Source organism: Zingiber officinale, chromosome 9B (genome assembly GCF_018446385.1).
Source record: "Zingiber officinale cultivar Zhangliang chromosome 9B, Zo_v1.1, whole genome shotgun sequence".
Lineage (NCBI taxonomy): Eukaryota > Viridiplantae > Streptophyta > Magnoliopsida > Zingiberales > Zingiberaceae > Zingiber > Zingiber officinale.
Genome location: NC_056003.1, coordinates 34,169,237 through 34,241,325, shown reverse-complemented (window position 1 = coordinate 34,241,325; position 72,089 = coordinate 34,169,237). Strand labels below are relative to the sequence as shown.

Sequence of the window (72,089 nt, the reverse complement as noted above, 5' to 3'; positions counted from 1 at the left end):
GGGGCACCTTATTTAAAAGGTAATTAGCTGCCCCACATGGACTCTGGCAATCTAGAGCTTAATAGAAGAGCATTCATCATCTCCTTAAGAGTTCGATTCTTTCGCTCAGCAACTCCGTTTTGCTGAGGAGTATATGAAGCTGTTGTTTCATGTCTGATCTCATGTTCAGCACACAACTCAGCGAATGGTGACACATATTCACCGCCTCGGTCACTTCGAACCACCTTAATTTTCCTATTAAGTTGGTTTTCAACCTCATTCTTATAGAGAGTAAATTTCTCTATAGCTTCATCCTTACTTTTGAGAAGATACACATAACAATATTTTGTGTTATCATCTACAAAAGTGATGAAGTATTTATTACCACCACGTGTTAGTGTACCTTTTAGGTCGTACACATCAGTGTGGATTAGGTCAAATGGTTCATTATTTCTTTCAATATGTTGAAAGAATGACCTTGTCATTTTTCCTTCAACACAAATCTCACACTTGTGTTTTGGGTCAAGGTGGAATGTAGGTATGCTTTATATGTTTATTAATCTACGTAACACATCGTAGTTAACATGTCCTAGTTTACCATGCCACAAATACGAAGACTCAAGCATATAAGTGGAAGAACTTTCATTTTTATTTATCTTGGGCCTAATGGCCATTACATTGAGCTTAAACAACCCATCAGATACATAGCCTCTTCCTACAAATATTCAATTTTTAGACAATACAACTCTGTTCGACTCAAAAACAATGTGAAAGTCATGCTTGCTTAACAGTGATCCGGACATTAGATTCTTCCAAATCTCCGGAACATACAGCACATTGTTCAGAGTGAGGTCCTTGCCCGAGATCATCTTCAGCACCACCTTTCCTTGGCCCATGATGTCTGTTGGTGCGGTTAGCACTAACGGTCCAACTCAGGTTTTGATGAATGACAAATCATGTTAAGTTAGGTTTGTCGTGATCTAACACTCTGACCGAGTGTGCAAGATAAGTCCAGACAGGTCGACGGGCTGACCGGATGTCTGGCACGAAGTCCAAGCGGGTCGACGGGCTGACCAGATAGCTAGCGAGAAGTCTAGCTAGGTCGACGGGTTGACCGGATAGCTGGCGAGAAGTCCAGACGGGTCGAAGGGCTGACCGGACGTCTGACAGGTGAGTAAAGGTAAGTCACTGGAAGGGAGTGACTGTGAGGACGCGTTCCTGGGAAGGGAACATTAGGCGTCGATCCGACTTAGATCCATTTCGGATATCTAAGTCGAGATCGTGACTAGATTCCGGTCTCGGAAAGACGGAATCTAAGTCATACTATTTTTGTCAAACTATAAACTAAACTAACACTCTGTTTTGTAGGTTATAAATTATATATTTACCTCGGACTAACCTTGTCTTGCAGGAGAATAAGTCTTCTGGAGAAAGGAGGTCCGGGCGCCCGGAGGGGATCCGGGAGCCCGGAGGTCCGGGCGCCCAGAAGGGATCCGGGCGCCCGGGAGGCAATTTTTATCCAAACACGTCGTCGCCACGTGGAGCTCACTAGTTGGATCTGCCACGTCCCACCAAGGCGCCCGGAAGGGATCCGGGGCGCCCCGAGCTTCATATAAAAGAAGGGGCAGGGGTGGAGCTTCAACAACAACTCAGAACTCTCTGCTCTACTGTACTCCTGCGACACCTTGAGGCTACTCCGACGAAGCGCTGTCTTCAGTTTACTTCTTTTTAGTTTGTCGGTATTATTTTTTTATTAGCATTCCTGTAATTCTTAATTGTAAAACTCTTCGAATTACTAGTGAATTACCCAACGAAAGCACCATTGTGTGCGGGCCTTAGAGTAGGAGTCGCCAAAAGCTCTGAACCAAGTAAAATTGGTTCTTGTGTTAGCATTGCATTGTCTTAATTTTTTCGCTGCATTTAACTCTCTTATCGACGAACGTTTTTTGATATTCACCCCCCTTCTATCGAACGTCTACGATCCAACAAGTGGTATCAGAGCAGGTACCGCTCTGATTTGGTGCAACCACCCATCAGATAAGGAGGTGATTTGCTTTTTAATTTTTTTTCGGATTTCAGTTTTTCGTAAAGATCCAAACTGGTATTATTACCTTTTTGGAAGTTTCTTTCCACCATAATTAAATCTAAATTAGTGCAACACCAATTTAGTTATTTTTATTTAATTCTTCCCGCACTACTGATCCAAGACCAAGTCTTGGAACCTCTCTATATTTTTTTTTGTGTGCAGATTAAAAATGTCGCAGATTGAGGGCTTCAGCACAGTGCGACCTCCCCTCTTCAACGAGGATGATTTCTCATACTGGAAGAAGAGGATGGAAGTATATCTAAAGACAGACTTCGACCAGTGGCTGAATATCACAAGACCCTACAAAATACCAGTAGACAGTTCCGGGAATCTACTGGATCCAGAAGATTGGACAACAAACTTAAAGAAGAAGGCATCAACAGAGAACAAGGCAATCAACATATTACAGTGTGGATTAACTAGAGAAAAAATGAACCGGGTCGGACCACATAAAAATGCTAAAGAGCTGTGGGACAAACTGATCGAGTTGCACGAAGGAACGAGCGACGCTAAGGTAACAAAACGAGACTTGCTCTTAAATAGAATTTTTAACATAAAAATGCAGGAAGGAGAAACGACCAGCCAACTCCACGCAAGAATCAAAGACATTCTCAATGGACTCCACGCAATAGGGCACCAAATGGAGAACCGGGACTTAATTGTTAGGACCTTCAGACGCGGCTAGAGAGGGGGGTGTGAATAGCCGACCCCAAATTCACGTTTCTTCCTTCTCGTCGACTGGTGATGAAGCAACCACTTCACGGATGCCAACAACAGCAGCAACTGATCAGTTGGAGTCCAGCCGAGGGAAGCTCACACGAAGCTTCAGCAGTAGAGAGGTCAGCAAAGCTCAGATCGCAGGAGCAAGAAGAAGTCAGCCCCTCTGTAGAGGCCCTCCACCTCTTGATTTATATGAACCTGCGAAGAAGAAGACACAGACACAGAAATCTAGCCGTTGTGACTCAACGGCTAAACCTGGACCGATCAGGCTCCACCCTGATCGATCCAGGACGAATCTGATCGATGGCTAGACCTGGACCGATCAGGCTCCACCCTGATCGATCCAGGACGGATTCGATCGGTCAGGGGACCGATCAGGCCCTAGGCTGATCGGTCCCCAGACCGATCCCAACTCTCACAGAGAGTTGGTTGCAGAGCCCTGATCGGTCTGTGGACCGATCAGGCCATAGGTGGATCGGTCCACAGACCGATCCCTCCTATTCCTTCTCCCAATCTGTTTGGTTACTGATCGGTCACCAGACCGATCAGATGACCCACAGTGAGAATCAGTGTATCACTGGATCGGTCAGCAGACCGATCCAGATACCCATAGTATCACTGGATCGGTCAGCAGACCGATCCAATTTCCCAGCCTTAAACCTAAAGCCTTCCTGATCTAGAGAACGAGCTACCGAGCCCTCTCTGACCTAGTCCGGAGAACGAGCTACCGAGCCCTCTCTGACCTAGTCCGGAGAACGAGCTACCGAGCCCTCTCCGACTCCATCCAGTCCAGAGAACGAGCTACCGAGCCCTCTCCGACCTCCCATGCCAAGCTTCCATACTTGGACTTTTCCCCGTGCCAAGCTCCCTGCTTGGACTTTTCCCGTGCCAAGCTCCCTGCTTGGACTTTTCTGTGCCAAGTCTCCATACTTGGACTTTTCCCGAATCAGGTCAACTCAAGTCGGGTCAACCAGGTCAACCTTGACCAAAGGTTGCACCCACAATCCCCCAAGTTCCTAAACATCAAAATACAACTTCTCTATTCTTGTCAAACATCAAAATATACCTCGAGTCAGGTCAACTCGAGTCGGGTCACCCAGGTCAACCTTGACCTAAGGTTGCACCAACAATCTCCCCTTTTTTGATGTTTGACAAAAACCATAATCAAGTTAGGTTAACCCGATAACCTAACTTAGGTTTTCCAATAGTTCTCCAATGTTCTTCCTTGAACATTCTCCCCAAATTCCAATGTTCTTCCTTGAACATTCTCTGGACATTCTTCCCCTTTTTAACACACATCAAAAAGAGTGAATCAAGGTCAAGAGTTTCTTCCTAATGAAAGTCCCATACCTTTCATTGAAACCCTTAATTTCCCCCTTGATACTAAAATCAACAATCAACTTAGTGATAATCACTTATCAAAAAAAACTTGACGAGCAAAAATTCCCCCTAAAAGTCAACTCCCCCTTGACCATAAGGTAAAACTCCCCCTAAAGGTCAACTCCTCCTTGACCATTGCACCAACAATGTCTTGGAGAGTTTCAACCCTTTAGAAATCTAAAGCATCAACTTCCATAGCTGAAATTTCAGACAACAGTCGAAAATCAGCATTTTTGCACGCTCTGATCGGTCACCAGACCGATCAGGACTCCACTAGATCGGTCACCAGACCGATCCACACTGCCCTGGATCGGTCCAGTGACCGATCCAGACTTCCCTGGACCGATCAGGATCTTCTCTGATCGGTCCACAATTCTCTGATAAGAATTTCTTATTTTTCTCCCGAAATTAAGAAACCTCTAAAAACATTACAGAAAATTCCAAAAATTGTAAAATTTTGAGGATACATTCCTCATAGCATATATTATCATGAAAAAATAGTTTTTTATGAAAATAACTCCCATTTTTAAATCTTGATACAAAGTTCGAAAGACTTTGAAATAACTCAAGGTTAATCCATCTTTGTATCAACTTGCTCAATGATGAATGCTATCACTAGAAAAGCTTCGTCAAGGTTTTTCAAATCAATTTTGAAATGATTTTAAACCATTCAATTTAGGACCACAATCTTAGGGCTACATGACTTGTACGCAAGTTTTCCCTATGATCCTCAATTTCGAATTAGGCTCATCTAGGTACAAGAACTATGCACCTTGATCCTAACTCATCATCCTAATATCTCACACACATCTAAGGTGTATCAAACACATCCAAGTCAATTTTAATGTGAGATATGGGTTTAGGTCATCTTAAGCTAAGTTCTCATGCATTTTCTAAACAACAATTAGATCTCCATATCAAATTGTGTTTTTATCCTTAAATCAATTTAATTGATCATAAATGCAAGAGATGATGACATGACATAAAATAATATCATAAGTGGAAATATGTGCCAATGTCATGATGTCATGACATAAAGTATGAAACTTAAATAAGGCATGACATATAACTAACCTAAGTATTATCATGACATTTCAAATGATAATAAGTTAAATATGATGTCATGACATGACATATGACAAACAATGTATGGCAAATAACATATAAAGGTATAGAAAATACCTAATTCTAGCCTCAGTTGCCATTTTTGATAATTTTGATCATTTTACCATATATTCTATATTCCTAAGTGTAATAGACCTAAAATCATATACTAAAGATTTTTAGATCACTATGTGTCAATTAGATTGACCCTAGAAAACTCCTCAAATGTGGTTGGCACATCCTAATCACCTTAGGAATAATTTTTAATTTCATTTTCAAGGCTTGATTACACCTTGAAAATTCCTAAAATGCCACCTTTTGCCATGAGTAGGTTAACTACCTATCCAATTAAGGTTGACACACCCTAAACCATCTAGCGTGAAGGAATCACGCTCCTAGGAACCCAATACCTATTTGAGCTCATTGGGTTCACTAAATATTCACTAGGGATGACTTCCCTAGCAACCCTCCTAATGACCCTCCTAGGCTTTAAAGCCATGGTCATTTGGGATTCATCAAGATCAACTCTAGGGGTGACTCCTCTTGTGACCTTGGTGATGATCTTCTTAGCCCTAGGTCTTGTTCCATAATCGAATGGAACATTATGATAAGCGGGCTTGACCACTTGAGACTTAGGTTTGTGACCCAAACCTCTCATGTCCTTGGGCTTTGATTTTTGACCCTTAGACCCTAGAGTTTGTTGGGATCCTTCGTACGCGGCTAGAGAGGGGGGTGTGAATAGCCGACCCCAAATTACTCGTTTCTTCCTACGATTAGGTTAGTGCAGCGGAAATACAAATAGAAACGAAAACAGGAGAAGAAATCAAACCTTAACACGAGGATGTAACGAGGTTCGGAGATTAGGGCTCCTACTCCTCGGCGTGTCCGTAAGGTGGACGAGTCCAGTCAATCCGTCGGTGGATGAGTCCCCGGAGAACCGGCTAATACAATATACTCCTTGTGGGTGGAGAAACCTCGCCACAAACGTTTGCAACAACAAACAAAGAGTACAAGAACAGCAAGAAAAGCAATACAATATGAATACAATAGCACTCGCTTGCCTTCTTGTCGGCTGGATGAAGCAGCAACTTCAAGCGACGCCTACAACAGCAGGAACCCAGCCGGAAGCTCACGCGAAGCTTGCGAAGAAGAGCTCAACAAAACTCAAGCACCAGAACAGCAGCTCTGTAGCAGAAGAGAAGAGGAAGAAGTTGTCGCGCAGCAGCAGCCCTCGACCCCTTTATACCTGCGAAGAAGACAGCGAAGAAACTAGCCGTTGCGTCGCAACGGCTAGAACCCTGATCGGTCTGTGGACCGATCAGGCAACATCCTGATCGGTCTGCAGACCAATCAGGGAAGAAGCCTATGCTTCTGTTCCGTCCCTGATCGGTCCATGGACCGATCAGGAAACCTCCTGATCGGTCCACAGACCGATCAGGGAACCTCCTGATCGGTCTACGGACCGATCAGGCTTCTTTCTCCGCTGCCACTGATCTCCTTCTGATCGGTCTCCAGACCGATCAGATAACCATCAGTAGCATACTGATCGGTCACTGATCGGTCACCAGACCGATCAGATGAGCCATGTATCATTGGATCGGTCTGCAGCCCGATCCAAACTTTTCAACCCTAAACCTAAGGCTTCCACACCAACATCCGGTCAACCTTGACCTGTTGGTACATCATGCCTAGCATCCGGTCACTCCCTTGACCTGCTAGCACTCCCCGCTAAGTGTCCGGTCAATCCCTTTGACCCACTTAGACTTTTCAACACCAGAAGTCCGATCATCCCTGATCCATCTGGATTTTCCCTTGCCTGGTTTCACTCACCAGGACTTTCCAACTGCCTAACATCCCAGTTAGGACTTTCCCACTGCCTAACATCCTAGTTAGGACTTTCCCACTGCCTGGTTTCACTCACCAGGACTTTCCACACTGCCTAACATCCCAGTTAGGACTTTCTCACTGCCTGGCTTCACTCACCAGGACTTTCCAATACCAAGTCTCCATACTTGGACTTTTCGCGTGCCAAGCTCCCTGCTTGGACTTTTCCAGTGCCAAGTCTCCATACTTGGACTTTTCCAGTGCCAAGCTCCCTGCTTGGACTTTTTCCCGAATCAGGTCAACCAGGTCAACCTTGACCTACGGTTGCACCAACAATCCCCCAAACATCTATTCTTGTCCCACATCAAGAATAGAACTCTCTCACGAGTGTCAAACATCAACATGCAACACAACTAGGTCAACCTTGACCTAAGGTTGCACCGACAATCTTCCCAAGTCAAACATCAAAATACAACTCGAGTCACGTCAACTCGAGTCGGGTCAACCAGGTCAACCTTGACCTAAGGTTGCACCAACAGAGTTGACTTCTCCAAATTCTTAAGAGCCTTTTCTAAAGTGTCAAGTCTTGACCTCAAGACTTGATTTTCCTTCTTTAATACCTCAAGCTTTAATTTCCCATTTTTCTTTGAGGTATTCCTAGGCATATGTCTAGTTATTTTGGGATTCCTATCTAGGTTTTCCTTAACCTTAGATGAGTTAACTCTAGGGTTGGCATTTCTAGCATTGTCCTTATCTAGGCTAACATGTTTGGCACCTAAGCACATGTATCGGTTTCTATGGTTATCATGCTTATCATTATTGACAATTGCAATAAAACTACTAGCATGTGTCTTATTAGAATTGCAAGAATGTGCCTTAAAGGATACCTTAGGGTTTGCCTTAGCCCCCCCCCCCCCCATAGATGTGTTTGGTCTCTTGTCCTTGTGAGGTTGCCTCCCCTTTGGACATTGACTCCTATAATGTCCCCTTTGCTTGCATTGGAAGCACACCACGTGCTCCTTGCCCTTGCGTATCGGGACTCCGACTTCCTTGACTTTTGGTGCCGGTGGAGTCTTCCTAATCCTCTTTGGACATTTACTTTTGTAATGCCCATATTTCCTACACTCAAAGCACATTATATGTAATTTACTTGAAATTAAGTTGCTTGAGTTACCTAGGGTTGAGGATGGATATAAGCTCTCTCCTTCATCCCTTCCGGAGGTATAGGCTTCTTCTTCTTGCTCCAGTCTTGAAGAAGAACTCTCCTCCTCCTCTTCCTTAGATGTTGAGTAGCCCTCAACTTCTAATTCCATACCTCCATGATGTGAGCTACTTGGCTCACTTGACTCCTCTTCATGACTTGAATTAGAGCTCTCCTCATGGAACTTAGCCAAGTTGTTCCACAACTCCTTGGCATTGTTGTATCCACCTATCTTACACAAGATATCATTAGGTAATGAAAATTCAAAGATTTTCGTTACCTCGTCGTTGATTATAGATTGGTGGATTTGTTCCTTCGTCCACTTCTTCTTCTCGAGAGGTTCTCCTTCTTTATCCACCGGAGGAATAAAACCTACTTGTACACAATTCTAATTTACTAGGTTAGTCATAAGAAAATACTTCATTCTTACCTTCCAATACGCGAAGTCGTCGCGATTGTAGAAGGGTGGAATCGTGACGTCTTCTCCAAGTTGATCCATTCTCTAGCTCGTGCTCCCCCGGGTGTTAATCCGACGAAGAGCGACCTCGCTCTGATACCACTTGTTAGGACCTACGGACGCGACTAGAGAGGGGGGTGTGAATAGCCGACCCCAAATTCACGTTTCTTCCTTCTCGTCGACTGGTGATGAAGCAACCACTTCACGGATGCCAACAACAGCAGCAACTGATCAGTTGGAGTCCAGCCGAGGGAAGCTCACACGAAGCTTCAGCAGTGGAGAGCTCAGCAAAGCTCAAATCGCAGGAGCAAGAAGAAGTCAACCCCTCTGTAAAGGCCCTCCACCTCTTGATTTATATGAACCTGCGAAGAAGAAGACACAGACACAGAAATCTAGCCGTTGTGACTCAACGGCTAGACCTGGATCGATCAGGCTCCACCCTGATCGATCCAGGACGGATCTGATCGGTCAGGGGACCGATCAGGCTATCACTGATCGGTCCTCAGATCGATCCAGAGTTGGTTGCAGAGCCCTGATCGGTCTGTGGACCGATCAGGCCCTAGGTTGATCGGTCCCCAGACCGATCCCAACTCTCACAGAGAGTTGGTTGCAGAGCCCTGATCGGTTTGTGGACTGATCATGCCATAGGTGGATCGGTCCACAGACTGATCCCTCCTATTCCTTCTCCCAATCTGTTTGGTTACTGATCGGTCACCAGACCGATCAGATGACCCACAGTGAGAATCAGTGTATCATTGGATCGGTCAGACCGATCCGATACCATAGATCACCGATCGGTCAGACCGATCCAATTTCAACCTTAAACCTAAAGTCTTCACGATCTAGAGAACGAGCTCACCGAGCCCTCTCGACCTAGTCGAGAGCGAGCTACCGAGCCCTCTCCGACTTCCACGTCCGGTCCGAGAACGTGCTACCGAGCCCTCTTTGACCTAGTCCAGAGAACGAGCTACCGAGCTCTCTCCGACTTCCACGTCCGGTCCAGAGAACGAGCTACCGAGCCCTCTCGGACCTAGTCCGGAGAACGAGCTACCGAGCCCTCTCCGACTTCGTCCGGTCCAGAGAACGAGCTACCGAGCCCTCTCTGACATAGTCTGGAGAACGAGCTACCGAGCCCTCTCCGACTCTATCCAGTCCAGAGAACGAGCTACCGAACCCTCTCTGACCTAGTCCGGAGAACGAGCTACCGAGCCCTCTCCGACTCCATCCAGTCCAGAGAACGAGCTACCGAGCCCTCTCCGACCTCCCATGCCAAGCTTCCATACTTGGACTTTTCCCCGTGCCAAGCTCCCTGCTTGGACTTTTCCCGTGCCAAGCTCCCTGCTTGGACTTTTCCGTGCCAAGTCTCCATACTTGGACTTTTCCCGAATCAGGTCAACTCAAGTCGGGTCAACCAAGTCAACCTTGACCAAAGGTTGCACCCACAATCCCCCAAGTTCCTAAACATCAAAATACAATTTCTCTATTCTTGTCAAACATCAAAATATACCTCAAGTCAGGTTAACTCGAATCGGGTCACCCAGGTCAACCTTGACCTAAGGTTGCACCAACATTAATAAGGTGTGTCCTAAATGCTTTTCCACCCAACAACTTGTGGGCATCTATCGTAGATGCCTACAATATCTCTAAAAATTTATCTAAATTAAAATTATATGAGCTTTTCTGTGAATTAGAACTGCATGAGCAAACTAACGCCGAGGTCGAGAAAGGTGTAGCTTTATTTGCAGGTTCCTCAAAAGAAAAGAAGAACAAGTCTGAACCGGAAGAAGATTCTGACCAGAACTCTGAAGATGAAGAACACCTGGTGAACCTGGTAAGGAAGATGTTCACCAGGAGGAAAAGAAGCTTCAGCAAGAAGGACCTTCAAAAGATCAATTCTCCAACCGAATCGAGGAGAGTGACGTGCTTCAGATGCAACAAAAAGGGCCACTACAAGAACGAGTGCCCGAGATTGAAGATCGACAAACCGAAGCCAACCAAAAAGAAGGCCCTCAAAGCGACGTGGGACGACTCCTCCTCCTCAGACGATTCAGAAGCAAAAGATCAGAAGCACCAGAGCCACCTCGTGCTGATGGCCCGCGAAGCAGAATCGAAAGATGAATCGGAAGACGGGTCCGAACCCGAATCAAGCCACGAGTCCATACTCGTTTCCGAAGGTTCCGAAGAGGTATTCCTAACCTTAAACCGGAAATTTTTTAAAATTATTTCGTGCTTAAATAATAAATTAGTTAAATTAGAAAATGAAAACAAATTACTCCTCGAGGAAAATCAAATTCTCAAGGAACAAGTTGTAAATAATAAATCAACTCAAGATCTAACACTTGAGGAGGAGAATTCATCATTAAAATTAGAAATTAATAATTTAAAAAATATGTTAGAAAAATTTACTACTAGATCAAAAAATTTAGACTTAATTATAAATAATCAAAAAGCATGTTATAACAAAACCGGACTCGGATATAAGTCGAACTCAAATAAAACGTTTAAATCATTAATAACCCAATACAAATCAACGAACAAAGCCTGGGTTCCGAAAGCGTGTTTGACCATGCAAATAGGAGCTAACCGATATTATATCCCTAAAGATAAAATATATTACATAAAGTCAAATAAACCAAATAAAAAACCAGAATACAAACCTGAACAAAAATATTTAAAATCTAAACATATTAAAACTCAACAAAATGTAAACTATCACCAAGTAAAATATAATTATAAAAGAAATAGACATAAACCGAGAACAAAATTAAATTAAATGGCCATTAATTCAGGGGGAGGCTCCAGAATAGCTGGCACCTCCAAAACTAACCTACCCGGCAGGGTAACCCTAACCAACTTACCCGACAGGGTAATTAGGATTAGTTAAAAAGGGTTCAAGTTTAACTTGAAAAATGGTACTGGTGAAATTTTGGATGATAGTACGTTAGGGAAGCTTAGTCTATGCATGTCTAAGAAGATATGACTTCGACCTGGTGCATTTGGCTAAGTGGAGACCGAAGCTACCCTTTATGGATCCTAACCAGTTAGGCCAAGGTTTTTGTACTAAGTCCAGTGGATAGGACTATTTGGAAAACCTCGAAGGTATGGTTACTTTAATGAAGTCCAAGTGACTCACCATAGCCCAGAAGTTTATCCAGAGAATGCATATTTGTTGAACCCAAAGCTAAACCTGAATCTAACACAAGTTAAAAACAAACCCTAAAATTGAATCTAATTCATCTCACAAAATTATAGGATTCCCTGATTGAAAACGTAGATCAGGTGAGATGACTAAGGATATTGATTCGGCGGTAAGAACAGGAGACCCTCGTTCTGGGGAGTCAACGCCACGTGGAAGTCAAAAGGGTGGATCGATAGGCCGACCGGAGAAAGGTGGACCGACCGTCCGGCCGGTCGGCCGGTGTCTGACTGATGACAAAAGGTGCCCCGGCAGGAATCGGGGTTCCGACGCTCATTGAACAGGATCGCAGGGCCGAACGGATGTCACGCTCGGCCAAAGACGTAAGGTAGCATACTGCTAACAGTCTCCACAGAACACGTTATCAAGAATCTCCCAAGTAGACCACTATATATGACCGGCCGGACGTAAGGCGAATGCTGGCCGGTCGGACGCCCGACAGGGAGTAAGGAGAAAAGGACAAGGGACATCTTCTTACAGCGGACATGCTCTATAATTCGGTCATACTCCAAATCTTACGACCAGGGGTTCCGCTCTCCCATCGAAGACGTGCTTGGACTGTAGCAGTATGGGGTCAGGTAAGCTCACTGACAGGCCTTTACTTGGGTATGGGCTGAGGACACGTGTACACCTCGGTATGTGTGCACCCGCTTCTCCACAGCCCTATATAAAGGCTCTCATCCTTCGACGGAGGTACGCATTCTACGATTCTTGGAGCCACTTACTTGTTGAGCTTTGCCTGACTTGAGCGTCGGAGGGTCGCCGCCGGGAACCCCTTCCCGGCCCGACTTCTGTGCAGGTTCGCCGGAGGACCGTATGACCGGTCGGAGATCCACGTCAGTGACTCGGGGAGCGCCACGTGCCCAGCGTCCGTTGATTCAGCCTTCGGACAGGATCAGATATTAAAATTAAAATTAAATTAAATTAAACTTAATTTTTAACTTAAAAATTATTTTAAAAATTAAATTTAAAATTTTTTTACTTAAACTTAATTTTTTTTAACTCAAAAAAAATTATTTTAAAAATTAAACTTAAAATTTTCCTTTAAAAAATTATTTTAAAAATTAAATTAAAATTTTTTTTTAACTTAAACTTAATTTTTTTTAACTTAAAAAAAATTATTTTAAAAATTAAACTTAAAATTTCTTTTAAAAAATTATTTTAAAAATTAAATTTAAATTTAAATTTTTTTAACTTAAAAAACAATTGTTTTTAACTCAAAAAAAAATTATTTTAAAAATTAAACTTAAAATTTTCTTTTAAAGAAAATTATTTTAAAAATTAATTTTAAAATTTTTTTAACTAAAACTTAATTTTTTTTAGCTCTAAAAAAATTTATTTTAAAAACTAAACTTAAAATTTTCTATTAACAAATTATTTTAAAAATTAAATTTAAATTTTTTTAACTTAAACTTAATTTATTTTAACTCAAAAAAATTTATTTTAAAAATTAAACTTAAAATTTTCCTTTAAAAAATTATTTTAAAAATTAAATTTAAATTTTTTTTTAACTTAAACTTAATTTTTTTAACTAAAAAAAAAGTATTTTAAAAATTAAACTTAAAATTTTCTTTTAAAAAATTATTTTAAAAATTAAATTTAAAATTTTTTAATTTAAACTTAATTTTTTTAACTGAAAAAAATTTATTTTAAAAATTAAACTTAAAATTTTCTTTTAAAAAATTAAATTTAAAATTTTTTTAACTTAAACTTAATTTGTTTTAACTCAAAAAATTATTTTAAAAATTAAACTTAAATTTTCCTTTAAAAACATATTTTAAAAATTAAATTTATATTTTTTTTAACTTAAACTTAATTTTTTTAACTCAAAAAATTATTTTAAAAATTAAACTTAAATTTTCCTTTAAAAAATTATTTTAAAAATTAAATTTAAAAATTTTTTAACTTAAACTTATTTTTTTTAACTAAAAAAAAAATATTTTAAAAATTAAACTTAAAATTTTCTTTTAAAAAAATTATTTTAAAAATTAAACTTAAAATTTTCTTTTAAAAAAAAATTATAATTTTTTTAACTCAAAAAAAAAAATTTAAAAATTAAACTTAAAATTTTCTTTTAAAAATTATTTTAAAAATTAAATTTAAATTTTTTTTAACTTAAACATAATTTTTTTTAACTAAAAAAAAAAAATTATTTTAAAAATTAAACTTAAAATTTTCTTTTAAAAAATTATTTTAAAAATTAAATTTATTTTTTTTAACTTATACTTAATTTTTTTTTAACTCAAAAAAAATATTTTAAAAATTAAACTTAAAATTTTCTTTTAAAAATTTATTTTAAAATTAAATTTAATTTTTTTTTAACTTAAACTTAATTTTTTTTAACTCAAAAAATTTATTTTAAAAATTAAACTTAAATTTTCCTTTAAAAAATATTTTAAAAATTAAATTAATTTTTTTTAACTTAAACTTAATTTTTTTTAACTTAAACTTAATTTTTTTTTAACTACAAAAAATACTAGAAATAAGGCTAGGCTAGTAGCTAAGGGGTTTAGTCAAGTAGAAGGACTTGACTATGATGAAACATATGCCCCAGTGGCTAGACTAGAGTCCATTAGAATGTTACTAAGTTATGCAGCACACAAAGAGTTTAGACTATACCAAATGGATGTTAAGTCAGCATTCCTAAATGAACTAATAAAAGAAGAAGTCTACGTAGGACAACCACCTGGGTTTGAGAGTCTAGATGTAACGTCCCGCCTCCTACTGTCTAGACTGTAAGGTCGGGGGTTACAATCCTTAGGCTAGACTGAACCATAAGGTGCGGAAATGTTGAACTAATTAAAACCCTCTGCTAATTGCTATGAAATCTGGATTTTATATTCAGAATATACTTATGAAGTTGTACATGTGCTAAGAATGGTACCTAACCTTTCTATTTGATCAAAAACTGAAATCAGACACTTCTAGTTGAAATCAGACTTTCCAATCGATCGGCTGATCGATTGGAGTGGGTTAATCGATTCACTGGTCGATCCAACATGCTACTGTACACGGAAGTCCCGCCTGGATCGATTGGCTGATCGATCCAGTCTAGCCAATCGATCCAGAGATCGATTTAGAAGCTCTCTGTTCGCGGAATCAAAATTCTCGATCGATCGGCTGATCGACTCATCAACTCTCTATACGCGGCAGATCGCGGTTTGATCGATCTGCTGATCGATCGAGGGCTCCTCAATCGATCAGCTGATCGACTTAATGGCGTTCTGTACGCGGGGACTTCTTCCAATCGATCAGCTGATCGATTGAGGACTCCTCAATCGATCGGCTGATCGATTGGGTTTTTGATTTCTGCAGAAATCAGACCTAACCTCGTACAGGGCCTTCAGAAGTCAACAAAAGACACCACACTACTACTAGGCATGTCAGTACTCATGGTTAGCTATCTAATATCCAGATAATGAGTAATCTAAACATGACTTTCATAATTCAAGACACTTAAACATCTAAAGGTGCAGACAAGTAACTAAAAACATAAATACTAAATCTTTTGGTGGGCTATTTCCCAAGAGTCTTTATTCCAAGTTCCTCTTCACACACATCCAGTCGCATTGCCCTCCAGCCTCCGCTAATCCATCTTTCTTTTACCTTTATCTGCAGTATAAGGAAAATGAAACTATAAGCTTGGAAGCTTAGTAAAAAACCATCTACCTCACAAAACATGCATTCGAAGAAATTATGCTTTCGAGGATGCTATTCGATACATACTAATGATCATGCTGAAAATGCTAAAACATGGTATATAGACAATTAAGTCATGCTAACAAATACTGAACAAAGGAAAACTAATCTTTGTATCAACAAGCTAACTATATCGATACATAAGCTATGCTATTTGTTATAACATTAAGAAAACTAAACTGGAACTAAGCTGTATTCACATATATGGTTTGTGAAGTTGAAAACTATTTTCATAAGTAGATAAAAATACTAAACATGCTGCTGATGGGCCCGACAACTGTACTTGCTGTGCGCGCATCCCTAACTAGGCCTGAGGTAGCAAGTCCCGAATCTAGTAGGGTACTAGGTTATCTAAACCTAGGGACGACTATGGGAGCCTAACCCAAGGACAACTGAAGTCCAGTACAGTTCCACTGATAAAGTAAAATACTGTTTATAAACTGATTTATCATATCTTGCTTTTACTAGGTTATCTGAACCTAGAGGCGGCTATGGGAGCCCACCCATTGGACCGTAATCCCATATCACTGAAGCAAGACTATATATGCTATTTAAAATGCATCTAGGGCATTTAACTGAGCTATTAAAATGCTTACTGTAGCATTTAACTATTCTAGGCATTTTATCGAGCACTTGGTGTGCTCTAATTCTGCATATGGCTAAACTGAGAACATAAAAGCGAATTAAGGGCATAAAAACATACAATTAGCTACTTATACTGCAGGTGAGGGGTTACTTACATCCTGCGCTAACTTTCCTTACAATCCGATCGCTAGATTTCCGGAGAAGAAGATTGTTTCCACGATCTTCCTACGTCTATACGTTCTTCTCGCAGAGAGGAACGCCCTCGTGCCGGAGTTATCGTCGAAAGGTCCTCCTACGATCCCAGGGATGGAACCCTAGGTCTCTTGGGCTTGTGCGCCGAGAGGATGAGGAGAAGAGGGGCGGCGTCGGGTGAGGGCGAGGGAGAAGAGAATTGCCTATCAAAAATAACAACTCTCCACTTTATTTCCCTATTTATATTAAGTGATTAATACGCCCCAACTAAACCTTAAGTATAATTGTTCTCCTCTTCTTTCAGCGCACCCCTGCTGGGGCCTCTTGGTTACTAAAGTCACCCTATATGTCATGGAGTTCATAGGTCTCGGGTTCAATTCCCGCTTAGGCTATTTTACGTTTTTATTTAATTTTGCTACTTCGACTATTCTAAAAATTCCAGAAAAATATCCTAAAATTACAGAAAAATAATAGAATATTTCTAAAATAACTTTGAGAATTTTCGGGCGTTATAATCCCCCATGCCTTATAAAAAGTTCGTCCTCGGACTTAGAATAACTCTGGGTATTTCTGCCTCATACTAGTTTCTGTCTCCCAAGTTGTCTCTTCTGTTGTGTGATTTTGCCAAATGACTTTTACTAATGGTACCTCCTTGTTCCGTAATTTCTTAACTGCTCGGTCTATTATCTGAATAGGCCGACTGTCATAGCTGAGGTCTTCGCGGACTTGTACCGACTGAGGCGTAATCACCTGGGTGGCATCTGGGATATGCTTCTTTAGCATAGAGACATGAAATACGTTATGGATAGCTGACATCTCCTGGGGTAGCTCTAGTTCATATGCTACCTTGCCTACTCTTCTGGTGATAAGGTATGGTCCCATATATCTGGGACTTAATTTGCCCTTCTTCCCAAAACGCATTACTCCCTTCATGGGAGTCACTCGGAGAAATACTGTATCCCCCACTGAAAACTCTAAGGGTCGACGCCGTGTATCAGCATAGCTTTTCTAGCGGCTCTGAGTTGTCTCTATCCTCTGGCGGATCTACTGTATAGCTGTTTGTAGTATCTTCTACTAGATCTGTCTGAAGTTCTAGCTCTTTCTGTTCACCACTCTCATACCAGCAGATTGGAGATCTACACCTCCGCCCGTAGAAAGCCCTGTAGGGTGCCATGCCAATGGTGGTCTAATAACTATTGTTGTATGCAAATTCTGCTAAACACAGATATTTGCACCAACTTCCCTTGAAGTCTAGGGCACACGCTCGGAGCATATCCTCGAGTACCTGATTTACTCGTTCCGTCTGACCATCTGTCTGAGGATGGAAGGCTGTGCTAAACTTTAACTTGGTGCCCAATGCTGACTGTACACACTCCCAGAAGTGTGATGTGAATCTACTGTCTCTGTCTGAAATGATGGTCCGTGGGACTCCATGCAATCTGATGATCTCCTTGAGATACAACTGGGCTAGCTGCTCCATGGAGTAGGATATCCTGATAGCTAAGAAGTGGGCTAACTTAGTCAATCTGTCGACTATTACCCAGATGGCATCAAAACCATTCGTGGTTCTGGGTAGTCCCACTATGAAATCCATGGAAATATCCTCCCACTTCCATTCTGGGATCTGAATAGGCTGCAGAACTCCTCCTGGTCTCTGGTGTTCTACCTTGACTCTCTGACAGGTCAGACAGATTCTGACATATTTAGCGATGTCTCTTTTCATCCTAGGCCACCAAAAACGTTTCTTTAGGTCTTGGTACATCTTGGTGGAACCAGGATGCATCGCATAAGGAGTCCTGTGAGCTTCGTCTAGAATTTTCCGCCGCAGTTCCTCCCGATCCGGAACACATAGTCTGTCACCAAAACACAATACCCCAATATCGGATACTCTGAACTCTCCACTACCTGATTCTGCTAACCCTTGCTTGATCTTCTGAATTTCAGGGTCCTGATCCTGAGCTGTCTGGATATCACCAAGCAGGGTAGACGCTAATGTCATAGTAGAGAGTTGTCCAACTATAAGTTCGAGACTGAAATCTGTAATCTCCTTTCGTAGGGGTGGTGACATGGTTGCTAGGGATAGTAAGGTAGCACTGGATTTCCTGCTAAGGGTGTCTGCCACCTTATTGGCCTTTCCTGGATGGTAGAGGATGCCTATGTCATAGTCTTTGACCAGCTCGAGCCATCTGCACTGTCGTATATTCAGATCCTTCTGAGTGAAGAAGTACTTCAGACTCTGATGATTTGTATACACTCTGCACTGAGCTCCATACAGGTAATGTCTCCAAATTTTGAGGGTGAAGATGACTGCTGCAAGCTCAAGGTCATGAGTAGGGTAGTTCCTCTCATAGTCCTTGAGTTGTCTAGAGGCATAGGCGATCACCTTGTCATTTTGCATCAGTACTGCTCCTAGTCCCAATTTAGAGGCATCGCTGTAAATATCAAAGCTGCATGTGTTTTCTGGCAGAGTCAGAATGAGTGCACTGGTCAACCTTCTTTTGAGCTCCATGAAGCTGTTCTCACAATCCTCTGTCCACTGAAATTTTCTGTTCTTCCTGGTAAGAGTTGTCAGTGGGGAGACTATCCTGGAGAAATCCTCTACAAATTTTCTGTAATAGCCTGCTAGTCCCAGAAAGCTTCTGATCTCACTGGCGTTCTTAGGTCTTTTCCAGTTACTCACATCCTCTATCTTACTAGGGTCTACCATGATACCATCCTTGGAGATGATGTGTCCCAGAAAGAATACCTGATCGAGTCAGAATTCATATTTCGTGAACTTGGCGTACAACTGGTTCTGCTGAAGGGTCTGCAGTACTATCTTTAGGTGCTCTGCGTGTTCTTCCTGAGTTCTGGAATAGATAAGAATGTCGTCGATGAACACGATAACAAACTTATCTAAGTATTCCCTGAATACCCTGTTCATGAGGTCCATGAAAGTAGCTGGAGCATTTGCCACGCCAAAGGGCATGACTACGAACTCATAATGTCCGTATCTGGTCCTGAAAGTCGTCTTGGGTATATCACCTTATTTAACTCTCACCTGGTGATATCCTGATCTGAGGTCTATTTTAGATAACACTGCTGCTCCCTTTAGCTGATCGGACAGGTCATCTATCATAGGAAGAGGATACCTGTTCTTAATCGTGACTTTGTTTAGTGCCCGGTAGTCTATACATAGGCACATGCTCCCGTCCTTCTTCTTCACGAACAACACAGGAGCTCCCCATGGTGAGTGACTAGGGCGTACGAAACCCTTGTCAAGCAGCTCCTGAAGTTCCTTCAGTTCGGCTGGGGCCATGCGGTAGGGTGCTTTGGAGATGGGATTCGTACCGGGGATGAGTTCTATCTCAAATTTAATCTCCCTGTCTGGTGCTAAGCCTGGTAACTCCTCAGGGAAGACTGTTGGGTAGTCACATACAACTCGGACATCTTCTAACTTTTGGTCCTTGTCCTGACTGGCATTGACTACATGTGCTAAGAATCCTGTACATCTCGAAACCAGTAGTTTCTGCGCTTTCATAGCTGAGAGAAACTTCTTGGCATTTCTCTTTGGTTCTCCAATGTACCCAAACTGCACTCCTACTTCGGGTTGGAATACAACTCTCTGTTTACGGCACTCTATGGAGGCACCGTACTTGATCAGAAAGTCCATTCCCAAGATGACATCGTAGTCAGCCATCTCTAGCACTATCAGGTCACCAAAAAGCTCTCTGTCTGCTATAATGACTAGCACTGCTCGGAGCCAGTGCGTGGATGTCATAATTTCTCCTGAAGGTAGTGTTGTCAAAAACTGACCACTGAGTACCTCTGGAGATATTTCTAGCTTTTCGGCGAATGTCCTGGATATATAAGAATGGGTTGCCCCAGTATCAAATAAGACAGTTGCACTTTGCTGTAAAATACTGATCTGACCTGTAACAACTGTCGAGGTATTCTCTACGTCCTCTCTGGTGAGTGAGTAGATCCTCGCATTCGTCATGGTTGAGGGGGCTTCTAGTCGGCCCTGACTGATGTGTGGACCATCTATAGCAGCCTGCATCTGGTGTAACTATGCTGGGTTACCTCCGTACTGAATCGGTTGTGGTAGGGAAACACTAGTCTTGTTCGGGCATTGCTTAGCCATATGCCCTTCCTGGCCACATTCGAAGCATCCTCGTGTGCCCTTGCGACAAACTCCGGGGTGGAATTTCCCACAAGTAGAACACTTGGGATAGCTAGGTTGTTTACTAGCTGGTCCTCCTTTTGGGTAACTCCCTGGTTTACGTTTGTGGTTGGAGTTCCCTTTCCAGTTAGAGCTGTGGCCCTGGTGTTTCTGAGTTCCTGAGCCTCCTTGGCCTTTAGACTCTGAAAAGGCTTGCTTCTGCTGCTTGATGCTGTTCTGGTAATGCTCGGTGGTCAGAGCACTGCTTACTAGTTCTTCTGTTGTTTGCGGCCTATGAACGCCACTGGCCACGTTCATTGCTATCTCCGGCCTTAGCATTTTGAACATCAACCGGATTCGTTCTCTTTAAGTGCTGACTAGTTCAGGGTATAGACGAGCCAGTCTGTTGAATTTCTTCACGGCTTCCTCAACTGAAAGGTTGCCCTGACAAAATTCAGTGAACTCGTCGTAGTGGCGGTTTGTGACCAGCATGTGAAAGAATTCCTCAAAGAATTCTCTCTCGAAGTCAGCCCATGCCATCTGGCTCACTGGGCACTTCGTCTTAATCCTCTCCCACCACATACGTGCGTCTCCTGTCAGGCAGAAGGAGGCGCATTTCACCTTTTCACACTCCGGCCAGTCCAGAAGCTCCATCGTACTCTCCAGTGTTTTGAACCAAGCTTGGGCATCCCATGGTTCACTGGTGCTTGAGAAATTCTCTGGCTTGATTTTCTGCCACTGGATCAGATAGGCTTCTCTCCTTGCCCCTGCTGCTGGGGCTGCTGGTGCTGTCGGTTGGACTGGTGGAACCTCTATCACTACGGGGGTTGCTAAGTTAGGTTCTAGAGTGACAGTGGGAGTGCTCTGCTGATTAGCCCTTAGAGTGACTATCTCCTGTTGCTGTTCAGCTAGTTGCTTCTGTAACTGAGCCACTACTGCTGTAAGGTCTGGGGGAGGCACTGAACTGCCTGCCTCATACTGGGGCTCAGTAGCTGGTGCCTTCCTAGCTGGGCGTCCTCGTATCATTTTCTAGGGAAATAGAGAACATACATAACTACTACAATCATATTTACATACCTACTATGATCTTATTAGATGCTATCATATATGAAGTGTTACAATCTTTTTTTAAAACCTTTATTTCCTAAAACTAAATCTTTAATTCGAAGATCTATAATCATTGAACACCATTGTAGCAGTTAGAAGAAGAATCAAAATCCTAAAAAAAAAAAAAATCAAAACCCTAAAGAAGAGAAGAAGAGTCAAAACACTAAAGCCTAACAAAATACTTACAATTGAGGCAAAGCTTTGGAGGAGATCACGAGTTGTCGTGGTGAGGTTGATAAACGAAGACACCGTGGGCCACCAATCTACTTTCAATGAGAATCTTTTGAAATATTTATCGCACGACTGGTTTAGTGGTTAAAACTTTGGCCGGAACCATGAGGGCAAAATGGTAATTGTATAATATAATTTCGCTTTCACGGCGTGCATGATAATATATATTACGGTTAGAGGAAATTACTATTTAAATTGAAATGACTTACCATCGAATAAATTATGGAAAATGATGTTTGACAAGTTTTCTATAAATTATATAACCAAAAAATGGTAAGAAAAGGTTGATTGGAGTGTTCAATTAGCTGCTACAATGTGTAGCAGCTAATTATCGAAGTAGTTGCTATAATGTGTGGTAGCTAGTTGTCGAAGTAACTGCTATAACTTGTAGTAGCTAGTTGTCGAAAATTATATAACTAAAAAAAGGGTAAAAAAAAGGTTGTTTGAATGTCCAAGAAGTTGCTATAACGTTGTAGCAGCTAACCATCCAAGTAGCTACTACAACGCTGTAGTAGCTAACCGTCTAAGTAGTTGTTATAATGTTGTAACAACTAACTATCCAATTAGTTGTTATAATGTTATAGCAGCTAACTGTCCAGGTAACTACTACAAATTGTAGCAGCTAACTGTCCAGGAGTTTACGTTGTAGCATAAATCCTAATAATATATTAGGATTAGAGAGAATTACAACTTAAATTGAAACGACCTACTATCGAATGAAATATGAAAAATTGAAACTACTTAAATTAGCAAGTTTGCTGTAAATTATATATAAAAAAAAATAAATTTTATCAAAAAAATATTATTAATATTGTAAGATAATACGTTGTATGCTTTAAAAGCTCTTATTGCATCCTATTAACTCTCAAAGGACTGATGTATATCACCCTTAAAACAATTAACTTGTATAAATGTTTCTATTCAGATGTTATAAACATCCCGCTGACATCTAATAAATACAATATATGTTTTTCTCTATATTAATTAAATAGATCATTTAGAATCATGTATAAACTATATATTAGGATTAGAGGAAATTAATTTAAAATAAAACAACTTATCAAGTAGTTGTACATGTTATAGCAGTTAGTTGGACAATTAGCTGCTATAATGTATAGCAGTTAATTGTCCGAGTAGCTACATCATTTCTATAATGGTTAATGTCTAAGTGGTTGTTACACGTTGTAACAGCTAAATGTCTAAGTAGTTAGTACACATGTAGCATGCATCGACCTTATACGTTGTAGCATACATTTTTCTAATATATATTAGAATTAGAGAAAATTACAATTTAAAATGAAACGATTTACTATTGGTTATGAAATGTGGGAAATGATGTTTGGTAAGTTACCTGGAAATTATATAACCAAAAAATAATAAGAAAGTAGTTAGATTTGTATGTTGTAAGATATATCAGAGCTAAAAAATATTGTATAAAGTTAAAATGTATACGATTATAAATTGTGCTTAACTTGCAATATCTTTGTTTTCCTCGCTCGTTAATAGGAGCGAGTTGCGATGGAAGATGATGACGAAGGAAACAAAGAGAGAGAGAAAATGAGAAAAATTTAATTTTTTTTTAAAAAGTTAAACCATCACAACATTATTAAGCCCACTGTAGGGGCGCTTATTTAATTCTTCTCTTACCGAGAATCAGGTGGCCTCGAGCCATTAATTAATTAATCATTGGATGGGATAAGGTGTTTACTCTGGAGCCATCACTGTATCCGATTGCTTTGTGTGCAGTGGTGGATGCTGGGGAGGGTACCGCCTCCGACCTAGCTCCAAATCCGCGAAAGCGACGGCACACCCTCCCTTTTTCCCACTCGAAAGCTCCCATTTTTATTTTTGCGCTATTTTGCTAACCCGGAACACTACCCTACTTGGAAGTTAAAGTCGAAGTCAACGAGCAAGCGAGGGCTTCGAAGGCGGATCCCACTGTCTCCACGTTGGCGGGGCAGGTAAGGGGCTAGGTGAGATCATGGAGTAGAAAAGGTTTGTTCTTTAATCTCATGGGCACTCTGCCCAACGTCGGCTTCCCGATCGAAATCTGATTTCTGGCGTGAGTGTTGATGCTCATGCGAGCGATCGAGAGGGTGGGAGAAAACAACATTAAAAGAATGGTTTCTCCAGCACTATGGTTTTCTTTTTGACTTTTGGTTCGGTATCGATTGATACTTTTGAGGTTTGAGGTTCTGGAACTTCCTTATCTCGAATAACTGCAAAAGCTCGTTTTTTTTTTTGTGGTAGTGACGACTGGAGAGGGTAATAATATGGTCAATTGCATCTGATTAAAGCCTCAATCTGATCTCTTTTTTTGCTAATCGCCATCTTCCATAGGTAGGGATTCAAAACTCTGTTTGTGCTTGTCTGCTGGCTCGATTTTGCATGTGTTTTCCCTTTCCAATTGCTTTTTGTGCCTTGTAAACTATGAGATCGTTTTCGTATCATAACCTTACGCATTTAAGTTATCTATCCGATCAGTCATGTGCTTCCACCCTTTCTGATTTTTAAGTAAAATGTTGTTGATTGGGATGTGTATTGATTTGAGAGATTGACAAAGTCTGTAGATCATATGTTTTTGTCATCAGGTTTAGCTCTCCTTTACCGGATTTCTTATTGCATGCTAATCAATAACGAGCCTACTTCTGAGATTTGAGAAGCTTATTTGGCACAAAAGCAATGAGCTATACTCAATTTTGGAATTATGTTGAAAATGTTTTATTATTTATCAACATCAGTATTAGTAGGCAAAACCATAATTACTACAATCTTGGACTACTTCATTTGTTTTTAAATTTGAGATATTTAAAATTTCACGGTAGTCAGCTCTTCATGACATGTACAGTAAGAATCAGTCATTACAAGATTTTAGTGTTCAATTGAAACTCAGAATATCTCTAGTCCTTTTCTGTTCTTGATTTTGTGAATTTCTTAGAAGCAGCAAGCATGGACATCCCATATTATTCAACATATCAAAATTATGAATTATCTATTATTGTGTGGCTCTTGGGTTGGGTTTCTAAATCAGACATGCCATTGTGCAGGCAAAAATTGTGAGGGATACACAATCAAACATTGGCATGATGGTTTGGTTAGACGAAATTGTTGAAGGATCAAAACTTATCATTTCAGCTGGTCAATCCCTTGGACGGCACTCAATTGAAAGCTTTTGGCATGGACCCTCTACTTCATTGGTACTCCCTTTTCCTTTGTACTTTTATCTTTTATCTTTTCTGAAATTTATGGTGTTATCTATACAGGAATACATATATTGCTTGTTTTTGAAAATCAATTTCTGACTTGAAAATGCACACTATGACAGTCTTTTCATGATGCAATTAATAAGACAACAGCCTTTTTGCAATGCAATAAATAAGTATCCTCTGCAGAGGAAGTAGGGATTGTTTGGTCAGTACTTGGAAATAATTGATTTGAACCATGATTTACAATGCTATGCACTTGATGCTATAATCATACATAGGATATAATGTCTGTCCAAATCTTGCTAATTCCATAGCCATGTCTCATGGACCTAGAGTTTTGCTACCAACTCAGCAGATTCAACAAGCAATGTAGTGGCCAGAATCAAACAAATGGAGAAATTGCATCTCTGTAATATTGAGTTGTCTCTTTGACAAGCTCCCAACACTTAAAGGTATCATAGGAAAGAAGCAAGGAAGGACTAACAAATGTTACAGGATCTCAATAGGAGATTCTACTAAGATATCATCTGAAAACTCCTCCCTTGCATAATATAAGTTGTGCACTTGATTGCTAGCTTATGAACTGACGGTTTGGTACGAGAGCTCTTGTGACAATTACTTGAAGCTTCTCGTATACCATGCTAATACGGAGTCTGTGATATGTTGGAGCAAGAATTTTTGAGGGTGCTACAACAAAAACGTTCAATTTAAAATGTACCTCTGACCAAAGAAGTCTTGCAAGGAGTGCAGCAAGTAGAAAAAGGTAACCACTCTAAACGCCGTAGAGATTAGTCAAAGGACTGGTTTAGACTAGAAGCCACTGCAATAGGAGAAATTGTACCTCATTTCTCCATTTTGGATTTCCCTCTCTCAATCAAGGATCCCCTGGTTGGTTCAATTGCATCAATGTCTATGTTGTCTTCAGTTCATTCTTGATATCAAGCAGGTGGAACTAGCAATTTCAGCAGATGCTCAAATGAGATGATTGTCTCAACTATTTGGGACTATCTACATTAATCTTATGTCTATTTAGCTCTATGGAAGGCTACATTACTGTGATTTGTCAAAGTTGAATTGAAATGAATTTAAAGATCCGATGCATTTATTTTCAGCCTTCCACTATGGAAGCACACTTGGAGAACTCAAACCACATCAAATTGGGTCCATTGGTGATTATTGCAATTTTGATATGCTTTTTTGGTTAAAAAAAACTTGCAACTGCATTGCCCCCAAACTAATATGTCTTAGCAGTCTTCCTACAGCATTATGATTGAGGTGGAAGCCCATTGATTGACATATCTGACTTAGGCCATGACACTAGCCCACTCAACAGGCTTTTACATCAACACATGTGTATGGACTCTGGTGGATGTACTTTTTAATGGATTTGGTGGATGAAATTATTACATGCTGGATAAAAATACTGGATGTATATAAAAGATGCATTAGTTATGTTGGATGGAGTAGATTATGTAATAGATATAGTAATTAGAGCAGATCATATAGAAAAGTAGTGAATCATGTTTTATCTCGTGAACACTGACTGTTTTAGACCAACGAATTCTCTCATTACAATCACCAGGCATAGCAAAGAAGAAGAACATAAGCATGATTAAAATCTCGTAGCTTCTGAGTCTTCATCTTGAGACTCTAGTTCCATCAGCAGCACTCTTGACCAGTTGACTTGATTACAATCTTGCAATGACAGCTCCATGTATCTGGATCATAGATTCCATGATTTTCAGTCAAATTTATTTTTAACTGAAATTTCTCAGTGACTAAGCTCTTCATTCTTTTACTTTTAGATACTGACAGTCAAAGCTGTTAAATCTACATCCTGAAAGCTTACAGTTACTGATTGATACTACAGCTGACATAAATCATCTACTATATAAGCACAGCTGCTCTAATACATTGATTATTTTACAGATATAAGATGTTTTTATTTTCACATTTGTATCAGCTATGTATTTTTTTTTTTTGTCAATATCCATACTTTATTGGTCATTGGACTGCTTTGCAAACTGACAAATTGCATGTTCTTGTTGCCTTGCTGGTTCATGACTTGATGATGCCAAATATTGCTAGGATTCCTAGAGTTAGGATCCTTGAATTTCTTTAAAATCCACAGCACCCTTTATCTAATATGTTAAATCTATGACTGTTGCATGCCTTCATCACTGCTTCATATATAAAAGGTCCAAGTATGAAAGTTTTCTAACAACCTTTCTTGCTGAACTCATTTAATGAAATTGTGGGTGCAAGGATGTTCACCATCGTGAAGATGAAGACATTGATCATGCCATTGCGCTTTCACTAGCGGAAGAAGAGCAGAACAAGGGCAAGGCTGTTGGTTAGTATTCTACTGATGCTATATCAACTATTGCTTTGTGGCCATCATAAAGAATCAACATTGTAGTAATGATGTGCGTCTAAGAGGATCAATATTCTGCTGGACTATTTGTTTCTTCTAGAAGAATTATCAATTGTTTTTTCATCGACAATGATTCGACCTTACATCTGTGAACCTATAGCAGTAACATTGGTCTTGTTTCTTCATTATCATATGTGAAAATTAATCTTTACCACAACTGTTTTTTTCCCACTAAGAATGACTTCCATTGCCAACTTACTCGAGATGTATCTGTGCCCATTTGTAAGTGTGATATTTTAAAGATCGTTTGTCACCAACACCTTTATCTTCAAAAGCTTTGGCTGTTCCTAGATACTTACTAGCTGATATTAATATTAATAATAATATCTACCTATATTTATTTTGTCTTCTGCATTGTTGGAAAGATGTAGATAAAACTTTTCTTTGGCAACCTGCAGACTAGACTTATGGTTTTCAGTAATTTCTCCGCTACAGATTATTGTTATAGTTGAGCGAGTAAAAGTAGAATAAACTTTAACAAGAAGTAGATATTAATGGCGGTATAATAATAGAACGGATAATTGAAATACACAGGTGATTCTAGAATCGTGTGTGATGTTGTGTACTTCTTAGGTTAATATTTTTTTGAAATAGGACCATGATATATTACTATTGGGTCCAAGATTATCAGACTCACTATACCATATAGACTCAAATAAGGATCTATGAACTTGGATCTTAGAATCGTAAGAATCTTTGATTGGCTAAATTTTCATATTATTCCTTACAATAATACAAATAAACTGGTACTAGTTGAAATACATCATGATCGACCATCTAACTCAATTAACAAATCACATGATTCTGTCCTAAGTTCAATGTACCTTCAAAAGGCATTGATAACTAAAGATAAACATACTTTCCAACTTCAAGAACTAGTTCACGGCCTCAAGTCTTCAACTACACACATGCCTACTATAACCCAAAACTTGAATGTTCCAACATTCAAACACAACAAAAGCATAAAGATTAAAAGCGTGCTTTAAAGCATAAAAACAAAGAAGAAAAAGGGAAAAGGAGAAAAGTAAATTTCCATATGTTTTGATTGTATGGAATTTGAGATATACTAACTTGGAGTTGGAAGATCAGTGCAGAAGAGAGGAGTATAGGATGGACTTTGGACAATCAGCAGAGGACTTAGCTGATTTCGAAGATAAGATGAAGAAGAGAAGAAACTGATGAGGTAAACAAGGCAATGATGAAGCGAAGAGAAGATCAACTATTAAAGGTGTTGACATGAATGAAGCAGGGTTTAACAAGTAGCGATCAATGAATGTTTACCTTGTTTGGTTGGGAAAATTTTCTATTTTCATTTTTTTGTTTCTTTTAAAATAAAATCTGAAAGTTGGAGAGAGAAATACAATAAATATTTACAATTGTTTTTTTTTCATATTTGAATATATCACAGGTGAAAGATTGACATAAATATTTATTTATTTTCAATATTATCCTTATTTTATTTTTATAATTGCAAACTAAAAAAAATCCAGAACCAAACTAAAAGGTTTGGCAATGCTATTCACTTGAGCAGAGAGTAATGTGTTGATTTACCCTATGAAGTTCATGAGTTTATGATTCAGAAAATGGCTGTACAAGAACTCCATCTAATTCCAAGTCATTGATCTTTTTGACTTTGACTCACTTTACATTAAGTCGAGTCATAAACTCACATGAGTCTACGAGTCAACTACCACATTTCCCAACCTTGCATGAGCACGGCTATTGAGTTTTGGGCGATTAGGAAACAACATATAAAAAATTAATTTAACAGAGATGTATCTAATATAGATGTTTATTCACTAGGATGGATATCTAAGACTATTAGAAATAGTAAAATAAGAATACTAATACATGGGAGAAACTTGGTGTAATTTCAATAATGATAAATGAAATCCCCACGTAGAGGGCTGCTCTGTTGGCCGAATGGCTCCCGTGATTTATCTCCCTTCCCATGCGCGTGGGATAGTCTTGAAGGGGCCTCAGGGTGAGGGTTATCATCTTTTGCCGCGGAATAATGATAAATGGGAAAATATTTAAGATATAGACTTGTTGAAATGATGGATGGTTCTATAAACTAGTTTGAAATGATTAAAGTTGAAGATGTGAGGTAGAAATTTCTAATAAAATTCTGGCGATATAGCCTTTAGATACGTTGACGGTGGATAAGATCTATGTGGCCACCTGCCCCAAATAGTTTGGATTTGCAACTTCTTGTTTGCTCTCCAAAAAGTGGTGTTTCTTGCCAAATTGCCTCTAAATTAAGTAGTAGGTCGGATGTATCAAAATCGGTGTCTATTTAACCATGGCCAACTACACAGTTAAGCTGGGCATACCCTCACCTCTAGAATACAAAATCTTCAGTTCCATATTTCCTTCATTCCTAAATTATGGACTACGAAGCAATTTCCTAACTTTATACCTGTAGGAGAAATAAGTTTACTTCTTTTTTAGTTATTTTAGTTGGACAATCAATTAGTCAGATTGTGTTTCATTTATCTTATGGAATGAGTTCATTATATGCTCTCTTGTCTTTCCTTTTTCAGACAATAAAGCTAACCTAGAGGATGATGAACAACTTGCCAGGGCTATGCAAGAAAGTTTGAATATCAAGTCTCCTCCCCGTCAAAATGGGCGAATTAATCAACCATTACCAAATTTCTTTCCTCCAGTTAGGTACTTGTCCTATGCTGTCTACTTGTGATATCACTTTGTTTAGTTAATACAACAAGAATTCTCCTAGCAGTTATAAAAATAAGTAACATAGTGCAAGTGATTATAAAAATGTCAGATACTAATTCGCTTATCACTTCAAGTTCATCTGGAAGCTTGATTTGCTTGTGGATAGTCCATATTATATATGTGATCACATTTCCTCAAAGCTTTAGCTTATTGATGTGAGTAGATTTTCGAAAAAAATACATTAAATTCTCAAGCACTGCTTATTCATCTAAAAAATCTTAAGCTGCTAGGAAAAGATGCAAACCTATACATTGGGAATAATTGCCAAATTGATATCCTATGATGATTGAATGCATGGTTCTAGTTCAGGTGTTGTGATTTGGATCTTCTATGCACCTCACCTAAATGCAATTGACACAGTATTTAAGAGCAATTTTATGTTGCTCCAATTGTTCTTGTCAATGTTGGATCCCAGGGAAAGATCGGATCACATTGGGTCTATTGTACGTAACCTTATCCTGCATTGCAAGAGGTTGTTTTAGTGGCTCAAACCTGTCTACCAGATCACATGACAACAATTTTATTGTTGCACCAAAGCTCCCCTTCTATATAGCTCCAATAGTATATAAGGAAAAATAAATTGAGACAATATGAACATTTTGAGAGATGACCATAAGATTCTATAGTTAGAGGAGTTTTAGGTTGAAGATATAAAGGGTAGAGAAGAGCAGTTCAGTGGACAAAACTCTCGCCAATATGGGATCTCGGGGAAAGGTCTATACTCTGCATTGCAAAAGGTTATTTGTGTGACTTGAACCCGTGATCTTCATGTCACACGACAAAGGGTAGAGAGAATAAAGAAAGTATTAGTTAATGAAATAAAAAATAATTTAAATAATTTAAATATTACTAGTGATATACCTTGCATAGTGTCCAATAGAGGAATAGTGTTTAACCCTAAATAGTTGGGACAACCATAACTTTGACATGATCATGATGGCGATGTTGCACAATTCAAAGATATATCTTATTATCTAGGGCTTGTTAGGAAAAGTGATAAGGATATGTGCCATGAATTGCCACACTATTTCTTTCAATGACATACCTTTATACACTCACATGCGACTCAAAATATAATTGTCATGCCTCGAGGTGTACTTGTTCGACGAAACACACGGTACCCCTTTTGACAACGTTTGATACAACATGATATAAATTCACAAATCAAGAATAAATACATAGCGAAAGATATAAGACAACCAACTACACAATAGAGAGATTTGCTCAATTCACTCAAAATATGGAAAACATAAGATGATTGCGTGCCGACATGACTTAACACATAACAAATACCATAATCGAATAAAAGAGTATCACAAGTTAAAATCCATAATCAAGACAATTATTACACAACCAAGTCCAAAAACCAAAGTGTAAGTAAAGCAATAGGAAATAGCATGGAAACACGATCTCAAATGTGACGTGGGATTGACAGACAGGATCCTCCAAGCGACTCAATATATATATTATTTACCTGCTACCTGAAGAAAGTAAATGCAATAGGATAGTGAGTCTAAATGACTCGTAATAGATAAGAGATAGTGCATGGTTAAATGTATAAGGAGATCAAAATATACAGTCTCACAGATAGAAAATATATACTTAACCATAAATGGCATAATAAATGCACATACTAAAACGGGTCTAACAAATAAGGTATAATGATCAGTAATCGTTGGGGATGTGCAACAAATCTACTCGTACAACATGAGCAACATATGATGACATAAATATGTATGATAAATAAACATATATGAAAATGTCAGGCATATACAACATTCATATATTAAGCAAATACAACATATCACAGACATATACAATAAGTATCTCCAAGATATGCAGCGTGCATCATCTACATATGTATATATATATGTGTCACTCCTACACATCACTCCAACTACCACGACATCTGTGTGGTTGAGTGGGTAGGATTGTAACAGCTGCTCATGACTCTAGCTATCACTATATCTGAGTGGTCGGTCGGGCAGGATGCAAGAGTAGCTATCTAGCTATATAACAAGGAGGTCATTATCGGCACGCAACTCTGCTACCACTACACTGAATGGCCGAGTGGGCACAACATGATAAACTGCATGCAATTTTAGCTACCACTACCCCTGAATGACCGAGTGGGCAGATAATATGGTTGACGACTCTTAACCACAAAGGGAGACTTAGTTGCCAACATGTATACAATACAATGATGTACAAGATGCTAATATTCATGACTTAAACACGGTCATCATCAATGTAACAGTATGCATCCAGAAGCATACTCTCTCTCTCTCTCTATGAAAGAGTCCAACAAGTGCCTATTAAACATTATCTATAGTTAAATAGAAACACGTATAGTACACGCCACACTTGTGCGTACACTACAGAATATAGGCAGTCAAATATGATAACTCTTATAGTTCACATACATGTGTGCATGACTACTGCATAAGAATAATCATAATGATAACTCCTATTATACACACCATATACGTGTGTACTCTATAGAGTAAGAATAGCCAAACATAAAACTGTATATACAATAAATAGATCATCTCTAAGATCAAGCACGCAAGTATCAAGCTCAACTAAATATGAGTAGAGTCAAAGTAAAATAAACTAATCCGTAAATTAAATCCATGCACTAAGGTCAATGGATTATAAAGGTCAAGGAAGAAATATCTGCCTCAAATGTAGATTGTTCTGAACTATCTCCGCGTTGGAACGTTTGTCTCATATCCTACAACATAGAATATAATCAAAACCTAGATCTACTGTAGATCAAGTACTGAAACCTAATCCTAAACTGATTAGGAGCTTTGATTAATTTTAACTTAATGATCCAGTCATTCTTTCATAGTAGCATAGTGATGTCACAGCGATGCAATAGGAAGACCGGCTGCTCTCGCTCCGACATAGTGGAGTCACTGCGGTGGCCGTGGAGGAAAAAAGGGCAACAGGTGGTTCATGCGGCGACGACCTCATTGTGGCAGCAATAGCAGTTGCTTGCGGATGCAGGCGTGAGGAAGCGCGACACTGTGTCGTTGCTTGGACCCGGCGACGGAGTTAGGGAAGGAGGTCGCGGCAAGGAGGTGGCGCCTAGGAGATGGGCGACGATAGGATCGGGAGGGAGGAAGAGAGGAAGGGCACGGGAGAGGGCTCGGTGGTAGAGTCGGGTTTGAGCCGGACCCGTGGTGGGGAGAAGGCCACGCGACGTTGATAGTGGGGCTTGTGACAGTCGGCGCGGCGACCGTGGCAGCCGGTGACGACGGCGGTAGCATTGGCAATGCCTGTGAAGGGGGAAAAAGCGGTGATGAAGAGGGGAAGAGGAGCGATCAGGAGAAATAAGGAGAGAAAAACACAACTTAGGTTTTCTCTTTATATACTTAGGTTAACTAATTACAACCTTAGGTTGATTAAATCGATCAACTCCTAATTTAAATAATATTCTAAACAAGCTTCCTCTAAGCTTAATAGATTTATCCCCTTAAATATGTCATACGAACTCTGTTTAAATCCTGAAAAATTCCTAAAAGTTTCTATAAGGTATTTCTTTAATTAACACTTATTATTTTGTAGAATTATTATTTATTTGCCATGTCTTACATTCTCCCCACTAAGAAAAATTGTCTCCAAATTTCCTACTTAAGTGCGATAAATAAACAATATCATGTTTAATCAGTTCATGTACTAAAGAAACTACACGCACCTTATATAAACAGGTGTGGGTATTGAGCTTGAATCTTTTCTTCAAGCTCTTAGGTTGCTTCCTCATTAGTATGATGTTGTTATCCGACCTTAACGAGTCAGATTGTTTTATTTCTGAACTAGCACTCCTTGTAGCCTAAATTTCACTTCGAAACTTCTTTATAGGTTGCATCTGACGGGAGTGAGATCAACATATCCTTCTGAATGTGAGTAGGATGCGATACATACTTTTTTAGCATGAATACATGGAACATATTGTGTATACCGGCAAATGTTAGTGGTAGCGCCAAATGATAGGTTACCTCACCTATCCTCTCCAATATCTGAATGGGCCCGATGTAGCGAGGGGATAACTTACCTTTCAGTTCAAACCTCTTGACCCCTTTAGCGGGAGAAATACGCAAAAATAGTCATCCACCGAAAACTCCAAAGGTCTCTATCTCCTATCTGCATAACTCTGCGTCATGCTGAGTGCTCAGTGGTCCCAAAATTTATTGTTCTCCAACTTCTTCCCATAAGATAGGGGATCGACATGCCCTGCTATATAAAGTCTCAAAAGGTGTCATCTAAATAGCAGAATGATAGCTGTTGTTGTAGGCAAATTCCACCAAATGTAAATGATCTTCCCAATTGCCTCTGAAATCCATTACACATGCTCTCAACTGATCCTCCAATGTCTGTATAGTGCGCGCTGACTGTCCATCTGTCTACAGATGAAAAACTGTACTGGAATGGAGCTCTGTACCCATGGCTTGTTGGAGACTGCTAGAATTATGAGGTGAATCACGGATCTCTATCCGATATGATACCTGGAGGTATACCATGAAGTCTGGTAATCTGCAGTATAACTCTGCTAAGCTATCCAATGGTTATGTTCTACAGATCGGTAAAGAGTAGATTTGATTAACCGGTCAACGATTACCCAAATTGCATCATGTCCTTTCTATGTTATGGGTAACCCCATAATAAAGTCCATCGTGATATGCTCTCATTTTCATTCTGGTATCTGAATCTTCTGAAGTAATACTGCTGGTCTGATGTGCAATCTTCACTTGCTGACATATTAGACATTAAGCCACAAAATCCGCAATGTCTTTTTTCATGTCATTCCATCATTAGAAACATTTCACGTCTCTATACATTTGGGTACCACCCAGGTGTATCACAAATCTAGATTGATATGCTTCGATAGTAAGTCTTCTTTGATAGGGTATGTCTCAGAAATACACAATCTTCCCCGAAAATATAGGATTATGTTCTCATCGCATGAGAATTCTTTCTGTTGTCCTGAAACCCTTGGAATGATGCATTTGTGTAGAGAATGAATTCGTCTTCACTAGAGGGTAGCACTAAGATAAGTGCAGTTATCAGTCTTTGTTTGAGCTCTTGAAAATTTGCCTCGTAATCTTTGTCCAAGTAAATTTCATTCCCTTCTTGTTAGTCAAGTCAACGATGTAACAATGTTGGAAAAACCCTCTATAAATTTCTGGTAATATCCAACCAAACCCAAGAAGCTATGAACTTCCTGTACTGATAACATCCTTTATTTTTTGATATACCTTTATCGGAGATAATGCCTGAGAAACCCACAGAAGATGGCTAAAGTTTGCATTTACTGAACTTCGCATAGAGATGCGTCTCCAGAACTATACGAAGATGTTATTTGTGTTCCTCCTTAGATATATCAGAATATCATCAATGAAGATAATGATAAACTGATCAAAATACTCTAGGAATACCGGTTCACCAAGTCTATACAAGCAGCTGGAGCATTGGTAAATAATATCTATATTGAGTTCGAAACGCTATTTGATGTATATCAACATCCTTTACTCTTAGCTGATGATAGCTTGAGCGCAAATCAATCTTAGAGTATATACAGATATTCTTGAGTTGATCAAATAAATCTTTTATTCATGATAGAGAGTATTTGTTCTTAATGGTCACTGGCAGAGAGTATTTGTTCGTAATGGTCTTTGGCACCAAGATTAGAATCTGATTACTAACTGATATCATCAAATCTATAAACATCACCCATATGCAACTCCTCATGTTGCTATTAACAACTTTTTAATAACAAAACCATAAAATCATATATCCACTAATAGACCATCAGAAAGTAACATATAGCAAAAATCCATTTTCACAATATCCACTAATCTATATCATCCTTACCATAAATCAAACTTGATAGCTTCAAAGGAAGTCATCCACCCTTTAATACCCATTGTCAACAAATTTAAAGATATTCACCATAGATTAACATTGTACCAACTAAAGGGATTATACCTTATGGGGAAGTTTGTTAATGTGCTCACAAATCTAACTTCCTAGTGACCAACTCCCATTATTGGGTACTATCAAACTGTTATCAAAATGTAGAACTATACACACAATGACAGAGAAACTCTATCACTAAACATCTTATTGAAATAACTATCAATCGACGCTCTGTCATTCGAAAATCATCTTTTGTAATTTCCACTCAGTTACGGTTGGATCTCATAGGTGTTAAGCAGCTAACACCACATTCTCCCCATCCTTGTGGATCATATATCTCACATATACCATCGAGGTTATCAAATCATGTACGACATGCCTATAAGTCAGAATCTCCCATAGAATAGCATTAGGCGAGCCGACTAATTATCACTCTGTAAACCATTATGCTATGGTTACCCTACTTAAGGTTTAGAAATTCCTAACGACGAGCTATACAACAGGTGGTAGAGAAGTACTATTTCTCAAAATATCTCAAAATAATCACCAAGTGATTCTTAGTTTCCCAAATATCGTCTTCCACCAAATAACGGCCTGATCTCGTAGATGGTATGCAGCTAATTCAGCCTTTTTTATGTCAGTGCAAGTTATGTACTCAAATGTGCCTTCCATGTTATCTAACTAAGCACAAGCAACCCAAGTGTTGGAATCTCAACGAAACTGAGTAAATCGATCTTTTACTGACTGGGCCAATAATGATATACGGGCTCTGTCCATTACCTAGCTAGTAGTAGTAAGGGCTGGTATGGTTGAAGCTATTCCTTGAGACGGTAACTCATGATTTTCGATAGGGGCTTAATGGGCTAGACCTCTGCTATTTGACTTGGTATCAATCATATTTTTAGACCAACAGGTTTGGGTCCTATCAACACAAGTAGTTTATGTGGTTGATTTGGACCACAACAGTGAATAGCGGCTAATTCACTACATGTTATTTCTGTTACATACAACTAGATAAGTACCGACAAAAGTATATAATAACAATTATACAACCTTACTTCCTATAACATGGAGATGTCCTGCCGTTGTCTAGTTCCAAAACTCAAAAAATTACATCGTGAAGGCAAACCACAAAATCCAAAACACGAAAATAGGCTCCTCAACCTGTGGCTTTGATACCAATAAATTATCACGTCTCAGAGGTGTACTTGTCCGATGAAATGGACAGTACCGCCTCGTGACAATGTTTAATACAACATGATATAAGTCCACGAATTAGGAATAAATATACAGCAGAAGATACAAGACAGCCAACTACACAATAGAGGGGTTCACTCAATCCACTCAAAAACATGGAAAACATAAGATGATTGCGTGCTAGCACGACTTAACACATAACAAAAACCATAACCGAATAAAAGAATACCACAAGGTTAAAATCCATAACCAAGGCAATTATTACACAACCAAGTTCGAAAACCAAAGTGCAAGTAAAGCAATGAGAAATAGCCTAGAAACACGATCTCAAATGTGATATGGGATTGACAAATAGGATCCTCCAAGTGACTCCATATATAATCTGCTTGTCACTTGAAGAAAGTAATTACAATAGGATAGTGAGTTCAAATAACTCCGCGGGTAATATATAAGAGATAGTGCATGGTTAAATGTGTAAGGAGATCAAAGTATATCTCACAGGTAGGAAATATGTACTCAACCATAAATGACATAATAAATGTACATAGAACTGGTCTAACAAGTAAGGTATAATGATCAGTAATCACTGAGGATCTATAATAGATCTGTTCGTACAACATGAGTAGTATATGATGACATAAACATGCATGATAAATAAACATGTATGATAATGTCAGAAATATGCAACATCCATATCTCAAACAAATGTAACATATCACAGACATATGCAATAAGTATCTCCAAGATATGCAACACGCATCATCTACATATGTATATGTATGTGTCATTTTTACATATCACTCCAACTACCATGATATCTGTGTGATCGAGTGGGCAGGATTGTGACAACTGTTCATGACTCTGATTACCACTACATTTGAGTGGTCGGTCGAACAAGATGCAAGAGTAGTTATCTACCTATATAATAAGGTCATTATTTGCACACAACTCCTCTACCACTGCCCCGAATGACCGAGTGGGCACGACATGACAAGTTGCACGCAACTCTGGTTACCATTATCCTAGAGTGGTCGAGTGGACAGATAATATGACTGATGACTCTCTCAACCACATAGGAAGGCTTAGCTGTCAACATGCATACAATGTATTGATGTTCAAGATGCTAATACTGTAGGACCGTTGGCATGTCAGAGAGGGGTGAATCACGTGTGTTTAAAAACTTTGTTATTTTTCACTTTTTAAAACTAATCATGAGTGCAAAGTACGTAGCGGAAAGAAAGAAAATGAAAGAACAAACACACAAAGACAAGGTCGGTTACTTGGTTCTGTAAGGGATCTTATGCATAAAACAACACATAACATAGCGGAAAAAGGATCCCTCTAGAGATCCTTGCGAATACTGGATACTATGTTTTCCTATTCTATCAGATAGAATTGCTACCTTTATTGCTTGAACTAGTACTCCCGACAACAACTTTGATTCGAATGCAGATCTCAGCGCGATTAGCACATTCGCGACTCTACGGTATCCACACGAATATGTTCTCCGTCCGTCTCACGAACTCAACTTGGAGAAGAAACAACCTTTGTCGTCCTAACGACTATCCAAGGTTGCCAAGAGAAGAAGAGGAAGAAGAAGCAAAAAAACCAAATGGATGACCATCGCCCAAAAGGTGACTTCACCTCTATAAGGATACTTCACAAAAAGATTATTTTACCAAAAAGATTACTTCACTAAAAGGTTATTTTACCAAAAATGTTACTTCACCTAAAGGTTACTTTTACAAATGACTTTTGTACTTATCCAATAAATACAAAAGGTTTATACCTTTTGGTTTCCATTTTCATGAATACTCCATTAATCTCTATTAATGGACATTAATCTTCATTAGTGGGTTAGATGTTAATATATTAGATTAACCATTAACCCAATAAGTCATTAACCCAATAAGTCAATGAGTCTAGTCCAAATTCATTTGAGTCTAACTCAATGAGACAAATTCGGATTAATCTTAAGATGAACTTTGGACTCATTTGATTTTGAATTATATGAGACATGCGAATCTTGTCTTCAAGGTAAGATGACTAAGATTCCTTTTAATAGACATAGCGAAAGAGCTAATAATTTGTTAGGACTCATACATAGTGATGCTTGTGACCCTTTAATATAGCAGCTAGAGGAGGCTATCAATATTTCATTACGTTTACTAATTATTTCATTTGATATGGCTATGTGTATCTCATAAAACACAAGTCTGAATTTTTTGAAAAGTTCAAAGAATTCAAGAATGATGTACAAAACCAACTTGATAAGCGTATTAAGATGCTTCGATTAGATCGAAGTGGGGAATACCTTAGCTAAGAGTTTCATGACCGTCTTGTTGAATTTGGGATCATATTCAAATCACTCCACCTGGAACACCACGAATGGTATATTCGAAAGGAGAAATTATATTTTATTAGATATGGTATGATCAATGATGAGTTATACAGATCTTCTTAATTCCTTCTGGGGATATGCTCTAGTGACAGCTACTTTCACACTTAACCGTGTTCCGTCGAAGGCAGTCATAAAGATACTATATACAATATGGACTGGTAAGAGTCCTAAGATGCCTTTTATGAAGATTTGGGATTGTGAGGCTTATGGTTGACATCAAGTTTTAGATAAACTAGGACTCAAATATGATAAGTACTATTTTGTAGGATATCCCAAGGAAACAAAGGGATATTACTTTTATTATTCCACACAAGGCAAAGTGTTTGTTGTCAGAAACGATATTTTTCTAGAAAGATTTTATTTCTAGAAGAGCTAGTGGAAGTAAAGTCGATCTTAAAGAACTTCAAGATACACAAATTATCATTGAGGCCTTGATGGAAATTGAACAAACACTACAAAGTGTTGTGGGTCATGAATCTTTTATATCGCAAGAAGTTGTGGAGCAACAATCTGTTTAAGTAGACCAAGCTCTATGCAGATCTGATATGATACATCATCCTGAGAGATATTCTTTTTTTTTGTTTGACAATGATAATGTAATGCTTGTTGATCTCAACGAGCCTACATTCTATCAAGAAACTGTAATGAGTCCAGATTCTGAGAAATGACTAGAGGCCATGAGATCCGAAATGGAATCCATATACACTAACCAAGTTTAGATTTTGGTTGATCCACCTGAAAGGATCAAACCCTTTGGGTGTAAGTGAGTCTTTAAGAGGAAGACTGCCATAGATAGTCATATGCATACCTATAAGGGGCGATTGGTAGCTAAAGGATTCAAGTTGATTCATAGTATAGATTATGATGAAATATTTTCACCAGTTGTAATGATTAAGTCTATTCGGCTCATGCTTGGTATTGCAGTTTACCATAATTATGAGATTTGGCAAATAGATGTCAAAACTGTATTTTTGAATGGAAATTTACTCAAGAATGTGTACATGACGCAACCTAAAGGTTTTATAAATCCAAAGGATGCTGGGAAGGCATGTAAGCTACAAAAATCCATTTATTGTTTAAAGCAAGGTTCTAGAAGTTGGAATCTTCGATTCGATGATGCGATCAAATTGTTTGGTTTCATTAAGAATAAAGATGAACCTTGTGTCTACAAAAGGATTAGTGGGAGCACAGTCATCTTTCTCATCTTATATGTAGATGACATACTTCTCATTGGAAATGATATCCCTACACTATAATCTGTGAAGACTTGGCTAGGGAATTGTTTTTCAATGAAGGACTTAGGTGAAACAAATTACATTTTAGGTATCAAGATCTATAGACATAAATCTAAGAGATTGCTTGGTTTAAGTCAGAATACATATATTGACAAAGTGCTTTATCATTTCGCCATGTAAAATTCCAAGAAGGGATTCATGTTAATATCACATGGTGTGAGTCTTTCGAAGACTCAATGCCCCTCTTTTAAGGAAGAAAGGGACCGTATGGATCAGATTCTTTATGCTTCTGCTATAGGGTCTATTATATATATCATGCTATGTACTTATCCTGATGTCTTGTATGCATTAAGCATAATGAGTAGATACCAGTCAGATCCAGGTGAAGATCACTGGACAGTAGTCAAGAATATTCTTAAGTACTTGAGAAGAACGAAACATAGTTCTTGATATTTGGAGGTGATGAGGAGCTCGTTGTAAAGGGTTATAGAGATGCAAGCTTCTAAACTGACAAGGATGGTTCCAGATCACAGTCAGGGTATATATTTTGCTTAAATGATTGTGCTATGAGCCGGAAAAGTTCGAAACACGATACAATAGTTGATTCTACTACGAAGGTCGAGTATATTGCTACTTTAGATGCAGCAAAAGAGGCTGTTTGGATCCAAAAATTTATTTCAGAGCTTGGTGTCATTCCTAGTATAGCGGATCCAATAGACCTCTATTGTGATAATAATAGAGCTATTGCACAGGCTAAGGAACCTCACTCTCATCAGCAATCCAAACACATTCTACGTCAGTTTCATCTCATTCAAGAGATCATCGATAGAGGAGGTGTGAGAATATGCAAAATACTGACTGATGCTAATATTACGGATCCTTTGACCAAGACTTTGGCATAGATGAAGCATGATGACCACACTAGGTCTATGGTTATTAGATATCTCAGCGATTGACTCTAGTGCTAGTGGGAGATTGTTAGTGTAAGCTCTAAAAGCCAATCAAAAGTTGATTGACTTAGGACATATTGTATCATATTTCATTAATAAAAGACAATGATTATTATATTTATTTTAGATTTATGCTAGATGAATAAGTATAATAATGTCCTATGGTAGCAAGTTATAGTCTACAACATATCAATTGGTTGAATTGATAGTGGGAGCTTCTTGATATATATAGACACTACTCTTAACTATTCCTAGTCAACCATTAATATATAAGGATAATATTAATGCGTTGAGACTAGCATGCACGTCAATTGATGACTTAATCTCACAAGTCATGGATATGAGATATCAAATTGACATATGAATATATATTAGAAAATATGTATCGAATTGACCCGCCATAGATGTTTCATGGATTGTTATATGAGTGTCATAAACATTCTCATAGTGACTATTAGTATGAATAGTCCTTAAATATGAAATCACTACGTTTTCCTACATAAGGAGTTGTGTACTTTGGTATCCCCAAACGTCACCTGTAATAAGGTGGACTATAAAGTCGATATGCAATAAGTTATGCAGAAGGATGTGAGTGATGTAGATAAATCTATTGTTTCCATATGACGGAACTGCTATCTTTGGACCCCTTGATTAAGTAGGACATAAGAATCATGACCATGCTCAAATTAGTCAATATGAGATATTGAGCTTATTTGATTGAGTGTGTCTACTTATGAATCAAGAATATGTGACTCTCATTTATGTTATCCAAGCGACAATGCTAGAGATATGTTTGGTTCAAATCATTAGACTTGAACCGTTTGGTATTTATGTTATAAATTGAATTTTCAAAGTCTAAAACATAGAGTCCATTCATAAGAGGTACATTGCAATAAAACATATCACTTAAATAAATTGAACAATATTTTTCCTTTATTATAACTGAAAAGTCTTTATTGTCTAAACAAGAAATAGAGATATTGTTCTTAGTTAAAATATGCACATAGAAGCACTCTTCAAGTTCTAAAATAAGCTCTGGGTAAAGATAAGGAATATGTTCCTACAGTGATAGCAGCAACCCTTGCGCCATTGCCTACTCGTAGGTCTACTTCGCCTTTCGTTAATGAGTAGGTCCACTTCGCCTTTCGTCATCTACTATTTCGCAGCCCCTGCACATTCGTACAAATATGAGATGCACAGTCGGTATCTAATACCCACGAAGAAGAAATAGACAGATTGACTTCTATAACATATATACATGTGGCAGAAGTCTCACTTCTCTTCCCTTTTACTTCCTCGAGGTATAGCCTGCAGTTCCTCTTCCATGTCCGGTCTCACCACAGTGGAAGTAGGTTTCTTCCTTAGCCACCTCACCTTTCGGTTTCAATGCATAAGACTTGCCCTTGCCTTTGGTTTGGGTCTTACCCTTAACTTTGGGCTTCCATTTGTCTTTGCTCTTTTGCACCATCAAAATGTTACTAGGCTTTGCTTTCTTAAGGTTGAGTTCAGTCGTTCTCAACATACTTAATATCTCAGGTAATGGTTTGTTAATTTCATTCATGTTATAGTTCATAACAAATTGATTGTATCCTTCTGGCAACGATTGCAGAACAAGGTCAGCCAATTCTTGGCCTAATGGAAATCCTAGTCTTTCAAAAGTTCTCAACATATCCAATCATTTTGAGTACATGAGTTCATATGAGATTTCCTTCTTGCATCTTGCATTGAAACAAGACTTTGGATACCTCAAACCTCTCGTGCTTTGCTTGTCTCTGTTACAATTGTTTAAGATATGCAACTATATCATAAGTATCCATGTTCTCATGTTGCTTCTGAAGCTCAGAGTTCATGGTAGCAAACATAAGGCATGACACATCTAATGTATCATCTTGATGCTTCTTATAAGCATCCTTATCAGCTCAAGTGGCAATGGTATGGGTGGTTCAGGAATAGCTTGCTCTAGGACGTTCAATTTTCTTTCTTGCTTGAGGATAATTCTCAAGTTTCTATACTAGTCTAAGAAATTAACTCTATTGAACTTGTCCTTATCAAGGACAAATCGCAGAGAGAGTATTTGACATACTAGACGACATGGTTATCTACAACCAGAAATGCAGAAATAAGTATCATATTTCAATCATTTAATTAGACCTTTAATTAAATGATTCTTCCACTGAATTGTAAAGCTTGGTAGGATCAAGTCATGAATGTGTTTTACCCACACTATTAGTTCCAAATCCAAAAGCAATGACATTTAAGTGGGACAAGATGCATATTATACCTTATCTTGAGTTAGTTTTGACTAATTGCCTAAGACTTGTATAAGTTAGGTAGACAACGTTTACCAATTACATCATATGTAACTTTTGTTTAGTGAGGTGAACAAGACTATCTATTCGTGTGCCCATCGTATGAAATCCATATTATAACTCATCTTAAGTTAACTTTGGCTAATCGCTCAGACTAGTATAATTTGAATGACATCATATGAGATATGCTCTAAGTTCTCAATCCAATTGTGGTGACTTAGTTAAGTCGCACCCAAAGTTTAATAGTATGACATCATAATCGTCCTATTGCACTCTATCAAGATAAATTGAGTCACTTTTCTTTAGCAAAATCAGACTACAATTGATCGATGTAGTAGTGAGTACAGAACTTTGGTAGGGAGGCATATTAAAAGGACTAAACTATGATTAAAATACACATGCATTGCATATAATCATGGAATATCATAGCATACATCAACATATATGCTAAATAGAATATGACATAGTTATGACTCCATCTACTACGATCTCTTGAGGCTAATGAGAAGATCGAAAGGTCAACTTAGGTAAAAACATCTTCTCTAAGTGCTTCCTTGGTCGTCTTGTGTTATTATCCTCCTCCCTTTTCACTATCGTCTAGTAGATTAGCTCTTTTAAAATTTGTATATTACAAAATTTAAAAAAACTTCGAGTTACTTTCGAGGATAGTCTAATTTTACAACTAGAAGGATAAAGGTGAAAGACACGACTCGCAAATTGTATTATGAATTACAACATGCACACCCACATAATCATCTAATCATATTGGGTAAGGGGCCATAACTATGCACCATGGCATATTAAACACATGTTTTTTTTATCTATATCACATATAAAACAGAACTAAAACTATATATATGCATTCACAAGTGGCTTTGATACCACTGTAGGGATCTTATGCATAAAACAACACATAACGTAGCGGAAAAAGTATCCCTTCAGAGATCTTTATAAATACTGTATATTGCGTTTTCGTATTCTATCAGATAAAATAGTTACCTTTGGTATGTGAACTGGTACTCCCGACAACAACTTTGATTCGGATGTGGATCTCAGTGCGATCAACACGTTCGCATCTCAACGGTATCCACATGAACACGTTCTTCGCTCGTCTCACGAACTCACGACTTGGAGAAGAAACAACCTTTGTTGTGCTAGCGACTACCCAAGGTTGTTTCTTTGGCCAAGAGAAGACGAGGAAGAAGAAGCAAAAAATCCAAATGGATAACCATCACCCAAAAGGTTACTTCACCTATATAAGGATACTTTATAAAAAGATTATTTCAACAAAAGGTTATTTTACCAAAAAGGTTACTTGTACTTTTACAAATGACTTTTGTACTCATCCAATGAATACAAAAGGTTTATAACCTTTTGGTCTCCCATTTTATGAATACTCCATTAATCTCTATTAATGGACATTAATCTTCTTTAGTGGGCTGGATGTTAATATATTGGATTAACCATTAACCCAATAAGCCAATGAGTCTAGTCCAAATTCATTTGAGTCTAACTCAATGAGTCAAATTTGGATTAAACTTAACCCTATAATCCATTTCCAAATCAACATGTTCTTTGTGTGTAACCCAATAGGCTCTCGTAATGTTGGCAATATATCTAAAACTATTTTAGATACATAAGTAATGTGTGACATCTAACAATGCATAATTATTACCAAAGTGACGAGAATGTCGAGATCCGACCTAACCTTTCTGTTATTATTATTTTGTATGACTCAGTCTTTCTATCCTTGATTTTTAGATTGATCTATGAGGCATAAACCGTGTCATCCTCTTATCAATCTTTGTATTTCTTGATGCCTAAGTAGACACACTCAATCAAATAAGTTTAATATCTCATATTGACTAATTTGAGCATGACCATGTATTCTTGTGTCCTACTCCAAAGATATCACTTCCATCATATGGAAGGAATAAATTCTATTTACATCACTCACATCTCTCAACATAACTTATTACATACTCAGTGATCGACTTTATAGTCCACCTTGTTACAGGTGATGTTTGACGATACTAAAGTACACGACTCCTTATGTAGGGAACTGTAGTGACTTCAGGTCTTAGAACTATTCATATCAATAGTCACTATGAGAATGTTTATGACACTCATATAACGATCCATGAAACATCTCATGGTGGGTCAATTCAGTATATATTTTCTAATATATACCCAATATTAATTTGATATCTCATATCCATGACTTGTGAGATTAAATCATTAATTTACCTACATGCTAGTCTCAAGTTATTAATATTGTCATTGCATATTAATGCTTGACTAGGAATAGTTATGAGTAGTGCCTATATATTTCTATAAGCTCCGACTATCAATTCAACCAATTGATATGCTGTAGACTAGAACCTACTACCCTGGGACATTATTATACTTATTCATCTAGCATAGATATGAAGTAAATATAATAACCATTGCCTTTTATTAATGAAATATGATACAATACGTCCTAAGTCAATTAACTCTTGATTGGCTCTTAGAGCTTGCACTAATAGGTTCGGAGCTTTCAGTGACTTTTACTCTAAGACTCACAGCCCTCTGGGTTGTATCGTTGGGCAATCCACTAAAGACCTCTTTTGGAACTGTCGGAAGAGTGATTCGAGTACAGGAGTACAAAATAAGGACAATGTAACAGACTGCCTTAGCAATAAATTAAATAGATTTAAGTAAATTGTTACCAATCATAAAGTAAGTCGATGTGGGATGCTTGTGTGTTGGTATTGGTCTGCCTGTAGCAGACGGATGTCTGGAGCAGTAGTGCAGAAGTAGAGCGTAGTCGAAGCAGTAGAAGAGTCGTCTAGCTCGTATTGAAGTTCTGTGTATTCTGCTAGCCGAACAACTCTTTTATTGAGCGTTGAGGGAGCCTCCAAGCTCATTCGAGGTGCCTCCAACCTCAAGTCTGATCCCTTAAGCTTCGGTCGTGATAAGTTGCGCGGACTGTGGCATTTATTCACTCAAGGGTGCCTTCCAAGCGCTCCGAGGTGCCTCCGTGCAGCTCTGAGGCGCCTCTAGCAGCGCACTCCAAGGTGCCTTCCCGCCGTGAGAACTTTATCCTTAAAGTTCATCTAGGTGAGAGTGCCTTCTTTGGATCCAGGGCGCCTCCGCGCAGCTCCGAGGTGACTCCTTGACCCTCCGAGGTGCCTCGGACACGGTTCATCCGAGGCTTTACTTTGTTTTACTCCTACAAAAACCCATTAGTCTTACATAAAGATATTTAACCTGCAAAACAGAGTTAGCACAATTTAATAAGATTATTAAGTATATCCTGTCTTTCCGAGATCAGGATCTAGTCATGATCTCAGCTTAGACTTTCAAAATGGATCTAAGCTGACTAGCGCTAAAGTCCCTAACTGGGATTCATCCTCATTGGATTACTTTCCTCCAATGACTTACCTTACTATGCAGAATCGCTTGACTCTTCTTTGACCCACCAAGTCTTCCTGCCACTAGACTTCGGCTAACTATCAGGTCCCGTAAATCCAATGTCCTCCAGACCTATTTAAGCTTTCCACTAGCTATCTGGTCAACCTAACTGGATTTTAGCCTAGTGTTAAGTTCTCCAGACCTATCAAGTTCTACACACTTGGTGAGAACATTAGATCACACAGAATCTAACTTTAACCATTTGTCATTTATCAAAATCTAAGTTTGATCATTGGTGCTTACTGCACCAACAAATACTTATGACTCAACACGGTTATCATCAATGCAACAGTATGATAAGCGTAAGTATATCCAGAAGTGTGTGTGTATATATATATATATATATATATATAAAAGAGTCCGAAAGGTGTCTATTACATATCATATATAATCTAATAAAATACCTAGATCTACCGTAGATTAAGTAATGAAATCTAATAATCCTAAACTGATTAGAAGTACTGATTAATTTTAACCTAATGATCCAACCATTTTAACCTAATGATCCAACCATTCTTTCATAGCCAATACCTTCACCGTCATTGGCATAGTTATGCCACAGCAGCGCAACAGGAAGATCGGCGGCTCTTGCTCCGGCACAGTGGAGTCGCTACGGTGGCTTGGAGGAAAAGGGGCAGCAGGTGGTTCAAGCGGCGATGCCTGCAGTAGCAAGTGCTTGCGGCTACATGCGTGAGGGAGAGTGGCATCGTGTTGCTGCTTGGACTTGGCGACGGAGTCGGGGAAGGAGGTCGTGGCAAGGAGGTGGTGCCTAGGAGATGGGTGGCGATAGGATCGGGAGGGAAGAAGAGAGGTAGGGCACAGGAGAGGGCTCGGCGGTTGAGTCGAGGACGTACCCGAGGCGGGGAGAAGGCCACGCGGCGCCGGCAGTGGGGCTTGTGGCTGCTGGCGCAGCGACGACGACAGCGTTGGCAATCGTGTGAAGGGGGAAAAGCATCGATGAAGAGGAGGGATCGGGAGAAATAAGGAGAGAAAAACACAACTTAGGTTTTGATGTGTGGGAACCACAAGTGTATGGTTGTGTCGTCAAGTAATAAAAGATCGAATTTACAGGGAGTGTGATTAAGTACTAGCTTATTATCCAAATTTGATAGTCTAAACTAATTGTGGGTGTAGTGTCGTAAACGAGAAATGGCAAAGAGAAGAGAGTGAAAGGGAGTGAACGCTGGGTCAAGAAGATAGTAGAATGACAGAAGAAAGGTAGTAGAAGGCAGTCAGAGAAATCAATTCTAGGATGTCGGTTTCACCACATTGCTAGTAAACACTTAATCTTTGTTTAAATTCCTATTCTTAATGGTGATTTGTGTAGGTAGACTAACCTTTGTATCCGATGTAAACTTTTAGAATTACACCGGTGTAACGATGAATTAGAGTTGATCCATTAAACTCTATGTCAGCCTAGTGTTCCTTGTGACATACCGATCTATTCTCGTAGCTGACTCTCCGCGTCTCGGTTGTATATGGGTAAAGATGATTGGGTTATCCTGTCAATCCATCCTTGAATCTCCGTGGGATACAAATCTCGTGTTTTTGACATTAAGATCGTGTTTACATAGTAGGTTCGGACCATTTATTAACAAATCATAGAAATAGAAGGATCAAATATGCATAGATTATTCAGAATAGTGCTTACATCACAAAGGGCTAATCCCTAATCCTAGAATCAAGAGTTTACCTCATAGAGACGGGGTTACATCCACAAAACATGTTCAAATTGATTACAATGCAAATCAAGTTCAAAAATTCAGAGAAGAAGAGAAAAGCTTAGGCTCGATGTGATGAATCCTCCAAATTTTCCGATCTTCCTTCCTCGTGCAAATGACGTTGGATAGACTCTAGAACTCCTCCCAAAGCTTCCTTGGGGCCCTTGGACGGTTCTAGGTCGAGATCCCCAATCAAAGAGGTGTGATCGACTTATATAGGCCAAGGAGTGATTATCCGACATGAGTTGTGCCGGGCGGCACGGGCGCTCGTGTCGGGCATGGTGGCTTCAGAGCGAGGGCAGCCACGGGCCGTGCCCACGGGTCATTACTCCCTTTGTTTGCTCATGAATTGCCTTATTTCGCCCTGAAATTATCTTTGATCTTCTCACTCAACTGCCTCAAATATGATTCTGCCTCATGATAATGTCTCTGCCCTCTAGAAATGCCCCGCAAGGTCTCCAAGTCCATTGGTCTAGGTCCCACTTTGTTGTTCAAAATATTGCCTCAAAGCAACCTATTCTGCATGAATACTATCAAGACTAGAGCGGAAATTAGAAAAATCGTATACATGAGGTCCCGTGGAGTGCTCAGAGTGAGGAAAAGGACCAACAGACTCAGCATGTAGTTCTCTATCTATTTGGGTGAATCATAGGGGTATATGGTCTCTCAGAAGGGGCTTATATGGATCTCTAGACTGAGGGATTGGTGACACCCGTGATAGCTTTCAATTTCTAGGTTGGTTATGGTAGTGTACTCAATGTTAGGTAGTGTAAAGGGTGCTTGATCTTTAAGTACAAATCTAAATGTGTTCTCATCATGGACAATCATCCTAGAGGATAGGCACGCCCCAATGTCAATACTTGAGTGCCCCTCTATAGCCTCCAACCCACTCAAATCATATCCAAGGCCTTGGGTAATATGGGTAATGTACCCACCAACCATGATAGTCCCAGTAGTTGCCTTCCCAACCTTGAGCAAGTGTCTAACAAAATGAGATCCATAATCTATAATCCCTCCATGCAACATAGTCCACAAACACAAAAGTTCACTAAGCCTCACGACTCCTTCATTGTCACCTCTTCCAAAAATGCTATTATAACTCTATGTAAGTAACAGATTGTAGGATTTTGAAGGTGTGAGACTTTAGCGCTTGAGGGTTCATATCCATCTTCCCCCATTAATTCCCTCTAAAAGATGTGATATTAAAATTCCTATGTATTCTTCTCTCCTCCCATAGGTAACCCAAACCGATAATTATTTTGTTTCAAAGTCCATCTATACTCATCATCAAACAATCTAAATTTTATCAATCCCTCTATACAATTCCTCCCCATTAAGACCTCGGTATCGTGAACTCAAGAATTCAAGTGTGGTCCTAGCATAAGTGGGACATCATATACTCATCAACCCTTTCCAACTCACTTTACTTATCAACCAATCTATATCATCTTCAATGCCTAGGGCCTCCATCACATGATCATCTATATATCTAGTAGGTGTAATCCTTCGCTTAACAAGTATATTAAAATGTGCTTTTTGAACTTCATCTCAAAAATTAATACCATAAGGATTGTTACCCTTGTCGCATGCCCTTTCCTCCACTTTCTCCTTTCCTTTCCCCTTTGAGGTCGAAACTTCTCCTTTCCTTGATCTTTTCATTCTTGCGTTGAGCTTGGTTGAGGAAATGGAGATCTAGGACAATATCAAGGTGTGATCTTGAGAGGAAATCAGTGGAGAAGAGGATTTAAGGCTTGAGGAAGAGGATCTGAGGAAGGAAATGAAGAATTTTGAGGGTTGTAGGTGAACACATGGCATGGACGGCTAGGGCACGGTCGTGGAGTTTAAATAAGGTTAACGCAACACAGCCCGTGCGCGTAGGCATGGGAACCCATGTCGCGTTCGTCGAATTTAGCTTCTGGCCAACATGACCCATGTTAGAGAACACGGGTGTCGTGCTGCATTCAGCGAGCTCAGCAAGGGCCGTGGTGGTAAGCACGGTTGCCCATGTCAACCTCGAAAACTAGTTTTTCACTCCAATGTCTGGTTGGTGACCTGCATAATGAAATGAATGGATCAAAAATACTTCAAAAAGGAGTTTACGAATGAAAAAGGTAAAAATCTAAGAAATGAAAAGTTTGAGTTGCCTTCCAAGAAGCGTTTGTTTAAGGTTATTAGCTCTGCCCCTTTTCAGAATCTCAACTTGGAGCCTTAGCTTTGGGGGGTTCCTCTTCCCTCCAAGTGTTCCAAAGTTAAAAGTTTCTTCTCTTGATGGAGTTCCAGTTGGAATAATGTACTTGTTGTGATTTGGGGGTTCTATATTTAGCTTCGTATCTGGAGGCCTTTCAAAATGTCCCTCCAATGATATGAGTCTCCTTTCTCCTCTTTGCATTCTCCGTGGAGATCGCTTGATAGTTTGTAATTGAATTCTAGCTTGTTGCTTCCACCGCAAATGAGAGTTTGTGATTCTTTACATCAATAGTCACTCTAGCGATGGCTAGGAAAGGTCTCCCAAGAATGATCAGAATGTGAGGGTCCTCTATTTCTATTACCACAAAATCGATTGGGGCTTTGCCAAAAAGCTCAAGAGAGTGAATAGACCTACCAGAAAGGTCTATCTAGGTCGTAGCAAATTGCTCATGGTAAAGACACGTCAAATCTGTTTATAGCTGGTCACTTGCTAAAAGTGATTCTGAGAGAGCATTGGAGACACGACAAGACATGAGGATGTTGATCACAGACATGGAGCGGATGGAGGTTTGATGACACCACCCACATGTGGGACGGGTGGAGATGATGGTACGCTACATGCGAGCTAGACATAGATGATGTTGGGACACACGTGAGGGGAGGCAACTATAGAAGGAGATGCTTCTACTAGGATCTTGATACCATGCTGTAGTCGATACCTCATCTTTTAATTCTCATGTGGGAGAATGGAAGATAGGTAGGCGACTGACACATGATGCATTAAGAGATTTGTGATACCCAAGTGAGCACATGTACGTTATAATCATGGCTTCCCTTCCAGATTTGACATTTCGTTGGACATGACAAAAGGAGATCCATGATTGCCTTTGTATGTTTGTGCACCGTTCGATAATATGCATTTTTACCTTTCATATAAAAAAACAAAATCAGTTGGCACGACTATTCCTCCTATTTGCACCCGGACATCCTCCAAAATCCCTAGAGGGTGCCGACAAGAGTGGCCTACCAACTGTAATGTCATGGTGGTGAGCTTGAGGTCCCCCAGACCTAAACTTTTGCACATGGAGAATGACATTAAATTGACGCTTGCTCCTAAGTCATATAAATATTTACTTATCTTGTCTTTGATTAAGTATGGAATGGAGAAGCTTCTTATATCTTTCAATTTCGAAGGATGCTCGATTTGGATTATAGAACTACATTCTTCTGTAGTGCAATGGTTTCATGATTCTTCTTTCTCCTCTTTTGGGATATGATCTCTTTCCAAAACTTGGCGAATTGTGGCATTTAGTGCATAGCTTCTAGTAGTGGTACCTTCATGCAAATCTTTTTTATCATTTCCAAGAACTTGCCAAACTCCTCAACATGTTTTTTTTGCCCACCTTTGTGGGAATGGGTTTGGGGGTTGGTAGGTTTGAACCGGAGGCTTTAGCAAAGAATCTTCTTTTGATTCCTTAGGCTTGCTTAATTCTTCCTCCACCACCTTAGATGTTTCTAATGGATCATCTTCTTTAGCAAGACTTTTTTGGTTCATCTATCACCTTTCCCATTAAGTCTTGCAACACCTTCCCACTCCTTAAGTTCACCGCATTGCAATGCTCAATCGGATTTATTTCCGGTTGTCTTGAAAATTTCAAGGGTTCTCGAAACTGAACTTGCCGCTTGAGCCATGTGATTCTCCAACATTTTGTGTGATTTGTCAAAATATCAATTGAAGTCGTCAATTCCTTGATAATTCCTTCATGATTGGAATGTTGTTGGAGAAACTTCTCGTTAGCTTCAGATTGAGTTACAATAAATTGTTCCATCATCTTTTCCAAACTTGATTTTTGTGACTGAGTTTTTGAATTTTGCCCATAGCCCTCTTGATTTGGGAATTACCCTTGATTTGTGCGATAAGAAAAATTTAGATGGTTCCTCTATTCCGGATTGTAGGTATTAGAGTAGGGATTGTTTGGCCTTGTTTTGAAGTTGTTGATTACATCACTTGCTCCACTTGATTTCCTTACATGGATGCCAACACTAAACAATTCTCCCTCACATGTCCAAAATTTCCATATATTTCACAAGAAGCAACGATAACATTAGTAGGGTTGATACTCAATGTGTCTAGGCGCTTGCTCATCGCTTCCAATTTCGCCGCCATAAAGTCCACTTGATTCACTGAATGTTTCCCTGGGGATTGCATGGGGTAGTCCTCTCATTGGCCCATTGATGATGATTGAATGCAATGCTCTCAATAATCTCCTCATCTTCTTTAAGTGTTTTGTTAATTATAGGCATCTCTAAAGTCCATGATGTGGGCACTGCTAAAGGGTACTTTTGTATCTATCCCAAGACTCAAATAATGACTCTCCATCCTTTTGTATGAAATTTGTAATAAGGTGCCTCATGTGAGCCGTCTTGCTTGGAGGTAATATTTGCTCAGGAATCTTAGTTCACATTGATCCCATGTTGATATGCATTTTGGGGAAGTGATGATAGCCACAACTTGGTTTTGTCCCTCAGTGAGAATGGGAACAACATAAGTCATATAGCATCATTGGAAGCCCCATTTTGCTTTAGGGTACTACATATTTCCAAAAAAATTTTCAAGTATAGATTCGGTTTTTCCATCAGTACTCTATTGAATTGATATTGTTGTACCATGCGAATCAAAGTCGGCTTGAGCTCAATATTATTTGCCTCTATTGTAGGTTGAGCAATGCTTGATCTGAATCCTCTCACACTTGGTGATTCAAGTGGCCTATTGTTGTTTGCCATGAATAGGTTAGGGATATTGTGATTTTGATTATGTTCCATTGCTTGATGTTCTCTCAATCTTTGATGATATGTACGATCAATTTCTAGATCAAAAGGATAGCAATTCTCCTTCCCTTGTGGTTTTACACATATACTAGAGTGATTCCTGAAAAAGGAAAAAAAAACAAAGTAAAGACAGAAGTAAACAAATGCAAAAATTGAAAACTATGTAAAGAAATAGTCTAATCCAGCTAATCTATATTTCAGCTAATATCAATCAAAACCAATCCCCGGCAACGTTGCCAAAACTTGATGTGTGCAAACCGTAAGTGCACAGTTGTGTTGTCATTGTCGAGTAATAAAAGATCGAATCCATATAGATTGATGATCAAGTACTAGCCTATTATCCAAATTTGACCGTCTAGACTAATTGTGGGTGTAGAGTGTCGTAAACAAGAAATGGCAAGAGCAAAGAGTGAAAGGGAGAGAATACTCGGTCAAGAAGACAGTAGGAAGGCAACAGAAAGGCAGTCAGAGAAAATAATTTTAGGATGCCGGTTTTACCACATTGTTAGTAAACACTTGACTTTTGTTTGAATTTCTATACTCAATGGTGATTCGTGTAGGTAGACTAATCTTTGTATCCGATGTAAACTTTTAGAACTACACCGGCATATAAATTCCAATTGTCGCCTACTTTCAAAGTGGTTGAAATTAGGGGTTGCTTTCCTAAGGAGACTCTGCCACGAGATCCCACGAACCCCAAATAACCCTTTTACCATGTGATGATGAATAAGATTGATTCATTAAACTCTATGTTAGCCTAGAGTTCCTTGCGGTATACTGATCTACTCTCGTAGCCAATTCTTCGAGTCTCGATTGTCTACGGGTCGGAAGATTGGGTTCTCCTGTCAATCCATCCCCGAATCCCCGTGGGATACGAATTTCGTGCTTTTGGCATTGAGATCGTGTTTACATAGTAAATCCAGACCACTAATCAACAAATCATAGAAATAGAAGGATTAACATGCATAGATCATTCAGAATAGTGTTTACATCACAAAGGGCTAATCCCTAATCCTAGAATCAAGAGTTTACCCCTATAGAGATAGGGTTACATCCACAAAACATGTTCAGATTGATTATAATTCGAATCAAGTTCAGAAATTCAGAGAAGAAGAGAAAAGCTTAGGCTCGATGTGATGAATCCTCTCCCAAGCTGCTCTCAATCTTCCTTCCTCGTGCAAATGATGTTGGATCGGCTCTAGAACTCCTCCTGAAGCTTTCTTGGGGCTCTTGGACGGCCCCAGGTCAAGATCCCCAATCAAAGAGGCGTGGTCGACTTATATAGGCCAAGGAGCGATTGCCTGACACGGGACGTGCCGCCTCGTGCCTGGCGGCACGGGCGCCCTTGTCGGGCATGGTGGCTTCAAAGTGAGGGCTACCACGGGCCATGTCCACGAGCACGGGCTCCTGTGGCCGGTTCGGTCCCGTGCCAGCTTACACAGGCCCTCCGGTTGAATGTGCCAATCAGCTCGTGTCGACTGGCATGGGCATCCAATGAATTCCCAACTTAAATGATATTTCAAACAGGCTTCGTCTAAGACTAATAAATTTATCCCCTTAATTATGTCATATGAACTCCGTTTAAATCTCAAAATTTTTTAAAAAAATCCTAGAGAACTTTATAAGGTATTTCCTTAAGTAGCATTTATTATTTTATTATTATTTATTTGTCGTATCTTACCACAATTGTTATATTTAGGAAATTCCAAAGTCATTCTATCATTATATTGGCCAGCCTTCAACAAATTATATTCAGGTTTTTATGGAAAGTATTTATTCAGTTTTGAGTAGACAATTTCTCCTTTATATATTAAAGTCATGGTGGTAAATCAATTTGATTCTGCAATGACCTGGTGGCTAAGCAACAACAGAATAATTCTCAAACCCTGTCCAGTCAGGGTTGAGGATCGATTGGTTATGATCGTATGGTAGAATAATTCTCAATGTTTCAATATCTACAGAGACTTTTAAATCTTATTTTCATAAGCATTCCTCTTGATTTTTAGGAGATGTGCGGGATGCAACAGAGAGATTGGCCATGGTCGTTATTTGGGTGCTGCTGGTTCTTTTTGGCATCCAGAATGTTTTCGTTGTCATGAGTGCAATCGACTAATAACTGACTATGAGGTGAAATTTGAGAGCTTCACTGCTGTCCTCTTTGTATTAGGTTACATCTAAATGACTTGTTGTTGTTGTTGTTGTTATTATTATTATTATTATTATTATTATTATTATTATTATTTTATTTTTTTTGGCAGTTCTCTATGCATGAGAATAATCGTTACCACAAGGTTTGCCACAAAAACCTCTATCATCCAAAGTGCGATGTTTGCAAAGATTTTGTAAGTATTTTTCTTTCATATATTGTTTCTTTTAGACTTGATGATCCAAATTTTGTTGGGCTTAATGTGAAAAGCTCATGGTGCGACATATATAGTACAACTTTAATTATGAGATGTTTTTTTGGGGATCTATGGTGGTAGCAGAAGGATTGTCTCAGTACCATTGATCCTAGTGGGGGTGCAGCCTTGCAGGGGTGGCAGCCCTGCTTTATGGACTTTTCTTATTAATTTTGCATAAATATAAGTTAATTGTGGGTTTGTGGTTATGTGATGTAAGCCACAATTCTCTTGTACTAATTCTCAATATGGTGAATATTTCTCCTCTGCCGTGGTTTTTCCATATAAGGTTTTCCACATAAGCTCATACTCATGCTCTACATTTTTTAACATCAGTAATATTGTTCGAGCTGGGCTGTTTACTTCAAGATACCACTGTTCATTCACATCAAGCACTTCATCCGACCTTGAAGCTTTTTTCATGCAATTGATATTTGTTTTTCTGATGCAATCTGGTTCTGGATATGCCATTATTTTTTTACTTTTTTTAAAATATTGTTTTGGCAGATTCCACAAATTACAGATGGCCGTATTGAATATCGAACTCATCCTTTTTGGGAACAGAAGTATTGTCCAATACATGAGCGTGATGGCACTCCAAGGTGTTGTAGCTGTGAAAGAATGGAGGTTGGTATACACAAAAATCATGACAAGTCAACTCTTCATTTCACTTATTATTACTCATCCTGGCCTAGAAGTATGTAGTAAATATGCAACGTCACTGCATTCCATTTACTTTGCTTCATTAACCTTACCATATGTGCATATTTGTTGCTTTGATCAGTAAGTGTAGTTGCTTTTTTTTTAATGCTTTGTTCAGTCAAGAGATGCAAAATATGTTACTTTAGATGATGGCCGTAAGCTTTGTCTCGAGTGTCTCAATTTTTCAATAATGGATACAACTGAGTGCCAGCCTCTTTACCTGGATATACAAGAATTTTATGAAGGTTTGAATATGAAAGTGGAACAACCAATTCCATTGCTTCTAGTTGAGAGGCAAGCTTTGAATGAGGCTATGGAAGGTGAAAAGAATGTAAGACAAAGAACAATCCTTCTAGTAAAATAATGTGTCCATTAAGGCACATATTTTTGTTTTCGAAAAGTCTTGCAATAACAATTTTTATTTACTCCTGAGAGCAGGGAACACATCACCTCCCTGAAACTAGAGGTCTCTGTCTTTCCGAAGAGCAGATCATTAGAACAGTAAGAATTCACCTCGTCATTTTTGGGTTCCATTGTCCTTTTTTACTCTTTTTGAAGAGCCAACCGCAAATAGTTTAGGCTCACAACTTGTTTAATAATCACTGATGAGAAAATTGCTATTCAGGTATTGAAGAGGCCAATAATGGGGCCTGGAAACAGACTCATAGATTTGAAAACTGGGCCACATAGACTTGTCCGGCGGTGTGAAGTGACGGCAATTCTCATATTGTATGGTTTACCCAGGTATTTTTCTATTTCATCAATCTCTCTTGCTATCTTGAATACCTTGCTAGAGCTTTTCTGCAGTGCCATCACACTTCTAGCTAAATAACCCAGCTGCATTTGACTCTAAATGGTTTCTTTTTCTGCAATGTGAGGAAGTTCATATCTATTTTTCGAAAATATGATGTAAATTTTCATCTGCAAAGTTGCACCAACAAAACTACTGACGCTGGAATATCCTTTTTGAAGTTCTTATCTGATATTTATTTCCTTCTGCGTGTGCAGATTGCTAACGGGATCTATACTGGCTCATGAAATGATGCACGCATGGTTACGCCTGAAAGGTCTCTCTCTCTCTCTCTTCTGTGTTCACTGTTGTGTTTCTTTCCTTGCATAGTTCTAAGTAAATAGTCTGTGGAATTCAAATTTGACAAACCCCAAAATTCATCCTCAGTTCGGATTGCTGCTAGATTGGCATGTGAGTGTTGGGTCGGCCCTAAACTTAGTTGAGGCTTTCTTCGCCTTAAATAAACTTCTATAGTTTATCCTCTGGAAATAAAACCAAATGATCTATCGAGTGTTTATTAATTAAGTAGTTTTATAAGTTAGCATGTGGCTATTACATATTATCTGACATGTTATGGTTTGAATCATGAAGAGTAACAGTTAACCTATAGTGGTTCTCCACTGTAATCAGCCAGTCATGGCCGTTACATACTTATCGGATCTCTTATGGTCCGATGACTTGAATCTCGAACAATAATAGTTAATCAGGAGTAATAAACTGCGGTATTCAGATGATCACCATTGTATTGATTTCAGTTATGTTTATGTAAAATTCCTTTTTGGTCCTTCTTTAACTAAAGGAGGAAGCTGGGTTCATGGCATAACTCTGCATCATTCTGTCAGTTTCTATCTGATTTCTTGCTTGTCATCTGAGCATTGGAAAAACAATAGCGATATGGAACGCTCCAAGCTTATTCTAGTTTTGTATTTCCTTGCGTTCTTCACTGGTAATTAACCTTAAGAAGCTAAAACGAGTATTACAGCTCAATATAGAGCCAAATAGTTTAGACTTTTTGTTCATACTGTGAAAAAGCTATCAGAATTGTAAGACATGAGATATCCTTATCTTTCGGTTTGCAGGATATCGTTCTCTTAACCCTGAAGTTGAAGAAGGCATCTGCCAGGTGCTCGGTCATATGTGGTTGGATTCAGAGATCATATCAGGCGCCAGCACCAGTATCGCCTCCAGTTCATCTTCTTCACCAACTGGGTCAGCGAAAAAAGGCCCTCAAACTGTGACAGAAAGAAAGCTTGGGGATTTTTTCAAGCATCAAATAGAATCAGATTCCTCTCCTGCATATGGAGATGGTTTTAGAGCAGCTAATAGGGCTGTCGATCAGCATGGTCTCCGGCGTACTCTCGATCATATGCGGTTGACGGGCGCCTTCCCACATTGAAAAGCCAGATTTTGACTATGCTCTAATTATCTCTCTTCCCGCTGCAACTTATACGAATTATTGAGCCTACATGTCGTAAAAAGGAAAGAGCACAATCATCAAACATAATGAAAATAATGATTTACAAAGGTATACAGTGCACTACATTCCAATGTTGCCTTGAACCCTAATTGGGCAAGGACTTTGCCACCAAGGTTCATTACTCGGTTTTGAGTTATATCGAATGCAAAGATTATCCAACTGTTGTAAACTTGAGCTTGTTTCTTTTCGAGGACTAGCAATAGTTCTCAACTTTGGATGGAACTGAGAATGATTGCATGATAACTAAAAGAGAGTGTACTATTATTTATCATGGTTTATTTTAAGTTTTCATTTTCAACAAATTTGAAAACCTACTTAACATTATGATGTGTCTTCAATTAACTCATCATTTATTTTTTAATTAGTTTTAATCTCAAGCTATCACATAAGTAATTATAATTAGTCACCCTTGCCTCCGGGAAATACGGACTATCAAAAGCATTAACAAGAGAAATAACGAAATACTGACTATAAAGAAAAGAAGATGAAGGAAATTTTTATTAGTCATAAAATATAAATTATAAAATATACTATTTAGTCATAAAATATATTTGAATCCTTATAAATATATTGATCAATGAGTGGTAAAGCACTCGCAGGTTTGAATACCAAATGAGATATATTGAAGGTCAACTTTTAAGTGTGTATAGGTTTGTTAGGACCGATGCAAGTTAAAGGGAGGAATGAGTAGCTTCTATTGCTTCGTCTTAATTGTATGTTCATCATTTGAATATAGTGGAAAATTTGAATAAACTTTGACGCCACATATGCACAACACCGAGATTTTAACTTGGTAATCACCTCTTAAGATGACTAATCCAAGGCTTAGTTCTAACGATCTACTATCACTAAATTTTCTACTTTTCGGATATCTTCCAAAGGTGGAGAAGCTTCTTACAATACATTTATAGAAATTAAGAAAAAAAAACTAGCTATATTATTGAATCCAAAATTGATGATTGAAAATACAGAGTATAAGACCTTTATATAGTTTAGTTAAGAAATCCTAAACTCTAAATATAAAAGGGGAAAAAATCAAATTGTCTTAAAAGCTATAAACAAATAAATATATATAATCTAACAACCACCCTTAAACTCATGATGCTACAGCTAGAAACATTGAGAGTTTCTCAAATAAGAAACGAAAGTATGAAGCAGAATGTGACTTGGTAAACATATCAGCAATCTATAGGTTTGAAGGAACAAAAGGCAATGTGATGGTGTCAATCTGAAGATGGTGACGAGTAACGTGACAATCAATTTCAATATGTTTCGTCTGCTCATGAAAAACTAAATTACGTGTAATTTGAATAGTACTTTGATTATCACAATATAACGGAATAAGTTGATGAAGAGAAATACCCATATCCGCAAGTAACCAACGCAACCAAACTATCTCACAAGTAGTTGAGGTCATGACACGATACTCAACTTCTGTGGAAGATCTAAAAATTGTTGGTTGCTACCCGGAATATCGCACCGGTTCCTCTGTACAAAAATTTTGTACAAGTCCTGAACCTTTCCTAACAACCTATTATATTCTTTAGAAATTAAACTTGGAATCGTAAACAGAACTTAACATTATTGATTCCAAATTCAACTTATCTGTTCTTAGAGGTTTAAACTTGGATCGCAAATGATGCTTAACATTATTGATCCAAATCCACCCATGTTACAAAGTTAATTAAATATTTATTTCAAAGATCGGCTTCCAGGTTAAACATGGCGAGGCACTAGACCTTCTTGGATATGAGATCATCCACCACTTCCTAGACAAAGCCTTTCAACGAAATTTAATATTTAATCTTCTTATAGTAACCCTAGGTTTAACCACAAAGAACAATCGAATCACAAGATCAAAAAATAAAAGAAACACAAAATTGAAACATAAAATCGATTGCCTAGAATCATTAGCCTCTTGTGTTTGGTAATTCAAAATCCGTACAAAGAAAACTAGTATGATGCGGAACAAGACAACTTGTTATACCTTTCTTTGTTAACAAAAATCTCTTGATCTTCTATTGTATTCCTCTCCTTCTCTTGGACGTCGTGTGGGCGACGATCTACCAAGAAGAAATTCACTAAAGCCTTCCTTGCTTTCAAGTTTCGGCCACCACCGCAATGCTCCAAGGGATGCTAGAAAACAATACCTCCTTTCTCTACTTCTCCTCCTCCAAGCAACCGGCCACCAAGAACTCCACAAGAGATGATGCCGCTGGCCACAAAGAAGAAGAGAAAGAGAAGAGGAAGGGCCGACCACCAAGGATGGAAGAGAGGAACAATAGAATAGATTGTGTGTCTCATGAAGGCACCCCTCCCTCTCTTTTATAATCCTTGGTGAATCCAAAAAAGGAAAGTTTTATAACAAAAAATAAAACTTCCTTTTATTCCTCTCTATGGCCGACCACGCCATGTTTAAACAAATAAGGAAAGATTTTAAACAAAAATTAAAATCTCTCTTTTAAAAATCCCTTTTTTGTGGTTAGCTATAAAAGGAGTGTTTTATAAATTAAAATCTCTCTTTTAAATCCTTTTATGGATATCTATAAAAGATAAGATTTAAAAATAAAACTCCTTTTATATCATGGTTACAAAAAAGGAAAGTTTTTTTAAAAATTAAAATCTTTCTCTTAACATTATAGATATCTACAAATAAGGAAGATATCTAATATCTCTTTTAATCCTTTGTAGAAAATCTATAAAAGAAAAGATCTTAAAATTAAAAACTCTCTTTTAAAACCATGTGGATAAAAACATAAAAGGAAAGATTTTATCAAAATTTTATTTTTAACAAAATCTCTCTTCCCTTTCACACTTGGTCGGCCCCTTGCTTGGGCACCAAGCAAGGCTTGGTCGGTCCTAGCCTTATCTCCAAGCTTGGCTTGGCCGGCCCCTTGCTTGGGCTCCAAGTAAGGATTGGGCCTGACCCCTAGCATGGGCTAAGAGGCTAGGTTTTAGGTGGATATAAGGCTTTATATAAGAGGCTACAATAGGGATTGAGAGGAGGAATTGGTTATGGTCTCCCGATGAACTTGAGATTCCCGTGTTCGCCCCAAACACCCAACTCAAGTTCATCAATAATAACTCATACCACTAAAGAGCTATCATTGAACTACCGCACCAATCCCAAATTACATTTTGGGCTCCTTCTTATCATGAGTATGTTAGTCTTCCTGTGTTTAAGATATCGAATGTCCATTAATTAAATAAGTTACTGACACTCACATAATTAACGTCTAGCTCCAAGAGTAGTACCACTCAACCTTATTGTCATGTCGAACTAAGTTCACCTGCAGGGTTTACATGACAATCCTTATGAGTTCCTCTTGAGGACATCATCAACCTAGATCGCTAGGACACAGTTTCATTCTATAATTAATAACACACACTATAAATAATATTATTTTCCAACTTATCGGGCCTATTGATTTATTGAACTAAATTTCATCCATTGATAAATTAAAAAAATAAATACTAAATATATGTGCTTGTTATTATATCGGGATTAAGAGCACACACTTCCATAATAACAGAGGTCTTATTCTTTTATGCAGTCAGTATAAAAAGAAACTACCTTAAATGGTCCTGCTCAATACACTCAGAGTGTACTAGTGTAATTTTATAGTCAAGATAAACTAATACCAAATTACACTACGATTATTCCAATGGTTTGTTCCTATCTATCTTAGTCGTGAGCTGCTATTTATAACTTATAAGGAACTGATAACATGATCTTTTGTGTGTGACACCACACACCATGTTATCTACAATATAAATTAATTGAACAACTACACTTAAAATATAAATATAGACATTTGACCAATGTGATTCTTTATTTCAAAATAAATGTTTACAAAAAGTTAGGATTTTAGTATACACTCTAACAAAAATAACATCTTGCTTCTTACTCTTCCAAGAAATGAGGGAATTACCAAGAAAAATACAGAAACCAGTGGTAGATTTATGATCCGTAGGATCATCAGCCCAATCCGCATCAGAGTATGCACGCAGTTTAAGAGATGAAGTAGAAGGAAATAAAATACTTTGAAATTGAGTGTCCCGAAGATACATGAGAATACGAAGAACAGTAGCCTAATGAATTGTAGTTGGTGTAGCGATAAATTGACTAACCACATGAACAACATACGCAATATCTGGACGAGTCACAGTGAGATAAATCAAGCTTCCAACAATAATTCAGTACAAACTAGGATCCGACAAAGGTGAGCCATCAGATGGAGAATATCAAGCATTAGTCTCAATAGGAGTATCAACGACTCTATTATTAGTAAGACGAGTATGCTCAAACATATCAGATATATACTTTGACTAAGATAAAAGATAACCTTTCGGAGAATAAACAACCTCAATGCCCAAAAAGTAGCGTAGTATACCTAAGTCTTTCATAGCAAAACGATGAGCCAAATCAGACTTCAGGGAAGCAATTCTATCAAAATCATCACCAGTAATAATCATGTCATCAACATATAATGATAAAAGAATACGACCTGCACTCATACATCTAACAAACTATACTGAATCATGATTACTAGGATGAAAACCAAGCGAAGTAATCACTATAGAGGACTTCTCAAACCAAGCACAAGGTGCTTGTTTGAGACCATAAAACGCTTTACGAAGCCTGCAAATTTCACCAGGTTGGTGTGAAATACCAGGAGGAGGTGTCATATAAACTTCTTCATGAAGATCACCATTTAGAAATACATTCTTGACATCCATCTGAGATATTCTCCATTGACGAACAAAAGCAATATCAATCAGAGTACGAACAGTTGTCATTTTTATAGCAGAAGCAAATGTTTCCTCATAATCCATGTCATACTCCTGAGAATAACTTTTAGCAACAAGACAAGCTTTGTATCCCTCGATAGATCCATCAGATTTAGTTTCGATCTTATATACCCAACGAGAACCAATAGTGTATTTTCTTGGTGGTAACGGAACCAAATCACATGTATGAGTCTGATGCAAAGCAGTTAGTTCCTCAGCCATAGCACTATACCAAAGTGGCTTACAAACAGCTTCTATATATAATACAGGCTTAGAAAGACAATGAATAGATGCAACAAATGAAGCAAAAGAATGAGAATAACAAGAGTAAGCAAAATCTTATAGTTTAGTAGACTTATGAACATAAGTGGATTGACGATGGTGGAGAAAAGGATCATCCGCAATCTCAGGAGATGATTGGGTAGTGGCAGAAGGAGGGTCATGTGGAGCGAATGTCTCAGGAACCAAAGTACCAGATTCAATTGGGCTACCAATGGGAGCTGTGGGTGAAACTTCCTTAGTGTCGGTATTGAAAGGATTAATACAAAGTAGATATGACTTTGTCATGTTATGCGAACTAGATGGAATAGAAAAGAATAGAATATGCTTAAGAAACACAACATGATGAGAGATATGCGATTTTTTACTAATGGGATCAAAGCAATGATATCCTTTTTGAGTAACACTATAACCCAAAAAGACACAAATAGAAGATTGAGAGGCTAATTTATTACACTTGACATGTGGACGATGGATAAAGCAAGTATAACCAAAAAACACGCAAAGAGGAATAGAGAGGAGCATGCCCATACAATTTTTCAAAAGATGACAAACTTAAATTGTGTGAGGTTGGAATTCTATTAATCATGTGAGAATCAGTAAGGATTGTTCCCCCCAAAAGGTATTAGGAACATTGGCAGACAATAAAAGTGAACGGGCTATTTCAACAAAATGCTAATATTTTCGTTCAGCAACACCATTCTGTTCAGGAGTATTTGTACAAGAGGTTTGATGAATAGTACAATCAGAAGCAAGTAATTGTGAAAAATGATTCGAAATGTATTCATCCCCCTCACAATGAAAACACTTTATGACACTAGAATGTTGAGTTTTCACAAGAGCTCTGAAGTTGTTGAAAATGGTAAGATAATCAGACCTGTGTTTTATAAGATAGATCCAAGTGTAACGAGTGCAATCATCAATAAACGAAATATAATACCTTGACCCCCCCCCTTTTATAGGAATAGGAGAGGGTCCCCACACATCAGAATGGATAAGATCAAATGGAGCAGAAGAAAAAGAAATACTTTTAGAAAATGGTAAGGTAGAAAATTTGGCCAGTTTACAACCACTACAATTAGAAATATCAGAACTTTTTAAAGGTCCTAATACTCCTGTAGAAGCTAAAAACTGCAAACGAGATGTTGAAACATGACCTAAACGAGAGTGCCATAAATAAAAATTAAAAGATGAACGATTCAGATGAAAAGATGATAAATTCACACTTGAAGTTACAACTTTTGGTACCTTGAGTTGATCTAAAACATAGAATCCTCCTTACTACAACCTGCCCCAATCAGCCTCTGAGATTACGGATCTTGAACATAACAATTAGATAAAGAAAAAGAGACTAGGTATCTAGACTCACATAATTGACTAACAGAAACAAGATTTAAAATAAGACTCGGAATATAATAAACATTAGTAAGAAATAAACAAGATATAACAATTGAATCGATACCTACTAATGACATAGGAGTACCATCAACAGTTATAATAGATATAGATGAATGGGGAGAAAAAGAAATAAAAAATGATAAATAAGATGACATATGATGGGAGACACTAGAGTCCAAAATCCATAAGGATGAAGATATACCTGAAATACCATATGATGACAAATCTGAGGAAGTTGAGATGGCAGAGGGCTATGAAGCAAGGAACTATTGAAACTGCTCCAACATATACAGATCAAATTTCCATGAAGCATCTGCACAAAATCAAGTATGATGACAGAACGAATAATGCTCAGAATAACCAAACTATAAGGATACACATCTATACGATCCATAAAAACTAGTGTCAGGATGATCCGTGGTCTCACAGAGAATTCGAGGCAGAAAAGGATATCAAACGTAGAAATCGGTAGCACAGGACGTCAGTGTCAAAATCAATAAAAAAGGATGTCAATATCAAAATCGGTAACATAGGGCGTCGACACCGAAATCGACAGTAAGAGCATCAACGTCGAAATCAACAGTATAGGACGTCGACGCCGAAATCTACAAAAAAGAGCGTCGACACCGAAATTAGCAGAAAAGAGCGTCGGTGTAGAAATCGACAAGGCAGGTCGTCAGCATCAAAATCGGCAGGATAGGACGTCGGCGCCGAAATTAGCAGCAGTAGTAGAAGACGGTAGTGATAACAGTAATCAATAACAGGAGATGGTAGAAAAAATTAGGTCAAAGAAAGAAAATCTTGCTCTGATATCATATAGAAATTAAGAAAAAGAAAAAAACTAGATATATTATTAATTCAAAATTGATAATTGAAAATAGAGTATAAGCTAAAAAACTCTAAACTCTGAATAAAAAAAAATATCCTAAAAACTATAAACAAATAAATATATATAATCTAACAATATTCACACTCAATACAATAAAAATAATAAATACACAAAAGTAAGTCTTGTTATGATGACGATTTTACTTCTTTTTCATTAGGGCATCTCCAACCCATCACCAAAACACCAAATTTGGTGTAAATTTAACACGAAATTACTCCAATCCATACACCAAATCTCACACCAAATATGGTGATGTGAATAGTGGAACACCAATATGGTGTTCCACTATTCACATCACCATATTTGGTGATGGAGAGAATTTTTTTAAATTTTATTATATTATTATAAAATCAAATGTAATTAATTAATAAATATTATTTTCTTTATCTTTATTTATAGTATAATTAAATGTAATTATTATTTATTATAAATTTAAATTAAGTATATTTAATAGCATATTTCAATTTTATTATGTATATTTGTAAATATTTAATTTATTAAAATTATTATGGGAACAATATAGTAATTCTAAAAGTTAAAGTCTTGTAATATTATATTTTCAATTAAGTATCCTTGTTTGTTTTAAATATAAAATAGTAAAATATTTTATCCTAATTGTGTGTGATTATATAATATTTTTAAAATATATTTATGCCTGAGTAATTATATAATAAAATTAAAAATAAAAATTATATATATATATGAGCACCATTTGGTGTGATATTCAAGTATTTTATATGATATCAAATATTAAGAAGTATTAATTTTAAATATAATAATTATCATATAAAAAAATTAATAAGAATAATAGAATATTCTAAAAAATATTCTTTTTGGGTGTGATATGGTGTTGATGGGTTGGAGTTGAAATAGTATTTGATGTTGAAATTATACCATTTTAATATGAAAATTATATCAAATTTGATGATGTGAATTGGAGATGGACCTAATATGATATTATGCCACTTAATCAAAATGATATCGTGTCACTTAACAATGAATGCTAACTTAAGATTTGCTTGACACCAAAATCTTTAACGTAACAATAAAGTAATCAATTTTTTTTTTTTTTTTTTTGTCATTACCGGCCAAATCCATTGGATTATATTGAGCTCCCTAAGACAGCTTCAAGCTACACGTACGTGTCAAATCATCCAACATTTGTCCATCTTAAACTAATCAAACTCATGTTTCATCAACTACATGTCACTATTACTTCCGTGGCCAACTTTGACATTAACAACATTATATTCGACATAACTAAGAACAAATATCTAAAAAATATGTTCCGTGAGTTTCCTTCTAATTGTGGAATTTACATAGACTATAATTCTTATCCACTTACTTTTCAAATTCGGCTTTGTTTACTAAGGAAAATTGAGGAAGAAAAAAGTGGAAAAAAAAGAGAGGAGTAATTTGTGAACTTGATTTAGGTTTAAAATTTTAAGTTTAATCTTTAATTAGAACAATAATAATATCATATCAACTTTTTGTTGAGGATGAAATTGAAAAGTAAGAAAGTGAAAGCATAGAAAGAATACATTGTATTGTATGTATTGAATGGTATGAATTTTCAAACATAAAAGAAAAGCATGTGTTAAATATTTCTATCTTTCATTTATTTGAAGATGACTGATCATATCTTATCGACCATCGGATAAATCTAAAAAGATGAACCATAAGAAACAACCCAACGCCATGAGTGATTCAAATATGATAAATATTTATTTGCATATTGCGTGAGTATTTGAAAAATCTGTCCTCCAACTTGTACCATCGCATCTAGTCCTGGGGGACTTGAATTTTCAAACAGATCTAATCATACAATATGGTCTGATTGTGGGGAAAATTTACATATAGTCCCTAATCAGAAATAAAACATTGAATGTAGTTCTCATTGATAAAAATCTTTGTTTTCACTCCCCAATCAAATATAATGGACGCTAATTTACCTAATTACCTCTGATATTTTTAGGTATAAAAAGTCCAAAAATAAGTATAATTCTTCTTAAATTCAACACATTAAATTAGAATATAGTATATTTTCTATCAAATTTAGCACGACTCTTTTTCCACCTCAATTGGATGGAAAATATACTAGATTTTCTTTAAATGATGCTCAATTGGATGGAAATATACTAGATTTTCTTTAAATGATGCTGAATTTAGGAGGAATTATATTAAGTAGGAAAAAAGTCGTGTTCAATTTGATAGAAAATATACTCGATTTTAGTTTAAAGTGCTAAATTTAATAGGAATTATACCCATTTTTAGACTTTTTGTACTTATAAAATATAAGGGGCAATTTTGATAGAAAATATATTCGATTTTAGTTTAAAGTGCTGAATTAGAGTAATTATATTCATTTTTTTATTTTTTATACCTAAAAAATCTCAGGGGCAATTATAAAGTGATAATCAATTTAATAGAATATATACTTGATTCTAGTAAAAAGTACATAATTTAATAGGAATTATACTCGTTTTTAGACTTTTTGTACCTAAAAAATATGAGGGATAATTTTGATAGAAAATATATTTGATTCTAATTTAAAGTGCTGAATTTAAGAGGAATTATATTCATTTTTGAACTTTTTTAACATAAAAAATTTGAGGAGTAATTAGGACGTAATGATATTTGCATGATGAAATTAAAACAAATAAAACTTTATATACAAGGAATGAAAATAAGATTTTTTGGACATAAAAATTACATTTAAAATTAACATTATGATTAAAGATTTTTCTTTAATTCACCGCTGATTTGATTGTGACCTCCATACGGAGTGCGACTCGAAATCAAGCCACCACAAGTTCGCCGTTCCATTGGCTATTGGCTCGTCAAACGCAAGTTCGCTGAGGAAGGAAAGGAGGTTAACTCGCTTAATTCGACATGAAAAAAAAAAAATCAAATTGATACTAAAAAAATAATAAAATCTATTCAATTCATACTTTTCTTTAGTTTTTGTTTAGGGCATTAGAGATCTATAAATAACACCGCAAAGCAGAAGCAGGAGCAGAGCTCTCTCATCGACTACTGATTAATTAGAGATGACGTCATCATTCCTGCTGGCGTTGGTGTGCGCCGCCGCGGTGGCTCTGGCGGTTGCGCCGGCGGTCGTGGCGCAGAACTCGCCTCAGGACTACGTGAACGCCCACAACGCGGCGCGCGCGAACGTCGGCGCGGGTCTGCCGCCGGTGTCGTGGGACAGCCGCGTGGCGACGTACGCGCAGAACTACGCGAACCAGCGGGCCAGGGACTGCCAGCTGGTGCACTCGGGCGGGCCCTACGGCGAGAACATCTTCTGGGGATCCGGCCGCGACTACACTGCGGCGGACGCCGTGAGGGCCTGGGTGGCGGAGCGGCAGTACTACGACTACGCCAGCAACACCTGCGCCACCGGTCAGGTGTGCGGCCACTACACGCAAGTGGTGTGGCGGTCGTCGACGGCGATCGGCTGCGGACGCGTCCGGTGCGACAGCGGCGCCATCTTCATCATCTGCAACTACAATCCCCCCGGCAACTTCATCGGCGAAAGACCGTATTAGCCATAATTACAATAATAACTAAGGATATATTATTATAATAATAAATAAGGCCTAGAAATAATTATGAATAAATAATATGTTTGTGTGTTTTCTGGCCACGAAATGAAATAAGATTAAACGTGATGAACTGAAAAACATGATTAATGATATGGTTTCATACTGTAGATTAATTTATTTAATCATCATGTATTCTTTTTTATATATAATTCAAGTCTCTAAATTTCATCCGATTAATTTTGGAGATAGTCGCTTTTAGTTCGCCTCAGGTAAATTAGGAGAAAAACTTATGCATATTTAAAAATCAATCTTTAAAATATTCATCTTTGATGGAATTCAAACTCTATTTTTTTTGGTTCTCTTAACTATTTTACTAGTGTATTTTATGTTTGGGGACTTTAATCATCATATAGGTAATAAATTGTAAAGAATAAATCATCCCCTTAGCTTTATTATCTGAAAAAAATACCTTCTTTAAAAATATATATATATTAAAATTTCTTATTTTATTTTGGAAATATCTTTATTCCATAGTCGATATAATTATATATTATCGAGTTTGAGGCCCTCCGATCCATGTGTTACATCTCAGAGCAATTTCATCTACACGCGCATGCCAAATCCTCCAACATTTGTCTATCTTATAAACTAATCAAACTCACTTTTCATGAACTAGATTTCGCTACTAATTCCTTGGCCAAGAGTTGACGACTGTGACATTAACATGCAACATTATATTTGACATACATAAGAAGAAGAAAAAATCTAAAGAATATGTTCCGTGAGTTTCCTTCTAATTGTGGAATTTTCATGGATTAATTCTAGTTATTATCCACAGTTTTCAAACTTAGTCTCTGTTTACCAAAAAGTTGGATAAAGAAGAAAACAAAAATTGAGGAGAAAAAAACGAGAATTTTTTTTAAAGTCATATTGAAATTTCAATTTTTCATAATACTATTTTGATGACAGATTAGAAATTAAAGAAGGAAGAAGGATCAAAAGAAGAATACAATTTGCTAAGTGATATCAGACTTTCAAATATATCATGGACATGACTCGTAGCCAAGCCACCACAAGCACATTTGTCAATTAGCTCGCCAAAGGTAAGTTTGTTGTGGTGAGGTATTAGGATCATTGGGCACACTGGATTTGACCTTAATATATATATATATATATATATATATATATATATATATATATATATATATATATATATATATATATAATATATTTCATACTAAATAAATAAAAAAACCTATTCAATTCATACTTTTCTTTAGTTTTTTAGGGCATTAGAGATCTATAAATAACACCACATAGCACAACCCTGT

The 72,089-nt window shown here is 38.0% G+C and overlaps 2 protein-coding genes across 8 annotated transcripts; both read left to right on the top strand.

Moving 5' to 3' along the window:
* The first annotated feature begins 23,721 nt into the window (after positions 1–23,721).
* Positions 23,722–60,127, top strand: LOC122022771 (protein DA1-related 1-like). Of its 7 annotated transcripts, none has more exons than XM_042580885.1 (13): positions 23,729–23,863; positions 24,153–24,242; positions 24,950–25,099; positions 27,374–27,461; positions 30,086–30,215; positions 56,495–56,615; positions 56,747–56,830; positions 57,395–57,514; positions 57,708–57,920; positions 58,028–58,090; positions 58,215–58,333; positions 58,598–58,656; positions 59,459–60,127. In XM_042580885.1, exons 3-13 carry the CDS (start codon positions 24,986–24,988, stop codon positions 59,773–59,775), a joined length of 1,428 nt encoding a protein of 475 aa, XP_042436819.1. In that variant the 5' UTR covers positions 23,729–23,863; positions 24,153–24,242; positions 24,950–24,985; the 3' UTR covers positions 59,776–60,127. The 7 variants fall into 7 exon arrangements, with proteins under 7 accessions (XP_042436820.1, XP_042436819.1, XP_042436817.1 ...); XM_042580883.1 differs by lacking the exon at positions 23,729–23,863 and adding an exon at positions 23,894–24,042; XM_042580882.1 differs by lacking the exon at positions 23,729–23,863 and adding an exon at positions 23,908–24,061.
* Positions 60,128–70,217: 10,090 nt separating this feature from the next.
* Positions 70,218–70,881, top strand: LOC122024418 (pathogenesis-related protein 1-like). The gene has a single exon (XM_042583042.1). It carries the CDS (start codon positions 70,264–70,266, stop codon positions 70,759–70,761), a length of 498 nt encoding a protein of 165 aa, XP_042438976.1. The 5' UTR covers positions 70,218–70,263; the 3' UTR covers positions 70,762–70,881.
* Positions 70,882–72,089: the final 1,208 nt, after the last annotated feature.

Bases quoted from the DNA above. Each gene is read 5' to 3' on its own strand.
- LOC122022771 (XM_042580880.1), top strand. From the start codon at position 24,040: ATGGTTTTCTTTTTGACTTTTGGTTCGGTATCGATTGATACTTTTGAG. The intron at 57,921-58,027 runs GTAAGACAAAGA...TCCTGAGAGCAG, and splicing joins CTATGGAAGGTGAAAAGAAT to GGAACACATCACCTCCCTGA. The intron at 58,091-58,214 runs GTAAGAATTCAC...ATTGCTATTCAG, and splicing joins AAGAGCAGATCATTAGAACA to GTATTGAAGAGGCCAATAAT.
- LOC122024418 (XM_042583042.1), top strand. From the start codon at position 70,264: ATGACGTCATCATTCCTGCTGGCGTTGGTGTGCGCCGCCGCGGTGGCT.